Source organism: Sus scrofa, chromosome 1 (genome assembly GCF_000003025.6).
Source record: "Sus scrofa isolate TJ Tabasco breed Duroc chromosome 1, Sscrofa11.1, whole genome shotgun sequence".
Lineage (NCBI taxonomy): Eukaryota > Metazoa > Chordata > Mammalia > Artiodactyla > Suidae > Sus > Sus scrofa.
In genome coordinates this window covers 186,147,501-186,219,589 of record NC_010443.5, presented here as the reverse complement: position 1 = coordinate 186,219,589, position 72,089 = coordinate 186,147,501, and the positions used below count along the sequence as shown (strand labels likewise).

General features: G+C 39.1%; 1 long non-coding RNA gene across 1 annotated transcript; it reads right to left on the bottom strand.

The window, feature by feature from the left end:
- On the bottom strand, positions 15,332 to 51,796 carry LOC102161687. Its single transcript, XR_002347066.1, has 3 exons — positions 51,656 to 51,796; positions 29,850 to 29,949; positions 15,332 to 18,425 (listed from the first exon to the last, which is right to left on the bottom strand). It is a non-coding gene; the product is annotated as an uncharacterized LOC102161687 (long non-coding RNA).

The window sequence follows — 72,089 nt, the reverse complement described above, 5'->3', positions numbered from 1 at the left end:
AAATACCTCCCCTGACATTTTTGCTCATGTTTTCTAAATTCACTTTCAGATAAGGGCACTGAGTTTGCTAGAGTGGGAAGTGCTGACAGACAAAGTGTAGTCTACTACAAAATTCTTCCTGGTACTCTAATTATCCTTTCCTTCTCTACTTCAGTATCACATGTAGCCATGTGTAGAATCATAAAATAATTATGCAGTGTACAAGCTTTCTGGGAGCATGTACCACTGTTTTCCTAATTCTTTATCTCTCCCATTGATCGTGGCGTGTGTGCATTGATCCAAGTCGGCCATCTGGTTAGGCAAGATAAGCGTGCTAGTGTCTTTGCATTGCACTGTCACTAGGGGAGGGGGCACATTTTGGCTGTAGGGAATTACGGGGGCAGGATTAGCCCTCTTCCTATGAGGAAACTGAATTTTAAATGCAATGTTGCAGCTGCATGGACCATGTTGCTAACTTCTGTTTTTGCCATGAACTGGGTAGATTTTTCTTCTTGTTCATATTGTCTCCAAAGGTATAGCGATGCCTTGTATTAAATGGGGGCTGGGAGGGCAAGATCGGAGAGAAGGTTCGTTTTTAGCCCATGTTAGACTTGCAAGGGACTGATACATTACAGGATTTCTAAAATGGTAAAACTGCTTTCAAAAGACTACAAAAGGCTGCTGGATAAAAAAAGCATTTTAAACCAAGACTTGTTGGGTTCCCCTGGGCCAAACAAAAAATTATTTTAGGGAGGGAAGTAATATGTGCATGAGTCTTCGCAAAAGAAAAATACAAAGGAAACTGAAAAAAAATTATGCGTGTATCATAGCAGAAGGAATTGCTGCTCGAAGCTTTGGGATATCCTCTCGGTTTGTTTCCCTCTCTCTTTCACGTATTGAAATTAATGTTTGCCCCAAGTTTATGACCACTGGGACTGACCGAATGTGCTATTTCATTCAAAGGGACTTTTTTCCAGCCCCGTTGGCCACCGTTGTTTTTAAAAATTGATCGCCGCCATTGTTGTCTCATATTCTGCAAATGTGTGGAAGACTCAAAAGCTTTTCCCCTAAAATTGAACAATTCTGTCAAAAAAGATTAGTTCTATTTTGTCTGCTGGGTGCTGACTATTCATGAATGTAAAGAGAGAGGGCTTGGGTGTCATACTAAGTTGCTAAGGTGGCTGGATTTCGGCTATTGACTTAAGGCTACCAAACTGCAGCCTACAAAAGAGCAGCCGGAATGAGAGGGGAGAGCTGGCCTGCCATGTGTTTGAGCTATACCTTCTTTAGCTGCCCATTTATTTCTTTTGTTGCCAGAACTTTTATTGTCATACAGTTGAAAAAAATGTTAGACACAAGCTTCAGGCAGCACCAAGCAGAAAAAGGGATTAGCATATCACTAGGATCATCTTACACTGAACCAAATTCTTTTCAGGATGTATAATTAGCGAATACAGTCTTTTTTTTTTTTTTTTTTTTGGAGCCTATGGATGGAAAAAAATGAGCTCAGATCTTTGGCTAGAATATTAGAGGAAATAAAAGACAGTTGCCAATTTCAGAGAGATGTATCCATATTAACTGTTTCTTTGCAGAGTCTTTGCAATTCCCTCCAGAACTGTTCGATTGAATGGGAAAACATACTATGAATCCCCATCATTGTTTCAGGTTTCCTAAGAGGGAAATACTGTGTAGTTGAACACCCCTTCAAAATTTTAGACTGAGGAAAGCAGATTCGGGATGAAATGAATGTAGAACTTTTCCGAACAGGGGCCAATGTGCAGTTTTCACACGGTGACACTTTACTCTGCAGAAGGTACTTTGTAGTGGAAAATGTACCTGGGAAATTGCAGGCAGTACAATGTCCATTCTGGGTCTGTGAGTGAATAATTCTGTGAGACTTGCTTAAAACTGTCTAAAACTTCTCTTATAATTTGTGGGCGTTGAAGATGTTTATCTGAGAGTAAGAAAATGGAAGTCTGGGAGCGTTCCCTTTTCTCTTCTCTCTAGCACAGAGTTGTGTATTTAAGCAGTTTATACTCAGTACATGGGGAAAAGTAGATTTGTCTAATTAACTCTATTTCACTGGATAGATATTGATTTACATTTCCAAATATACAGGCTTTTAGAGAAGCACATATGGGGAGGAGGCGGGAAAGAACCTTTTTCCCAAAAGTATATTTTTAAGAATTCACAGAATATTCATTTAAAGTGAAAGTACCCACTGCATGTGTCTCCCTTTCAATTTCTTGAGGTAGCTGGTGGTTTTGTTTACCACATGAGGTGTTGCTATGTCGACTTGTGTTCTTCCAGATTCTTGGTTCTTGAACAGTGGATACTTCATATTTTTCACTCTTCTGTGGGTGGCATCACTCCATCCCACTGCCCTTCCCCAAAGAAAAACACCACAAAATACACCTCCCAGTCTTGATTCTGGTTCAACTTTATTCCATATTTTCTGAGGATACTCTTAGCTTATCTTTGTGGTAATAATTTCAAAAATTAGCTCCTTAAAAAAAAAAAAAAACTATTTAGAAAAGGCAGTGGGCACTTAGGTCCACAGAGAGCAGTTATTTCAGGTTCCACAACCCTTAAGATACTGCAGAAGGTGTCCTTTGAATTTCTCTTTGGAATTAGAGAACTGGATCTTTTCATATTTCTTCTGGCTTGGAATTTTGGGGCAAATGTCTCTCTCTTGGCTAGAAATAAACTGGGGACCAAGGTAGTACAGAGGACTCAATTGTGTTGTCATTTAAAGAAAATCACTTTAGTTTGCATGGGTTATGTCTCCATGGAGGACTATGGAATTAGCAACATGACAACAAGAAAGAAAAAAAATAAAATTGCTGTAAAAAAATGTGGATTGGAGATATCATCCTTCGTTGATTTTCTTCACTTATTATAATACTTTTTAAAAGCCATTCTTTGCTATCTCAGTATTTGTAATTTTTTAAAGTTGGTAATATTCATATTTTTCTCTGACTTGTGGTCAGAAATGTCAGTGCCTACAAGAAACTAGCTATATATACAGCCGCTCATGATTTAAGACAGTCTTAAGTCACTAACACATTCAGTAATTGTCTAAAGACATGGTTTAATCAAACTTATGATAGGTTGTCCCAAATCTAATTGGCTATTTAATTATTCACAAAAATTTTTCAGTCTTCCACTCGCTTAGGTCACATGACCTAGGATCATCTCGTGCACACGTACTTGCCCCATTCAGATAGGAGAATTGAGATGGACTTTCAGGGGACCAGCCCTCAGGAACACGGCTCTTGGTCATCCAGACATTAAGAGAATGATGTTTTGGAGTTCCCTGGTGGCTCAGTGGGTTAAGGATCTGGTGTTGTCACTGTAGCAGCTTGGGTCGCTACTGTGATGCAGGTTCAGTCTCTGGCCTGGGAATTTCTGCATGCTGCAGGAGTGGCCAAAAAAAGAAAGAAAGAAAGAAAGAAGAAAAAGAAAAAGAAAAAAAAAGAGGAAGAAAGAAGGAAAAATAAGAGAATGATGCTTAAATCTAAATTTCAAATTGTTAACTTCAGAGAAATGTAATGTCAAACACAGAATACCCACTGCTAGGTAACAGAAAATGAGCTCAAGAGCTTTTTTCTTAAGGACTGGAGAGCAAAGGCATTGAGGTGTGATGGGCTTTGTGTAAAGCAATGTTTGGGTTACTCTGGACCCTGGAGTGGCCTAGTGCCAGGAGTGGGCAGGGAAAGGAAGAGTGTGACCCACAGGTAAAACTCAGTACAGGACAGAGAATTCACAGAGGTAGTGAAGGAGAGGGAGAGGGGCGTGTGGACAGACATTCCATTTTAGGTTTTGTGAATACCAAAAACAGAGGAACGACCAGAATATCTTTCTTTAGAAACACCATGTTTGAGCTTTTTTTTTTTAAAAAAAAAAAGGGAATTTATGATCAATCAAAATGTATTGGTTGCTAATCTTAATAGGATATTTAATATTTTTAGCTCATCAATGTATTACAAGTAATGTGATATTTTTATACGGAATATTACATATATGTTTTACATTGTGTACAGAGTGTTAGCATGTTAACCTACTTGACTTTTCTATGATGTTTCAATAATGTCCCTTCTAAAGTTTAACCTCCTTCATGGCAGGAGCTGTCTAATATAACACGACATCAAGTCAGCACCACACACTCATTAAGTGCCATTAGCCAAATAATTGTGGATTACTATGATTAGGTAGGGTTTCAAAGACACAAATAAGATTCTCCAAATTATGGGTATGTTGAATATGACTCTAGCCTAACAAATCTTATGCCTCCTATTAAAGAAAATCAAAGAGTCTTAGCCTTTTATTTTTTTTTTATTTTTATTTTTTTTTGTCTTTTGTCTTTTTTGTTGTTGTTTTGTTGTTGTTGTTGTTGCTATTTCTTGGGCCGCTCCCGCGGCATATGGAGGTTCCCAGGCTAGGGGTTGAATCGGAGCTGTAGCCACCGGCCTACGCCAGAACTACAGCAACGCGGGATCCGAGCCGCGTCTGCAACCTACACCGCAGCTCTGAGCAAGGGCAGGGACCGAACCCGCAACCTCATGGTTCCTAGTCGGATTCGTTAACCACTGCGCCACGACGGGAACTCCGAGTCTTAGCCTTTTAAACTTACAATGCTATATACTTCCCATTTAAAAAATATTTGTTCATTTTAATATATGTATAAATAGGATATTCTAAACTGCTTTTGAAGACTTAAGATAAATTATTTTTTTATTTTTCTAAATCATTTACTCTACATGACTAAATCAACTGGCTTTTTTTAAACACCGTATTTGTTCACAGCTATTAAGAGGACACTTTCCACTCTTCCAAGTAGAAATTGTTATGATAAAGATAAGCATGTACAAATTTTATTTTAAGATTTGATAAAAGCATAATTCCCCATTAGGCATAGCTCTAAGACAGGTGTTTAAAAAAAAAAAAAAAAAAGGATAATATCACAAGCCATTTGTGTCCGACGTGTTGTAGTATGTTTACTGGCTGATCTAGAATCTGAAAACAAGAGGTTATTTTTCATTTTAATAGCTAGTATTTGCTGAGCCTTAACCAAAGGCTAGGCACTGTTCTGACCACCTCATCTAGTCCTTGTAACCCTATGAAATGCTATTACTTTTGCATAGATGAAGAAACTGAGATATAGTGAGGTCAAGTAACATGCTTAAGGTTATGCAGCTGGTAAGAGGTGCAGCTGGATTCAAAACCAGGTAATCTGACTCAACTTTCTCTTAACAGCACTACACCAGCCTTCTATGCATTCAGTAGAATTGAAAATATCAGGTTACATCAAGGCTTACAATGTTGTCCCAGTGGGAAGAAGCATCTGCCCAAGGAAGGAGAGGAAGATATAGAGTCAACAGGACCAGCAAGAGACAAAAATTATCATAAGACCCTAAACTCTGGGTTAGGAGTTTTATTTTTTATTTTTAGTTTTTGGCTGTGTGTGTGGCATGCGGAAGTTCCTGGGCCAGGGATCAAACCCACCCCACAGCAGTGGCAATGCTTGATCCTTAACTGCTTGGCCACCAGGGAACTCCCTGGGTTAGGAGTTTAATAGTTCACTAAATCTAACTGAGCCCAGACAGGGAAATGACTTACACTGTCAGAGACAGGAGCAAGAACTCCCAGTTCTCTCAAGTCCCAAACCAGGGCTCGGAACAGTATTCAGAGGCAATAAGATACTTCAGGATTCTTTGAGAAGGGACAAAACAGGCAGAAAGATAAGTATGAAGAGGATGTCTGCTCCTGCTGGTAAGCATAGGAACCACTGGAATGTCAAGTTGTGAAAGGAAGTGCCTATAGAATTGAACAGCTGACAGTTGAGAGGAACAATAGAGGAAACGAAAGACATTGAAGCCAATATTAAGGAAACTGGGAAGGGAGACAAGAACAGGAAGTTAATGTTCAATTCTTTCTGTTTTTTATTAAAGAAAGTAGAGTTGATTTACAATATTGTGCCAATTTCTGCTGTACAGCAAAGTGACTCAGCCATACACATATAATTTTGAAGTATTAACATACTTACTTTTAATTGGATCCCCAAGTGGAGATGCCCTATAGCCATTAGGAAGTTGGGAAATGGAAAGGGAGAAAAGATCTGGAAGATGCAGAGCTGAAAGTCCACAAGACACAAGAATTGTCATCAGGCGGTCCAGTTAATCTACACACACACACACACACACACACACATACACACACAGCACAGCACACCGATCTTCAACTTTTTGTAGGAAGACATCTTTTAAGGATGGGAAGATACCACCTTTGCTCTAAGTAAGGTTCCCACTCACACTCACAAAAGCAAATCTGGTCTGGAAAATTCTTCATAACCCTCCCACTAGAATAGCATGACAAAGTAGAAGGCAGAGCTTTGGAGACAAGTGGTGCGTTTTCTTTTTCCATTTTCAACATTCTCATCACCATTTTTCAAGGTCATCCTTTTGGGTTAATGAGTGTTGCAGATATTTATTTGAGCAATGTTCTGGACGGGCATTCACAGAACCTTTACCTCTAAATCTACTGCCACTAAATTAGATCTTGTTCAAATAAAGAAGGTTAATTGCAGTATACATTTGCTCCTCTGTTTTAATTACTACAAAGCTTGTGAAGACAAACAACTGTGTGTGGCATTTTTTGCAAAAGATATACCTGAATTATAAAAAGCTTAGATCAGGCCTGCATCCGTGTATACACGCCTTCCTCTCCCAACTATTCCCATGTTAGTTTGGTGACAAAAGTTGGCCTTTGCAGAAGAGGAAAGTGGATTGGTCACCAAAGAAGGAGTTCTGTTTTTACTATGGGGAGAATGTAGTCTTAATTAGGTAAACAAAGAGGTTTTTCATTACATTGTAAACACATTTCACAAAAAGACTCATTTAAGTTTCTTTTTAAAGAAACTGGAAAATATTAAGAAAGTTAATTGGAGGGCACTCAAATGACAATTAACGAGCAGGCACAATTAACTTCTGACTAGTATGTGGCTTAGGGAGGTTTTTATCTTTTATTTATGGCACTGTTTTTAAATATGGGCATGCCAACCCAAGTAGAGGCAGGCACCGTATTAAAAGACACATTTCTCTATTTATATTTAAATAACCATCTGCATGAAATTATGCACAAATCAGGGAATAATTCCTAGCAGAAATTACTGTTTAGAAAATAAAAAAAAAAAGTCTGAGACATGGTGTGCTTTTCATATTAAATTGCCCATTTCCAGAACATCACATACATTTGCACAATGTAAAGATGCCGCAGTGCAGGCCGATACAAATTGCTCACAATGTTAATGAAGATGGATGGGGCAGGCTGAAAACATTCATTTACGCGCATGGGAGGAGAAGAGAGCAGCAGTGTTCACAGTCTCTACCTTCATTTTTTTTGCCTCTATAATATCCAACTGTATGATAGTAACTTTAATAATAGAGCTCTTGGAAAGGTTTTGTGATAAATTTTCATTTTCAGTCCTGAATATGACCTATTTTTTCCCATTTGGGGTGAAAATTGTGTGTGTGAAGTTTGGAGGCTTACTGCTAAGCTAGGAAAAGGAAACTTACCCTTTGAAGAAGGGGGAACAAGGTAGGCTGACTACACAATTTAAATAACCTTTAAAATTGGGGAAAAAAAATGACTTTCTTTGCAACTGAAGAAGGATCAAGCCTGCCCACCTCCCAGCCCAGATAAACTATGGACTCTTCTCGAAGCTCTTTGGCCCAGGGGCACCTTGGTTTGGTCTATGAAGAGTAGGATGGGCCCTAAGGACAGGGAATCTATTCCAGGACTGCAGTGTCAGAACCTTCCTCGGCCCATCACAGCCCATCACCTTTGCCTAAACTGTAAGAGGTTGTGGAGTGGACTGCCTGGAGTATGGGCGGGGGGTGAGGTACCCTTTACCAGTCAATGAAGGACGGTGAGCTGGGGATGGTGTGCCTCTCAGCGTGGCTCCATCTCTACCATCCCCCACCCCCACCCCATATCTGGTGTCCTGCCTCAGTCACCCAGGACTCCTTGACATCTCTGGCCTGCTATTGGGCAATTCTTTGCTTTGAAGGTTGTATCTACATTTTGCAAAACACCTCAGGAGAGTGAAATAAAGGCAGAGGGCCACTTAAATATATTCAAAGGCTGCCATTGCTCAAGCTCCAGGACAATTCCTTCTCCTGGCATTCTCCTTATTCAAGAACCCATAGTTACTAATTTCTTTACTCATTTGCTCAATAAATAAAATCCATACTAAGTACTGTACTGGGAACACCACTGTGGACAAGAGAAGTACAACCTCTGCCATCCCAGAACTAACAGACCAATGAGCCACCCATGGCATTAAAGGTGAACCTGCAAGGGATTTGTAACCCAGACTAAGGAGGAGCCCCTGGCAGAACAAATATCTGAGCTGAGATGTGAATCGATTGAGCACCTGTTTTATGTAAAATCCTGTCCTACCCCTGAGGGGTGAAAACTCTATGAGTTCGTCTCAATAGCTGGTAGGAAATGTGTAGATAGTAACAAGCAGATACAATGAAGGCCACCAAGTAGGACAAAGAAGCTCTCAAGGAGAGTGACCAATTCCAATTTGGAGGAGAAAGAAAACTTTGTGAACAAAATGGCATATAAGCTAAAGTCCCAAAGAATGACTGGACGTGAATTCAGAAGTAGAGCCAAGAGCCAGGAAGTGCAGGCCAAAGGGTGGGAGCAAGGCTGCAGAGGTGAGAAATCCTGAGACACACCTGAGGAACAGAAGTGGTTGTGGAAGTTCCCATTGTGGCTCAGTGGTAACAAACCTGACTGGTATCTGTGAGGATGTGGGTTCCATCCCTGGCCTCACTCAGTGGATTAAGGATCCAGCGTTGCCATGAGCTGTGATGTAGCTTACAGATGTGGTTCAGATCCTGTGCTGCTGTGGCTGTGGCGTAGGCCGGCAGGTGTAGCTCCGATTCGACATGGGAACCTCCATGTGCCGCAGGTGCTGCCATAAAAAGACAAAAATGAAAAAGAAGAAGAAGAACAGGTTGTGTTGGGGGTGGGCTGTGGGAGAAGCAAGAGTGCACACGCTGAAGGACCCTGCAGAAAGGGACCATATCCCTTGGGGGACTGGCTGAGGGAGACAATGGCAGGCCCTGCCCTCGCCTGGAGCTCCACTGTCCTCTTGCCTGGTGTCCCTGGAAGGGAATGAGGTGGAGCACCTGGGAAACCTATGAGGCTCTGGCCCTACTATCCCTCCAACTGAGAGCAGCTGGGCTCTGGACCTGGGTCCTTCACAAGTCCTCTGCCCAGGAACCAAGCTTCCTCATAAAGCCCTGAGACACATGCTTAATAAGATCTCACTGTAGAAGAACTTGAACATGCATTGGGCACCTGCGTTGTTCCAGTGTCTGTACAGAGATGAAGAGACACACTACATGTCCAGCTATTGCAGAGCTAACGTTCAATGAGGGCAAAGCTGTGACCTGTAAGAAGTTATTGCTAACACAACATAGAAATTTCACAAAGGAGGTTCTTACAAGGTATAAAAGGAGCATGGAGGGTGGCATCTGTGAATAGAATCATGGGGATGGGGGTGGGGGTCAAGAACAGGGGTGACATAATGCCTGAGGCTTGAAGGCTGAAGAAAAGATTTTGTCTACTAGGGTATTCCTGAAAGAAGAAACCGCACGTCATGGTGGTATGCCAGAATATAGTATGTTCGCCCACTAAATATATATATGTATAAATATATATACAGGGCACTGTCTTCAGAATGGCTAGAGTGTGTGGAAAGCTGATATTGAAGAGCAGTTCAGGGGCCAACAGTAAAATTCCATATATATTAAAGCATTTAGAGTTGAGGCAACAAAAGCCATCGAAAATTCTCGAGCAGGCAGTAGAAGGGGGACAAGCCAGAGGCAGGGAGATCAGCAATCTTGGTAATCCACCACCTAGTCTAGTTCCTCAAGGGGCTGTGTTTTAACATGATAAACAGCATATAGTAGCCATTCCATAAACAGTTGAATAGGAGTTTCCTCACAGCTTAGCGGGTTAATGATCCAGCATTGTCACTGCTGTAACTGGGGTCACTGCTGTAACTGGGGTCACTGCTGTGGCTTGGGTTCAATCCCTGGCTCAGGAACTTCTGCATGCTGTGGGTGTGGCAAACAAACGAACAAAATAGTTGATGAATTGAATTGCTCTAGCGTAGCTGGTACATCAAGATGGAGAAGAGGAGAGAGGAAAAAGCTCTTCAGAGGTAGAATGGACAGGACTTGGGCTATAAATGTGAGCAGGAGAAGGGAAAACTGAAAGTCCAAGACTATTTCCAGGAGTCCAGCTTTGCTTGGAGGGTGGTGCCACCACAAGAGAGAGACTGGAAGAAGAGAAAGGAATTTGCAGGGGAAAGCATTCGATCATGAACACCTTGCCTTGGAGAGGGCAAAAGGAATCAGGAGTGGGAGTTCAAAGAAGATCGTATGGGGCATAGATTTGGAAGTCATTTGTTGGTTGAAGCCATGGAAGGGGTTAAAATTGCCCAGGGATTGTGGGTAAGGTTCAGACCCTGTAGAGACAGAACACAGATGACACCAATGTTTAATGAGTGGCTTCTCAGAAGGAGAAGCCTAGTCTTAGAACTGAAGTCTGAAGAGACTGAGGACAACTATGACTATGAAAATAACTTCTGGTTCCAGCCATGAGACTCATGTCATAAAACATCCAGAGACTCACCCCAACAGTGTTATCTAGATAAGACTGCAGACCTTAGAATGTTAAATATTTTCCCCAAAATGAAAAATATGAAATATGGAAATGTCATAGGCACAGTTCATAGATTTATAGGCTCCTTTCAGTTGAAAGTTGAGGCTGTGCTTACCCTTGGCTCCCCTAATCTCTAGACCCACTAAGGTGCTTATAGTTTGTAAATGCTGCACTGAATCTCTGGGCTTTTGCATGTGTTATTTTTGTTGTTGTTGTTATCCTGGGATGTTTCTCTCCTCATCACACCTTGTATCCCTGAAGCCCTCATGTGCTTAGGGTTGCCATTTGCCCTTCAATGCCCATCAAAACCACCCTCTTTGAGGAACCCTGATGGCTAATCCCCAGCCTGCCCTCTCCCGGGTGATTTAGGTGCCTCTCCTCTGGGTTCCCCCTCTGGCCCAAAGAACCTCCACACTTTAGGTAGAAATGATTGATATTTCTGGCCTGCTTTCCCTCCGAGACTTTGGAGAGGTAATTGCATCTTGCCATACCCATCTCCCCAGCACCTACGACCTGCAACACACAGTGTCTCACATAGAATTGGCATTTGCTCAATATTGTTGAAAGGTTAAAGAAATATAGCACTCCCTCACCTTCTTTGCTCTCTTTCTGCCTCTTAATTTGTATACTTTTTAATTCGACAGAGATTGAGAAAGGAGTTTCAAAATTCCCTACCGGCTACATCAACCTCTCCGTTTACAGTCTTTCTGCTTCCTCCCCCGGTTTACAAGCCCACCTTCAGTCTGCCAGAGCACCACACTCCAGATGCAAGTTCATCGACCCAGCAATCCTGGGTGCATGCATGAGAGAGTCTGAATATTGTGTGTGATATTTCAGGGGGAAGCAGTAAGTTTAGGGCAAGAAGTAGTGTTTGTTGTTTGCCACGTAGGAGATCTGAGCTCACATTTAAAAGATCACTAGGTGGAAAAACCCCCAAAGTGGAGCCTGGATCCCTTGGGGAATCTCTTTAATCCTGGAATCATAAGAAGATCCTGAGGCAAAGAATCCTCTCCTTTGTTATTGTTTGTAAGTCGTGGGTGGGCAATGCGGGTGGTGGAGAGAGAGCACAACCAAGGGTAGGAAGCAGCAAGTGGTTGGTTAAGTGACAAATAGAGAAATACTAGCTGCGGAGATGATAGGAGGGGATGTATTGACTGATTAAAATACCCAAGAAAGACTTCAAAGTCAAATTAGATATATAAACACATTTTTTTTTTTTTTTTAAGGGCTGCAACCTTGGTATATGGAAGTTCCCAGGCTAGGGGTTGAATCGGAGCTGTAGTCACTGGCCTACACCACAGCTTATGGCAACGCTAGATCCTTAACCCACCAAGGGAGGCCAGGGATCAAACCTGCATCCTCATGGATACTGGTTGGTTTCGTTAACTGCTGAGCTATGAAGGGAACTCCCAAATTAAATATTTAAAGTGAAGAATTAACCTCTTCTGCTGAACGTGTTTTGATGATCCTTGTGGACTCATTTCTGCTGGTAAGGAGGTCCATTCACGCACATTTTCTTGTGTTCTCTGCTCTTCAGTCACAACAGTCAGTCCTAGAGCTCAGGAAATCCCTGCTCTTACTCAGAGGACAGGTCCCACAGGAGACTGAATGGGGTCCTCCAGAGAGAAATCCAATGTGGACAAACACCATTTTCCAGTTTTTACCAAAGCTTGTTCTAAAAAATAATCTTGTATGGCTTATCTTCACCATCACATGGGTCCTCAGTGGCCAATGAGAGGAGAGTGAAGTTAGCAAGACAAATCTAATCAGTGCGTCACAGGCCAGTGGGAGGGAGATGTATTTTGAGTAGAAATGGGGCTGACAAAAGGAGGCAGCTTGGGCCTGGACCAGTCTCACAGCATCTGAAGACAAAATGGTTTGAGGTTTAGTCATTGTTTAAAAGCCATTCCTCAAATTCCTTGTTTACTGTCAGCACAGTGAGCTGTGGACTCTGTGACTTTAGCTGTTAATGGGACTAAACACTTACGCCAACAGATTAAGCCTTGCTGAAACATTAAGAAAATTGGCCCAAACAGAGTTTGGAGGGATTGTTGTTTAGTGGCTGTTTCTTTCTTTCTATCTTTTTTTTCTTTTTCTTTTTTTCCAGAGGCAGGGTGAGTGACTGTCCCAAGACAATGGCTTTTGAATACCAGTGAAATAGTGGCAACTGGTGAGAGCCACTGGGTATATTTTCTGCTAAGAGCAAGAGATTGTTTAAAAAAAAAAAAAGAAAAAGCAAACATTTAATTTCAAGTGTATAGACTGACTACACAGAACATAAATGAGATTTTCTAAAACTAAAACTGACAAATACTTTGAGGCCTACCAAAGTCATAGAAAGTTTTTTTTTTTTTTTTTTAAGTTATAATCAATTTCTAGGAGAAATGAAAAAAAAAAATCACTATTGCTTTCATTGCAAAAGGATCCTCCAGGCAGCTGGATGATATTGAAGGTGGGAAAAATGTTCTTTGTTACACTTGAACCTTTTAAGATTTGTCAAACCTATTTCTTGTCGTGGAGGAGAGAAGCAGTGCTCGCACAGTAAATGTATTAAACTTCAAAAATAGTTTTTCAAGTCTTTCAGACACCATAACCCACTTCATGTAAATTCATATTTTTACTTGACACATCTTCTTAAGCAAGGATTTTTTTTTTAAAAGGTGACTTTTATAAATCTTCTTCCAAGAAAGATGTGAGAACAATTAAATGTTCCATTTTGGTTCCAGGTCTTACACTTACAGTTTGGAAAAGAATTTCCATTCAGAAGTAGAACATTGTTCCCTTCTTGCTGTCATCAGAAAAAATATACATTAAAATCTTTCAGATTAAGACTTCAAGGGTCCACATTGAATGGAACGTTGATTTCAAGTTTGGAAATTAAAAGTCCACACTCTGTAACAGTTACTCTGTGTATATATGTCATGAAAGATAACCTATTTACATTTGCTTTCTAAGAAGAAGTAGATGGAGTGATGACTCTTGTATCATTCAGCTCTCTAACCTAACCTGTCCTTACATTTTCTTCCATGGCTAAGTGGTTTATTCCGTCTTTATTATCAAGAGTCACAAATTTCCTTTTGCTATTAACTTTTTCAATAGTCCTTCAAAGAGAGAAAATAAGGATGGAAGGGAGGGAGAGAAGGAAGGAGAGGAAAGAAAAAGAAGAGAGAAGAAGGAAAAAGAATCTTCAGTGCTTTTTGTAAATGCCTATACTCAGAGAGGTGTGGAGATTTCCGTCTCTGGAAACTTCAAACTTGACTTTGATTAACCGTGCTAATAACCAGGGTGCTTCTTTTTAGTTTTACTCCTAATGTCACTTACCAGAGCTGTAAAGACATGCTCATAATATTTGCTTTTCATCTGAATCAAGAAGGCAACGCTAAGCAAAAAAAGTATTTAGCAGTGCACATAGGATTGAAGCGATGATAATCAGGGACCCTGGTAATTGAAGCTTTTGGGGAGGGGAAGAGAACCTTTCTTCTGGATCCTTCAGTCTGTTTAATAGGATAAAATTAGCTTGAGTGGTTTGGTGTTTGAAGAGGATATGATGTAATTGGAAGTGCCTCCTGGGTTTGCTGCTGGACAAAGCAATCAGGTGGAGACACGGGAGGGCACGGGGAGCTCTGAAGTACGAATCTCGGCTTCCGCCATCCTAATTAGCCTAAATTAGCTATGCCCGTTTTCTGCTTGCTTTTGAATTTCCCTGCTAATACTTCTTTCAGGGCTGAAAGAAAAGAAATATGAAATGCTCACCAAGTTCCCCTCTCCCAGACGAATGACTGGGTCAAAAACTGGAGGGTCAGGTTTTATTGTTAAGGCCTTAAAAAGTGAGCCACTCAGAGGGGCACAAATGGGCGTTGGGCACAGACTGTAGGGGCTGGTAGACACTGCAGCTTGCTTCATGTAATGAGGACATTTACAGACCATCTGTAAGAAATTGATTATTTTGAGAATTTTCCACACATCACTTAGAGGCCTCACCTGAAAGCCCTTGGATTGACTGTTTAACTTGAAGTGAACTATAGGCCTTCTCGCAGCAGACTCATTTCTTCTCAGATTGAATTTCAGAATCCAGACACCAGGAGCGCGCGCGCGCGCGCGCGCGCGCGCGTGGTGTGTGTGTGTGTGCGCGCGCGTGTGCGCGCGCGCGCATGCGCTATTGCCATTTAAAATTTTTCACTTCTGACTCCACTTAGTCAACTTTGTGCAATGAGCTTTGCAACACATTCAAAGTAGTTTGTGCAAATCTATTTTAATTGAAGCGGTATTTGAGTAGAAATATATAATAGCTCACTCTAAAAGTCACAGATTTTCAGTTTGCTAATGAATAAAACAAAATATAAAGGTATGTATGCTAAATAACAAGAACAGATAGGAAATTATTTTATTAGCCCTTGCCCAGAGTCTTCCAACAAAAGCTCAGGGCTCTCCCTCAGTCCCTTTTCATTGGTCCTCATAGATAAACGTTCATTTACTCCCACACAGGTCTTTGGAGTAAAACTGATGTTTTCATTTTTTGGTAAACCTTGAACATCTAAAGCCAAACATTCAAGATGAGTATCAGACACACACACACACCACACACACACGAGCCATATGCTTTGTTTTTACTTATTTAATGTTTTATATCAAATGAACACTGAGCCCAGCAATGTGGAGGGCTCTGTGCTAGGCCCCATAAAGGTGCCCCCCAAAATCGCTGTATCTGCCAGTGTTTTTCTATATGAAATGGTTAATAAAAGAATTTTCCATAATTTCAGAGAAAGGCTAGAGAAAGCAGAGGCTGCGTGGATTCAAGTTTTGGAGGGCTGAAGCACATACATTTGGGAGCCTCTTTAGGAAAAAACAACAGGCACTTTCAAAAAATAGCTCCTCCCTCTCTTGCCCGTGGAAGGCCCCGTGCAGGCTGGGTGTTCTAAAGCGGTTACAACATGTGCAGCCCCATTAGCTTCAGGTAAATCTATTCTGGCTGGGAGAGCTGCCTTCAAGTGTGTCTCCTATCTTCTTTGATGGTCAGGAGCCCATCAATTCCTTCCTCTACTTCCTTTACGGGCGTTACTCTGACCATTTATTAAAATGCTCTATGAGCCCTTCCGAGGTACAAGTTTGTGATTTCAAAATATAAACATTATGCAATTTGGCTTAGTAACCCAGAGAGTGACCAGGAACAACTGTGGACTACACAATATACACGATTTTGTTTGTGTTTGCAACATGAGCAAACAGATCGTGCAAAGTTGGGTGGTGCCCAGGTGGGCGGCTGTGATAGACGCGGCACTGTGCTTTGCAATTCTTCACGGTGCAGCGCTGCCCACACTTCCTGTTTGCTTGGAGTTCCTCAGGCATTTCCAGGACCCCTCCATCCAGGGAGTCTCTCAGCATAGCAAATGGAATCCCCGAAAGCTTTCAGTTGTGAAATTGTGTGTTTATAAAACGCACAGAAGCCATGTGTTAAGATCACACATTGTTCTGAATGAGTCAGTAATGTTCAGGTTTCAGTTTAAGAGATGAAATTTTTTTCTTCCTATGGTTATAAACGGAAAGTTGTACAGCACCTGTGGCTTTCTTATCAACCAGCTTGACTCAGTAGTTAGCAATTTCTGACTTGGGTTTCTGTGCCGTAGCTCCTCCCACTGCCATATTTTCACTCCATTTCTACTTGAAACAAAGCAACCTAAGTGTTGGACAGCTTGAAAAAGGGGCAGTGTGCAGTTTTCCATGCAGGCTTTGTGAAATTTTTTAATTGATTCACTTTGAATTCCAATTCTAATTACTGAGGTTGATGTACGTCTTTTATGACATATCTTTTTATTTAAATTGTGTTTGGTCTTCACTTTTAGAAGTCCTAAGATAGTGGTGTCCTCGTTTCAAGGCTCCCAGAAAGATTTTTCTGATGCCTGATACAAATAACTGTGGAGTTGTTATCTAGTTCATGTGCTGTTGTTTAAGCATTGATCTTAGGACAAGCAAATTACCAGGGATAATCATAGAGTGCTTCCAGGACACCATCCGTGCATTTACTTTTTCAACAGAATGTCTGCATGTGACAGGAATGGTTTTGGATGCTGAAAATATAGAATTGAACATACAGAAGTGGTCCTGCCTTCGCGGATTTCCAGACTAGCAAACCACACGAAGAAAAAAATAACAAGACAACATATAATGTTAAAGGCTAGGAAAAAAATCAGGTAAAATCATAATGAGCTACCACATCACATCTATTAGGATGGCTATAATTTTAAAAAGACTGAAAAAAAGTGTTGGTGAGGACGTGGAGAAATTAAAACTTTCATGGATTGCTGGTGAGACTATAAAATGATGCAGCTGCTATAGAGAACATTTTGGTGGTTTCCCAAAGAGTTAAACATAGAAGTAGCATATGATACAGCGATTCCACACCTAGGTTTATACCCAAAAAAATTAAAAGCAGGGGAGTTCCCACTGCAACTCAGCAATAACAAACCAACTGATATCCATGAGGACATGGGTTCTATCCCTGGCCTTGCTCAGTGGGTTAAGGATCCATCATTGCTGTGGCTGTGGTGTAGGCTGGCAGCTGCAGCTCCAATTCAACCCCTAGCCTGGGAACTTCAATGCCATGGGTGGGGCCCTAAAAAAACAAACAAAATAAGCAAATGAAAAAGAATTGAAAGCAGGGACTTGAATGTACAATAGTACATCAATGTTAACTGTGAACATTGCTCACAATATCCAAAACATGGAAACAACTCAAGTCAGATGAATTGATAAACAAAATATGGTATATTCATACAATGGAATATTATTTGGCCAAGAAAAATAATGACATTTTGATATACTACAACATGAATGGACCTAGAAAACATTATGCTTAGTGAAATAAGCCACAGAGAGAGGGGAAAATAGTATGTACTCCACTTATATGAGGTACCTAGATTTGGCTGATTCTTAGAGACAGGAGGTATAATAGAGTTTACTAGGGACTTGGAGGAGAAAGGGGCAGAGAGGGTTACTGTTTAATGGGTATAGAGTTTATGTTGGAGGTGAAAATAAGTTTTGGCTTTATAGCAATGATGCTACATAACATTATGAATGTATTTACTGCCAACAAACCGTACACTTATGAATGGTTAAATGTCAATATTAATAATGTATAGTTTATTATAATTTAAAAAACCATCAGAGACCTGTGATAGAGAAGGACAGAGGTGGGCATTCGAAGAGCACCTGCTGAGGTGCTAAGTAGGAGCAAGTTTTGAGGAAGAGAGAAAGGGGTATGCCTGGAGCGGAGTGCAGGAGGGGCACTCTGGAGTGGATTGGATTGAACGAGGAGCCAGTAAAGTGTACATTTCAGTGCTCCTCACTGGTACAGGCCCCTTCAAGGATGCAGTACCTAAGTTCATATTTGCGATCTTTAATTCTTCTTAAAGAAGGGACTTTTGAATTGTATTAACTTTGAGCTCTGCAAAACCTGGATCTGCTCTTGGGAATAAATGATATAAAAATGATACAAAAATAAGGCCTGATCATTGACATCCGAAGACACTGGTGATGTCATTTACATATTGCTGCTTGAGAAATTAAATCGATGTGTTTATTCATACTGTCTTTATATTATTCATTCACTTACGTAAGAAACATTTAAGAGGTTCCTAACAGGCCTACCTGGTGCCAAGCTGCAGGGAAGATACAAAGAATATGTCCACAGCCCTCAGGTTCAAGATCTAGTGAAGAAAAAACACACCACAGCAATTACAATTTAAGGTGTAAAGCATTTCTAAATAGTGAGTCTGTCTCATCACCCCACTGGATTGTAAGTTCTTGGAAGGCAGGACATTGTATTTATCGCTAAAGGGACATAAGAGGTCATTAAGTCCAACCTATCAATTTACTTCCAATAAGCTCAGGCAACAGGGAAACCAGTTGACTAAGGCCAAGGAAATAATGTGTAAGACCCAGACAAGAAGGCAGATGTGCCTAACCACCAGAGCCGGTCTTGAGCCACCATTCCACACTGCCACCTGTCCTTGAGTTCCTGACATGTCTCCTTCATCCCTTTCATCAAGGAAGTGTCTGGATCCAGTGTTCCAAACATTAGGGGCATTTGATAAGTGGGAATTAGACAGTAACAGTCTTGTGTACACAAAATGACAGCTCTAGACTGTCTACCCGGACAGCTTTCAGGGCCGCAATCTGCATTTACTTAGCAACCACACTGCCCTGACTTGGATAAATGTTTATTTTGAGTAGCTTGGAGGAAGCATTTAAGTTAAAGACTCCCAAGGCCTCTTGATCTTGTTGCCAGCATTGGACATATAAGGGAGTTGCTGGCTGGTGTTCGAGCTGACTGCTGTGCTTCTCAAACCCTTGGCTTTCTCAGTACTAATGTGGAGGTTGCCATGAGAATTTCGTGAGATAATACAGGGTAAGCTCTCAACACAGTGATAGGCATGTAGTAAGTGCACAATTGATGTTAGGTTTTGTTACTAGTGTCATTATCATTGATACTAACAAATCCTTATGAGTTATTTTCTTTTTTACTTGTTTGTTTGCTTTTTAAGGCTGCACCTGAGACATACTGAAGTCCCAGGCTAGGGTTTGAATCAGAGTTGCAGCTGCCAGCCTACACCACAGCCCCCATTGATGCTGACAAATTCTTATGAGTTGTTTTCTGTTTGTTTCTTTGAGTCGTTCAGTTGGGGTTTTTTTGTTGTTTTGTTTTGTCTTTGTTTCTTTGCTATTGAGCTGTATGAGCTATTTGTATATTTCAGAAATTAAGCTCTTGTCAGTCATGTCATTTGCAAATTTTTCTCCCATTTTGCAGATTCTTTTCATTTTGTTTATGGTTTCATTTGCTGTACAAAAGTTTGTAAGTTAGGTCCTGACTGTTAATTATGTATGTTCAGTGGTAAATGATGCCACAAAACATGACAATATTCACATTTAAGGACAATAGTTCTTAAGGTATGGGAACAACCTAAGAGCCCATCAACATGAATGCATACAAAGGAGGTGAGTGTGTATATATATATATATATGTGTGTGTGTGTATTTATTTATTTATACTATTCAGCCATAAAAAAAGAATGGAATTTACCATTGGCAGCAACATGGATGGACTTGGAAGGTTTATGCTAAGTGAAATAATTCAGAGAAAGACAAATGCTGTATGACATCACTGATATGTGGAATCCAAATATACAATAAATAGTGAATATAACAAAAAAGAAGTAGACTCACAGATATAGAGAACAAACTAGCAGTTACCTACCAGTGGGGAGAGGAAAGGGGAGAGAGATAAGGGGGGGAGGATTATTATGGGATTATATGAAATCATGTATGTGAAACTTTTGAAAATTGCAAAGCGTAGTGGAATTTAAAGTCTTTCATTCAATATTTTTTTTCTTTAAAAAGAAGTCAATATGAAAAAATAAAAATAGATGAGATATTTAAAAAGGCAGTAGCTCTTCGAGGAAAATAACAAGTAAGGGCAGTTGAGATTGTCCTTATAACCACAGTCCTCATGGTCTAAGGAAGCATCACATTCCTAGAGGCTGGATATAGAAAGGAACAGAGAAAGGACAAAGGATATTTGTCAACCGTCTCTACAGTTTTCTAAAAGTTACTACACAATACATAACTCTGAAATCCAAAAAGATCTGAAAAATAAAACTTTTTTATACACTTTCAACAAAAATTCATTTGAAGGTAGAACTGTCTGAGTTGACATGAGGCCACCATCTTCATCAATCTCTCTAAGAGTAAGTAGCTAAGGTTGATGGCGAAATGCTGCTCCCTATCCCAAAGGATGTTCCATAATAAGCAGTACATGCATTGTATCACCTTCAAAACCTGGACAAGTCTGAATTCTAAAGCATACCTGGCCTCAGGAATTTAGGATAAGGGATTTTGGGTCTCTACTATGCTTATATTCCATTGGCCAGAAGTTAATGATGGGTCTGCTATTAGCCACAAGGGCACCTGGGAAATGCAGCTCTTATTCTGGGCAGCCATGTGTCTGACAAAAATTCCATTACTATGGAATATGGAAGATTAGACATCAGCACCCAGACAGTGTCCTCTGACACAATCTCATTTTTTCCCCCTAAAGCCCTCCCTACTCCCACCCTACACCCAGATCCTCTTGAATAGGCTCTGAAAAAAATAGGAATTGTCCCTTTGGTCTCCGTAAGCAGTCTGGACTGACTTCAGATGACCCCGTAATGATTTCAAAAATTCCAGTCATGGCTGGCTACCCTTTTTCCTATGGAATGCTACATTGACTTAGACAAATTGATAGTTCATAATTCTTCCTCTTGTAGAACTACCTCAATCACACAGATATTTCCCAGTCTTCTGGGAAATTCAGGACTTGACCACTGGTTGCAGCTGGCCACTACCTCTACAAATTGGAAGCCTCATCTGGACTAATTGCCAGTATCTCTCCAGACTTTCCTGGCAGAAGAGATGGGACATCTCTATAAGATTGTTCAAAAAACAACTTTCAAAAATGAATATTCAGATTAAACATTATCTATTTGAATTCATCAAGCTCCATCAAATGCAAACTCTACATCTCAAAAAAATTATTCAAATTCAACAAATTCAGCTCTAGCATAGAGAGAGCATTGTGTTCTAGGAACCATGGAGAATAAAAGATGAGTATTTTTCTCTACTTATTGCAGTTGCATAAAAAAGGAGGAATTTTGAATGAGTGTTGAAAGAAGAAAAACAATTTAAAATTAGATTTTTTTTCAACTCAGAGGCTAAAAAACATATTTTAACAAAATGGATGTGGATACTGTTTAGTAATAACCCAAACCTAGTCATTGGCAAAATATAATTTTTCCTCTAGTATAAATGAAATGCAAGATGAGCAAGAAGGAAATAGTCACAAACAATAACAAAACAAGATTCAGCCTCTGGCTTGCATGCAGTAAACTGTAAATAGATCAATGTTTTATGGTTGTATGAGAGGCCTCTGGAAGCCTACTTTATTTTATGCATTCCTTGCTGATTCTTCTAAGAATGTGCTTTTGAATGTCCAATAGCTAAATCGTCAAATGGAGATGCCAAACTTTAAGCATTCCATGGGTTTTTTTTTAACTTTTTAAATGGCAGTTTGTACAACTGTTCCCAGTAAGTTTAAATAGATAACTGTTCTGGGGAGTGTCAGAATTATTCAGCCTAAAAGCTAAGTGTAACATAAATGGAAAAATAGGCTGTACTTTGTGCATTTCATACATTTTAATAGCCAGGTACTATTGATTGCTGTGATTTTTTTTGGCAAGTAAGGGAAAATTCACACATTGCATTGTGTATTTCCTTGCAGAGGAAAGTTATTTTGATCACACCTTACAAATGATCCATACTGATATTAAGTTTACAGTCTTGGGAGGAGGAGGAAAGAGTGAATTTAATTTGAATTTAGAAAGTCTCTAAATGATAATTGAATCACAAGTCTGGATTATAATTCTAGGAGCAACACTTGACTTGGTCAAAATCACTGTTATGAAGAGATGCAATTTTTACACAGTACTTCACATTGATTAAGTAATGTGTGAAAATGGGAAAAAAGTATTTGAATCTTAATCACAGTCATTTGCATGAAATAAAAGTCTGTGTCAAGGGAATGCACATTATAATAACTCCTGGGTGTTTTGGTTGCATCAGTGAGCAAAGAAGTTGTATGCATTTTTTTCATGCTGATATACAAGAATTCCTTTTATATTTATTGTATCTTTGATTGTACAAAAATTCAGCAATATAGGATTTTGGCTGGTGAGAGACGGCAACTGATTAACTACCTTAACAATGGCTGTAATTAAAACAGATGTTTGATAATGCAAGCGCCCGAATTAAACTGGGAACATTCAAAGGGAGAAAAGAGAAATAGGAATTTGATATGAACCTCATTCTCAGTCAGGCTCTCCATTAGATGGAAAGGTAGTAAATGGGAAATGAACTTCAGAAAAATGCTTGCAGTCTCTCCTCTAAATATTTCCTCCCCTGCTGCTCTAAGCTTGGGGAACTCGAAATGCAGAAAAGCGAGGCTCTGGCTTGTATGTTTTCTATCACCCTAATCATTCCTGGGGCTGGGCTGCAAATCTAAAGATTCTACTTTTCTGCCCTGGAGCATATTAGTTCTTCCAAATTCACCACCATGATGAGAGTCTTCTGTGTCCAAAGTGCTCCAAATCTGGAGCCAGGCTCTCTCCTGCCTTCTTCAGACCCTGAGTAATTGACGTCATCCTTGAAGAACCTGAAATCTCCTGCTTGGGCTATTATGCATTTCCTACAATGTTGATTTTTTTTTTTTCTTTCTTGTTTTGATTGTCTACCCTCAGCTAGAGGGCAACTTGACTTGGGAATAGAGATTCCAGCTTCTGGAGTTTTCCATCTTCCCTGTTTTGTGGAGGAGAACACTAAATAAAACAAGAGTTTTGATTCTTGAAGATGTTGAAATTTCCAAAAGACAATGACAGTTGCTTGCTAAATGCATAATTCTAATTGTTTGACCCAAATCAGAAGAAGAAAGTTGCTAGAAAAATCTCTGCCAGAGATGGATAGTGTTAAGGGATCAATGTGGAGTAGAGCCAGGAAAGTAATGGCTGTAGCAATGTCTTGAATTAGAATTGAATAATAAAGATAATAACATTAGGAGATACCTTCATGGCTCAGTGGTTAACGAACCTGACTAGGAACCCTGAGGACACTGGTTTGATCCCTGGCCTCGCTCAGTGGGTTAAGGATCCAACCATGAGCTGTGGTGTAGGTTGCGGATGTGGCTCGGATCCTGCGTTGCTGTGGCTGTGGTATAGGCCGGCAGCTATAGCTCCGATTAGATCCCTAGCCTGGGAACCTCCATATGCCACGGGTGCAGCCCTAAAAAGCAAAAAAAAAAAAAATATATATATATATATATGTAGAATAACAACATTAATAATGATAAATACATGTATTTATTTCACTAATAAAACTGAGTAAAATATACAAAAATAGTAAAAAAAAAAGGGGGGGGTGGATGGGATATCACTTCCGTGATAACAAGAAAACAATTGTGAACTCAATCTCAACTTTCAGGGAGAAGCAAACACTCTGCTTGGATTATGGCATCCATAAAATTTCAGAATAAATGTGCTGAGACAAGGGCACTGAAGTTATGACACATTCAACAATTAACAACACACCTAAGTGCAAGCTTTCCTCCTTCACCATGGTAGTCTTTCAACCTCCATGTCTAGGAGTTCGAGCTGATGCTTTCCTCTTTATCTTTTGGTAGGTGGCACTCCACAATATCTATGGAAAGAAACAACCCCTCTTTCCCATTTCACAAAACCCACTCCTTCCTTTAAAAATACCATTTTATAAAAAGCACACCATCCTTCTTATACCCTCTGCCATTCAGCCTGGTCAGGCTCTTGTACTTGCAAAGATCATTTCCCTCCCCGTCTTCACCTCAAGAATCCATCCACTTTCCAGAGCTCATTCAGATTCCATCTACTGCAAGCCTTTGCTGACCACTCCAGGCCACAGGGATTTCTTCTTCCTCTGCGCTCCTGGGGTGTCCAGGACAATGCTCCCTAGTTCCACACGTACTTGTTCTTTTATTAGTTTGTAGTGTTTCTCTGCCCCCAGTTGTAAACTCCTTCAACACGGGAAAAGCACCTTATCTTCTCTTCCTTCTTCCCACCTTCTTTCTTTCTTTTCTTTAACAAATATGTATTTAGAACCTACTCTCTGCCAAGCAGAGCACTTCCTGGGTTTTTCCCACTGCATTTGGCAGCATTTACCAAGTAGTAAAGTAGGCATGAATTATATACACATGTTGTTTGAAGACATCTATTCAGTAGCTCTCTATCACGCTGGAAGATTGAATTCATCTGTCCTTTCCTTCCAGTATGTATTTAACCCATTCTTTTGGATAAAAGAAAAAGGTTCAGTACCACCACGTAGGCTCCTTGGTACTTTCTGACAGAGGGAAGCAGAGAGGTTTATGCCCCAGCAGCAAAAGCCTGTTTGTTAAACCTGTTTCTGTGCCCAGTTCCACCCAACTTCATGTGTACTATTGCTCAAATTCCTTGACTTCCTTATGCCGTCCTGTCCCTTCTAGAAGAGAAAGATAATAACACATTCTGTGCCACCCCCAACACTCCCCAGGGTGAGGGTTAATAGGATAATGGCTGTAAAACACTTTAAGCTCTTCCAAAGAAAGGTGCCACACTGTATAAAAATGTAAAGAGTTATTATGCAACTAATCAGATTCAAAGTACAGGTTGCAGAAGGACCTGTGGAGTTGAAATGAAGCCTCAACGAAGGATGCTAATGCTTAACTTGCCCCGCAGGCCCCAGCAGTGTTTCCGGAATTTTCTCCTCTATAAATTAAATTCAGAAAAAACCTTTCCCATCACATTTTTAAAGGGAGGGGGGTTTATGCCTGTAGAACACAGATGAACTTGTGTAGCCAGAATTCACATCCCTGACACTTGCTCCCATTTGAGGAGGTGCTATCTTTCATTTTACACACAAACCATAAAAATGTAAATTCTCTGTAGGGACTGCAGGACAAAGAGCAAGTCCATCCTCTAGCCTTGAAGCTCCGTGAGGGCAGGAACTGACTCCTTTCCCACGATTCTATGGCCAGCATTCAAATAATCTGGGACAAGTAGAGTAGAGTTTAATAAGTAGAGTATGTTCTCTTTATTGCTTGAAAGAGTTTGGCTTGCTTGTCCCTAAAAGGAGAGAGGGAGCTAAAATAACTGGGGACCACCAGGTCCAACACTCTTTAATCTGAAGAGAGTGCTAAGAAAGTATGTCACCCATTAGGCTGATTATGTAACAGCCACATTACGCGGGCCTTGCCACTGGCTGCTGTGAGCCCACAGGGCTAGGTGGGTGCAGGAGCAAAGACCATTTTAATCCCACATTTTGCTGGAATGTGGAATTTGGGCAAGCCAGGTGTGAATAGGAAACACAATAATCTCATCTGTGACTAAAATCCAAAATACCAAATAAAATATTAGTGTATTTTACTATACAAGTAGTAGAATAAAGTATGAACATATAACCAATTAAGGTAATTCCAGACTTCTGATCTTCTAATCTAATAAAATCATTATTATAATATGAGACCTTATCATATAAATAGATCAGAGAATTAAAACTACATAATTAAACAAGGTCCTACTTATAGCACAGAGAGCTATCTATATTCAATACCTTGTAGTGACCTATAATGGAAAAGAATCTGAAAAAGAATAGACATGCAAATGTATAGGTATAACTCAATCACTTTGTTGTATACCTGAAACATTGTAAATCAACTATACTTCAATAAAAAATTTTTAATTAAAAAGACCCCCCATATTATTAAAAATTTGCCCTCTCCCCCCATCATGGCTTTTTAAAAGATCCTAACATAGTGATAATAGAACAAAACTTTTTAAGCCATGTATTTAAAAATATATCTCATATGTATCCTGTTGTCACAAAATAACAGCCAGTGTAACACTTGTGAAAACCCAGAAGTAGTCTCTTTAAAGCCAGAAACAGGACAAGGGTACTTGTTATCACAATTATTTAATGATTGTTCTTGAAGTGCTCACCAATGTAATTAGATGAGAGAATGAGATGATAAGCATAAATATTGGGTAGGAAGAGGCAGAAGTATCATTATTTGCAGATTATAAAGATTATAGTCTTGAAAAACCCAAGTGAATCATCTGAAAAACTGTTAGAAACATGAGAGAATTCAGTAGACTATCTGGTCTAAAATACAAATATATAATGTAATAACTTTCTTACTTGCCTGCAATAACTTGTTAGAGAGTAAACAAATAAAGTAATTTCCCATTCACAAAAGAAAAATAACAAAAAATGACATCTCGTATTAAGGAAATTATAAACTTTACAGAAGGACATTGTAAACATGGAAAGCAAAAGAATATTTTTAAATGTTATTATAGATTAAACTAAGCTATAAATACAAAAACAATCAAATTCATAGAAGGTTTTTTGTTTATAGCTCCACCTGCAGCATATGCAAATTCTCAGACTAGAGGTCTAATCAGAGTTGCACCTGCCGGCCGGCCTACACCACAGTCACAGAAACACTGGATCTGAGCTGCATCTGTGACCCATGTTGCATCGTGCCGCCATGCCAGATCCTTAAACCAGAGAGTGAGGCCAGGGAATGAACCTGCATCCTCATGGACACTATGTCGGGCTATTAACCACTGAATCACATCAGGAACTCTTTTTTTTTTTTTTTTTTTTTTTTTTTTTGCTAGCAGGTGATTTTTTGTGAAACTTAGTAAAAGCGATTCCAAAATTTATTTTTAGAATTAACATGTGACAATAACCAAAACAGAGCTGAACACTGTAAATCAGCTATAATGGAAAAAATAAAAATCATTATTAAAAAAAAGACAGAGCTGAAAATAAGAATGATTAGAAAATTAATTTTATTGTATATTGGTAATTTCATTTATAAGATATAAATTGCTAATACATTAATAATTTTGATTTTAAATTAGGAATTAAGAGAAACCCAGAAATAAATCAAAATTTCGAAGAAAATGTAAAGCATGAAAAAGATAATTTTCTCCTAATAGGCAAAAAGATGAATTACTTAATAAATTATATTGAGAAATCTGGCTTAGGCTAAATAACTTGGTGTCATTCTGGTTGTTCTCTTTCCCAGCATACCATCCCTCCATCCATTGTGAGGTCTACTGATTCTACCTTCAAAACACACCTGAATCTGGTCACTGCTCACTACCGCCACAGCCACCAGCACCTTCATCTCTTATCTGGATTTCTATAGCTTGCTTGCTTTTCGTCTTCTTAGGGCCACACTTGTAGCTAATGGAAGTTCCTAGGCTAGGGGTTGAATTGGAGCTGCAGCTGCCGGCCTATGCCACAGCTCCAGCAACACGGGATCCAAGCTGCATCTGCGATCTACACCACAGCTCATGGCAATGCTGGATCCTTAACCTACTGAGTGAGGCCAGGGATGGAACCTGCATCCTTGTGGCTACTATTGGGTTCATTACCGCTAAGCCCAGTGGGAACTCCTCTATAGCTTTCTAATTAATCTTCTGGTTTCTCTCTTGCCTTCCAACAATCTTCTCCACACTATGGTCACGGTGGTCTTTCAAAAATGTCAATCAAGTGATGTCACTCACTTACTTAAGATCTTGAATAGTTTCCCATCATAATTAAGAAAACTCTCAACTCTTTCCAGGTGGTAGGCAGCCCCTGCATGTCTGGCCCCTGCCTGCTCCTCCAACCTCATCACTCTTCTCTCACTGACTCCACTCCAGACACACTAGACTTCTAGAACTTACCTGCCTCAGCTCTTGGCATTTTCTTTTCTCTCTGCCAAAGAAGCTCTTTCCCTAGATCTTCATACGGCTCACCCATCACATCCTTCAAGTTTTCCTAAACCAATGTCTACTCCACAAACAGGCCATGCCTTACCACTCTACCTAACATACTCCCTTCCCTAGCCCCGTGCTTTATCTTCATTGCGTTTATCAGTCTCCAAAATTGTTACATAAAATAGCCTTATTTATCATCTGTCTCCTGCTCCATAATAGGCTCCATGAGGGTGGAGACTGCTTTGCTCATCACTGTAATCCCAGTGCAAAGCACAGGGCCTGGAGCATAGTAGCTGCTTAATAACTATTTGTTCATTCAATGAATTGCAGAAGGACTAGAGAAAAGGGGTTGAAACCAGGTTGTTTAACAGGTAGAATTCATTAGGCCTTGAGATATTCAATGGAGGAAGCCTGAGGGACTTAGGATGCTTCTAAGTTTCTCCACCAAGGAATTGAAGAGATATTGCACAATTTGTATGTTAAAAATTTGAGGATGAGAAAATTCCCAGGGAATATTTGAGTTCAGTTTAGGGTCTGAGATGTCTATGAGATATTCATATAGGTTCTCCAGAGGTCGACTGGTAATACTGGTTCACAGTTCAGGAAATTAGAAATAGTTTAGGATTCATCATTTTTTTTTTAGGGCCACACCTGAGGCATATGGAGGTTCCCAGACTAGGGGTCAACTCCAAGCTGCAGCTGCCAGCCTGCACCACAGCTCACAGCAATGCCAGATCCTTAACCCACTGAGTGAGGCCAGGAATAGGATCCAAGTCATGGATACTAGTCGGGTTCATTACCACTGAGCCACAATGGGAACTCCCATTATTTTTAAATGTATTGAGCTTTTTAAGAGAGGAAGAGAGGAGAAAGGAAAGACTTGCAAATACACACACACAACTGGGTAAGGATATCACCAAAAGCGTAATTGTCAAGTTACTTTCACTGTTTTGACACAGTAGCAAATTTTCTTCTGCCTTGAATAACTGAAATGACCCACCAACTGTAAAGTAAGATTAATTCTCTTTAACTACGAATAGACCAATGAAACGTATCTCAGTAAGACATGAGTTTATGCCAAATGTTAGAACACTAAATTTAATGGTAAAGGATATAGTTCAGTAGAGTGATCAAAGAGCATCTGTTGAATAGTTAATTAATGCTGTTCTTTTCTCTTTCATTGGTAAGTGCAAGGCATCCACTGAAGCTGATCACCTCTGTAAGGGCCTCTGGTAGATGCAAACTAGCAAATGTGAACCCCATTTTTCATGATGCTGACAGTCCAGTGGGGGAGATGCGTTAAGATGTTGTTTTAACCATTTTGCCTGTGTCTTTATTAGAGGTATTTTAAATGCCTAATTCTTTATTTTATTTTATTTATTTATTTATTTATTTATTTTTGTCTTTTTTTTGCTATTTCCTGGGCCGCGCCCCTGGCATATGGAGGTTCCCAGGCTAGGGGTCAAATCGGAGCTGTGGCCGCTGGCGTAGCGGCCACAGCAACGCGGGATCTGAGCCACGTCTGCGACCTACACCACAGCTCGTGGCAATGCCGGATCGTTAACCCACTGAGCAAGGGCAGGGACCGAACCCGCAACCTCATGGTTCCTAGTCGGATTCATTAACCCCTGTGCCATGATGGGAACTCCTAAATGCCTAATTCTTTACCCATTTGATGATGCACATGGTGCATGAAGCATAGTTTTGGTAAAAGACCCTAACTGCTCTTTGTAAAGGAGAATTATCTCAGATGAGCTATGTACTCACCTCTAGGTTTGACAGAGCAGCTGCTTCTTCAGTCCTATATCAGCCTCTAAGTGGGAGCCCAGGTAGTCTGTGCCTCAGCTGCTCACCAGATTATCTGTTTCTGCAATATTATGTGGGAAAAAAAATTAAATACAAATATTTTTAAATTTATCTGAACACATTCAGAGATTATCATTAACATTTTAGCAAATACCCTTCCAGACAATTATATCCGCACATATAATACATATGTTCATAGCATGACTGAAATTTGTTTTGCTTTTTAGGGCTGCACCAGTGGAATATGGAAGTTCCTAGGCTAGGGGTTGAATCGGAGCTACAGCTGCAAGCCTACACCACAGCCACAGCAATGCCAGATCCAAGCTGTGTCTGTGACCTACGCCACGGCTCACAGCAATGCCAGATCCTTAAACTCACTGAGCGAAGCCAGGGATCGAACTCACATCCTCATGGCTACTAGTCAGTTTGTTGCTGGGCCACAATGGGAACTCCATGATTGAAATTTACATATTGTTTTATTCCTTAACAATACAGCAAAAGTATCTCTCTATGTCAATAAACATACTTGTAAATGTCTTCAATGGCTATAGCATCCAGTTGATAGATGTCTCCAAATTGATTGAGCTAATCATCTATTATTGGATATTTAAATACTTAGGTTTAGGTTGCAGACTTGGCTTGGATCCCAAGTTGCTGTGGCTGTGGTATAGGGCGGCTATAGCTCCCATTAGACCCCTAGCCTGGGAACCTCCATATGCCGTGGGTAGGGCCCTAGAAAACACACACACACTCACACACAAAAGAAGATACTCATTCTAAGGCTTTTGCTCTGTTTTACCACAGTACCATTGAACTGGGCTCTTGGCTACTCTTCCTGACCTTGTTTTCATCAGGCACATCTCTGGGCTTCATTCACCCTAGTTTTTCTGCCAATGGTACACTTCACCTAAAGACAATAGATATGTATGTATTTTAGGACAACCAATGAATGCCTGGAAGTTAATCAGCAAAGGTTCTCTTTTTAAAGATCTTTTAGGAAATGGAAAGATAACGTTGGTATCAACCTTCCAAGTCGTTCATGATTTTTTTTCCTCCTTGAGACCTAGAAATTTCTCTTCTCACTTCTCCAATGTCCCATCTCCTACTTGAAGAACTAAACATTGTTTAACCAGAGTATTGTATTTCTCCATCTAACTCTAAATTCCAGCGCTCTGCTATTTTCCATATCACACCATCATTGCCACCCCCACTGCTAGTCCAATGAACTCTTATCTGCTTAGCACGGGCTCCAAAAATCACTTGCCGGTGATTCTACCCCAAGAAAATTCATCCCCCAAAGCAAAATATTCACATCAGAGTAAAAAACCCCAGCAAGTCTCCAAAAATCTCTGAAGGTGGAGGGATCTCAAAGGGTGAAGCTATAAGTCAGCTTGTAAGATATAAATCCTAGAACACATCTTTCCTGTCCCTTGTAGTTTAAAAAATATGCTACATCTCAAGTGCCCATGTCATTCATTATGACGGTTCTATCAATAATGATAATAACTAATATGTAATGAGTATGACTTTGAGCTAGGCATTATTAGAAACATTTTAATGTAATGACTTTTTCTCTTCACTTAAAAAAGCAAACAAACAAAAAACCTCTTACTATTGTTGTTCCCAGGTAGGAAACAAATCATAGACAGTTTAAGTAATCTCCCCAAGAACCCACAGCTAGTAAGTAACAGAGCTAGACTGAAAATGAAGGTCTCAACATGACCCTTGCAGCCACTTGCCAAAAAAAAAAAAAAAAAAAAAAAAAAATCACATTTACAGAGGTTGAGTAAGTATTTAGAAAAGAGGCAAGATCAATATTTTATCTATTTGTGGTTTTTTTTTCCCTCTTCCATTTCCTATGCTATTTTTCTTTCTTTCTTGCTTTCTTTTTTTTTTTTGTGGTTGCCTTCTCATTTATTTATTTATTTGCAGTATTTAAATAAGTATTTTTTCATTTATTCAAAAGCATTTGAGAACCACATATTAAGTTGGAACTATCATGCCTGATATTGTAAGAAATGCAAAAGGGAACTCATTTAATTCACTTAACAGGTATCTGTGGAGCAATTTCTATCTTCCCTGCACTCTGCTGGGCTCAGGGGATACATCTCTGATCTCCTTCCTTGAGGAGTTTACAGAGATGTCCAAGGACAAGCAAACAGTGCAGGGTGTGTGGTGCTCCCACAAGGGGACAGTTTACAATTCTGCATGAAGAAATGGGATCATTGAGTGGATTATCATAACTATCAGAAGGGGGGAAATGAGTGTTTTTATTCAAAGAAGGTTGAAATGACTTGCGTGACGTCAGTGTAAATAGTTCATACCAGGTCAGGTTTGGGGCTCTAAATTGGAGCTACTGATGAATATTCCGTTTCTTCAGGGGACAATCACATTTTAGGAGCTGATGTAGCCCATGAGAATGATCTGGGATCTGAAAAGGCACATATTAAATGAGCTTAGGAGAGCTAGTCTTGTGGAAGGGAGGGACAGAGGTTGAGGGGGCCTAGGGTGACAAGCCAGACATGAGCCCGAGGTAGGGAAGTGGCAGCAGGGATGAAAGGGAAGGGGAGATGCAAAGAACACGGGAGAAAGAAGACACAAACCCTTCCCGGAGAAATGCAGTGGGCAAGCAGAGGGGTTGGAATCAGCAAGAATCAGATGTGCCCCTTACTAGCTATGTGACCTTGGTGAGTCCTCCTACTCTTTGTCTATAAGATGGATGTGACAATATGAAAGTCACAGCTACTACCTCCATAAGAATTCAATGAGGCCACAGTAGTTATACTATTGGTGACCCTCCTCAGACCTCTCTGTCATCCTCTAACTCCTTACTCCATCTCCTATTGTCAAAGTTCAAGGCATCCTTGGGGAAAAAGCCATAAATAAGGAAATTTGTAAATGGATAAAGGTGGTCTCTGGTTTCCCATGAATTGGGTTTGGTGAGCACCCAGAAAATATCACTTTCCTTTTCCTCATTCATTCTGAACCAACTAGAAACAGATAAAATAGTAAAGCAGACATAGACCAAAATGTCACCTTTACCACTTGCAAAGCTGATATTAGGGAACGTGGCTTTTACCTGCGCCATCCCTTCCTAATATAGAACACAGAGATAATCAGACCTCTACCTACCCCCAGCCACAGGCACAGGCTTTGCTGGATGGCCAGACGCCCTCACATGTTACACGTACTACAGAGAGAAGGACGGGAAATTTCTGTACCCAGTGACTCACTCTGAAGAGGAGAGGAGAGAAGCAGGCTGGGTTTCACTGATTCACTAATCAATGGTCATTCTGCTTCCATGAGTTAGGACACGGGAGACCCAAAGGGTTTACACTGGTGTGGTCCCCTCCATGTGGAAGGCAGGAGCCAGCTTAGTTTAGGGAAGAGCGACTCCTACTTAGCATCCAGCCCCATCCTGCGCTCTCTCTCTCATCCTCTTTTCCTTGAGTCCCAATTTTTCACCTTCTCACCTTCTCACTTGGCTCTTGGTGCCTTATTCACAGTTAAAGCAGAACTGCTTTCCTTCCCAGAGGGTTGGATCCTCAACAGGAATTCAAATCCCTTAAATGAGAGGAATGGAGGTCCTGAGGGGAGTTTGGATGGTGATTTGTGCAGTCGATAGATCCTTTGCAGGGCTCCTGAAAGCAATACTCCCTCAGGTAATAATAAGCTGTCAGTGCTCCAAAGATATTTCACTTTGTCAACCTGGGGCCCAGGGCATAGAGTACTTGTCTTTCCTGAAGCAACTTTTCTCACTTTTAGGGAGCTATATGACTCCGCTGGGGTTGACTCTTCTAGAAGCATCCATTTTGCACAATGAAAATACAACTAGACAACTTCAGAAGGAAAATGAAACATGTGGGTTGACTCACCAAGTGCCTCAGTTTACACTATTATCTGCCACTCACCCGGGTTTTTTCCTAATCCTCCTCAACCGTTATAGAGGAGGAAAGTCCTAGCCTTTGACCAGAAGGTCTGGCTCTATTTCTTTCTAGCTTCAGAAACTTAGACACACAATAACTTTTCTGAGTGTCTATTTCCACAATTAAAAAAGGCTTTACCATATGTCAGTCAGTGGGTGAATGGCTAAACAAATTGTTGTACACCCATACAATGGAATTTTGTTTTTGTCGTTTGTCTTTTTAGGGCTGCACCTGCGGTGTATGAAGGTTCCCAGGCTAGGGGTTGCATCGGAGCTACAGCTGCCGGCCTATGCCACAGCTCATGGCAATGCCGCCAGATCCTTAACCCACTGAGCAAGGCCAGGGATCGAACCCGCAAACTCATGTTCTAGTCAGATTTGTTTCCACTGTGCCATGACAGGAACTCCCCCATACAATGGAATATTATACTGTAAAAAATTAATGAGCTATCAATCTATATGAGATGCACATTGCTAAATGAAAAAAGCCAGAAGTCAGCCTGAAAAAGGTGTGATTCCAACTACATGGCATTCTGGAAAAGGCAAAACTATAGATATAGTAAAAAAAAAAAAAAAATCAGTTGACAGAGGGAAGAAAGAGAGAGAGGGGGTGAATGGGTAGAGCACGGGGATTTCTGAGGACAGTAAATTATTCTCCGAGATACTGTATTAGTAGATACATGGCACTATATGTTTGTCAAGACTTGCAGAACCGGGTAACACAAGAGTGGGCCCTAATGTAAATGGTGGGCTTTAGTTACTAACGAAGTATCATACCAGCTCATCAATTGTAACAAAGGCACCAAGCTCAGGCAAGATGCTAACAATAAGGTAAACTGAGGGGAGGGGTGTATATGGGAACTATGGAAATTCTATACTATATGCACAGTTTTTTCTGTACACCTCAAGCTTCTCTAATAAACAAAATCTATTACATTTTTTTTAAATGGGGCTTTAATATCTACTTCTTTCTGTTGTCAAGAGGTCTAAAAACAATGCTCCTAAGCACGCCTGGCACCTAGCAACTACTCAGCTTGTCAAATGCCCAAGACTCCAGCTGTCTCCCCTTCTCCTTCCTAAGTGCTTAAGGGTGGTTACTTTCCCGGTAATGATCATATCTAGACCTCTTCTGTCAGTGTTTGTCTAGACATCATGGTGAGTATCCCATAAATCTAGCTAATTTCCAAAAACCCAGGTCCTGGTTGTTGGTTTTTCCCATTGTACCAATCTTGTCTTGTCTTTTTTTAACCAGCAGCTCTTCCGACCTTAGGAGTCTTCCTGGCAGCTGCAGTGTAGTTGTGAAGAGCATGGGGACCAGAGCCAGACTGGCTGCACTTACATCCCAGCTCCACTATCTACCAAGGGACCAGGTGACCTTCTACAAGTTGTCTGCCTCTGCTTCCTCATCTGTTAGTGTGATAAAACTAATACCTCCTGCACATTTTTTGAGATGACTAAATGAGATGACCCATGAAAAGCAATTAATAAAAAATTAATGTTATTTTCTTAAATGAGAAATTACATGTAAAAGTTTTTTTTCTTTTCTTTTATTCATTTCCTTCCTTCCCTCCCTCTTTCTTTCTTTCTTTCTTTCTTGCTTGCTTGCTTGCTTGCCTCACCTGTGGCATGAGGAAGTTCTGGTGCCAGGGATCAAGCCTGCGCCACAGCAGTGACCCGAGCCACAGCAATAACAATACTGGATCCTTAATCCCCTGAGCCACCGAGCAACTCCAAAGATTTTTTTCTTTATGGCCATTGGTTCTCTCCATATGGCTTTGCCCACAGTCACACATGTACCATTGGGAAAGAGAAGATGTGTTCCTCCATCCATTTCCCTGGTAAATCTTGGAGTTTTGTCAAGCAGACGGTGAAAGAGTCTGTATACGAGTTTTCAGATTGATGTTAGACTGACCCGACAGCCAGATCCACTGTTAACATAAGATCTTGATGAGGAAAACACAAGAATAACTTGGAGCTCCAGAACTCTTGGTTTAACTTATAAATGATTATCTATCTTTGCTATAATAAAGCATGTGGATAGCTGGTTGCTAATTATATGTTGAGTGCATATATAGGGGACAGCCATCCCTAATCAGTTCTGCATTTTCTGCCTCTTATTTGATAATACAACAGCCTTCTGCATTTTGAAAGTGGGCTATTTTCCCTCTTTCAAGTAGGAAACAAAGATCTTCCAGATGGACGATGGGATCACTTCTCCCTGGCCCGCTTCCCTCTCCACACCTTGTCCGCCACCCCCGAGCTCTCCTGAATCGAACAGAACTGCCATCCTCAAGAAGCGAGCTAAGCGAGAAAATTCAAGCTCATTATATTTACTTTCAGCACATTTAGATCAGCAGCTTCATCTGGGACTTAGACCCACAATGTTGGTGATGCAGAGAGCCAGATATTTAGTCACATCAAAGCAATTTGCTAATTGCAGATGCTTCCTTTCTGTTTAATGTTTCATGTGCAAGATTAGGTGGTTGATTTAACTGGTTCATAGTGCTTGTTTTATCTCATTAGCTATCTTTAAAGGAAATCAAATCATGTCACATATAGACAGAGGACGTTCATTATCTGGAAAACATAATAGAACAACCTGTATATGAGTGTGAGTATGAGAGAGATGATTTAAGTCACTGCTAATTTTCTAGCATTTTAAGTATATGAGAACTTAGATACAGAGAAAGATATTAACCTGAAAGATTGTCTCATATATGAATTACGTATCTATGCATGTCAATTATAACCTGTGCACTGAACATAACCATCAATTAAACATACACATCCTTTATTTTAGCATAAATAGCTACTCATTTATAAGTTAAACTAGGAGTTCTAGAGCTGCAGGTTATTCTCATGTTTTCCTCATTTCATTTCTCTTTAGTACATTTTCAAATGTAATTCTAGCAAAACGTGCAGTTAGCTTTAACGTTGTTCCACCTATCTTTTGCTCTGTGTTCCTGCTCTAAGCTTTATTTTTGTAGACCCAAGCTAACCTTTAATTTACTAAGTGCTCAATTGAAACATTTCAACCTGAGACAAAGCAGAGTTGTCATATTTGAAAGAAAAAAAGTCAGAAAATTTCCAGAGGAAAAAGAACCTGCAAAATTTGTGCTTTAAACATTGCTCTGGTAGAAGGTGTTGATGGTGGCAGAGGCTGTGTAAATATAGAGAAGGGAGTGTATGAGAACTCTTTGTACATTCTGTTAGGTTTTGCTGTGAACCTAAAACTGTTCTAAAAAATAATTCACTTAAAAGAAAAAAATTCTCTGTGATATTAACATCAGAAAACAAATGTGTTCAGGGCCATAAACCAGGGCCTTGTATAGGTTTAGCCTGTAATAAGGACTAATGCTTGTACTATTTATACTGCCATGCCGCCAGCATATAGATATCACGATAGCCAATAACAACTCCTTAGGGGATGTTTATCATGTCACTGAGCTTTGAATTCACAGAGCTTTACCAAGCACATCAGCCACCGAGGATTATCAAGGAGGGGATCCTTCATAAAGATCACTACTTTACATGATCGAATACAACAGTCTTTATATCATAGTGATGTTTTGTTAGTCTCTGAAAATAAATATAGACAAGTGCAGTCAAGGGCACCCTGAGACTCTGCTCTCCCTCTCTGTCTCCCACTCCTACTGCCAAGGAGTGACTTATCTCTACACACTCTCCAGACCCAGTGTTCTCATCCCAGAGTTTGTATGTGGATCTGAGGGGGCCGCTCAGGTTTCCCAGTCTTTCCCCGATGGACTCAGGACTACATGGGCATTAGTGATGCTCTGGTCCAACTGGGTCAACCTTATCTACTTGGATTCATGTTCTTGCCATAAGGATGAAGGCATATTGCACTGATATTGATATTTTAAATCAGTTCCTTAATAAGTGAGAGAAATGAGCATAATATTTTAAATGTTTACAATTTTACAATAAAGTTTTTTATTCAACTACAGATAGTTCCTTTTCAGAGATCATTGTACTCTTGGAAGCCACTCTTGGATAAGACCAAGATGCTGATCCTTACTCTAAAGCAGTAGAAAGTAAGGGATCTCCAAACCATTTATTTGTAGAACAGATTGAAGTAAAAACATAATAACTAGTAACATTTTTTTCATCAGAAAAAAATCTATTTCCCAGAGTACAAAAATAATGGCCACATTATAAAGTTGTCTTTCTAACAGAATTTTACTTTCCACTCAAGGAACCCTGCATTAGTTTCTATGAACATCCTGCAAGCAGTCACAATGTTGTTAACCACCTTTTGCTCAGGCCCCATATAATGTAGCTATTCCCATTGCACTGGACTTGGCAGAGCAGATTTTGAAGACCCCAACCTCTTTTAAGAGGAAAATAATTTCTTAAAGGCACTGCATCTACATAACTCTCCCAGCCATTTTCTGCACCACAATTTTTCTCATTTTGCTTCCTTTGTGTTCCATTCAAGGTTTTCCTGCACTGAGACAATCTTTTACATTTTTTTTCTTCTTCTGCCTGCATCAAAGTTAGCACTTTGTTAGGGATGCTTTGCTATCGGCATCTGTTACCTCTTTTTCTTAGGGGCTAAGGAGGAGGCTGCTGTGTGGCTGAAAAAGACTCTCATTCAGTTTGGAATTGCCTCCCTTTGCTTTCCTGTCACACTGTCAAGCTCAATCAGAACGCAATGAAAGTGATACAGAGGCGAGGCTTTGCTGGCGAGACTTAGAACAAAGACAGCTCCATAGCCTAGTACAGATTTCACATCCAATTTAACTCTTTGGAAAAGGATTTCAGGAAATACATAGTCAAGAGTTGAAAAAATGGAGTTGGGTCTACTATAAAGGCTAAAAGTATTATCCTGGCTTAGATAAGCTACAAAGATAGGTTGATACTATTTTCTAGCATAAACCACATTAGCCGGCATTACACATTGAGCTTTCTTTACTCGTTAAGTTGCAAGGAGATTTGAGAGGAATTTAGCAGCTACATAAAATGACTCTTTCATGATTCTAGCTTTAGCAGTCATTTTAGTTGTACAAGGTGCATGAATAGCAAGGACCTAAATCATGTTGTTTAACAAATCTGGTATTAGAGGGTTAGTCTCAGTTTACTTATTAAGAATTTAGTTGAGTAAAGGATTTTAGGACTCAGTTCTTTGTGTAGATGACAATGAACAGGCCAATACTTGTATTTTTGGGGGGAAACATACATCAGCTACACATGTTTTGAACTGTGCTGTTGGGCCCATAACTAATGTTTTGCATTCAATATATTTTTCCACGGGGAGCTAACTGTAAAGAAGAAAATTCATTGAGAAGGACATAGGTCAATGGTGACCTCAATGGCCTTTACTATGACGTCCTTTCTGAAGCCTGGTTTCCCCTTGTTCTTTACCTTAAAAAAGAGACTTGGCTTAATTCTCTGAATTTTTCCAATGTAGGTCATGGCAGGAAATAAGTGTTGTTAGATTAGCGATTTGATTTTAAAGAATGATGGCCCTCATTTTTTCTTGATGGACTTGAAGCATGCTGAAAACATGCTTCAAGATATCACACACCAGTGGTGAATCTTAAACATTCTATACAGCAGCAATAACACTAATGCAATAGTGAGGGGTACCTCCTAGAGTTTAAATGAACGTTCTTTAAAATTGTTATGGTCATAGATGTCACTGTCAAAACACCAATGTTTGTGATTTAGGCAATGATAGGTTTACTTTGCATGTTTATGTAGTTTTATCTTATTGAAAATATAAGTTTTTAGATAACTTTACTTGTACTTACATATACATTTATATACACTTGCAGTGAGAGATTGAAATTATTGTACAGACACAATTGCATTTAAGGAGAGAACAGTTCAAATAACCAGTACTCCATCATCATATTAAAGAAGATATCTCTTTGGAAAATTTTTCATGAACAAGAGATGATTAGAAGCAAGCATATGATAGACACCAACATTTCATCTCTGCATGCAATTATGATACAAATTAGAAATGCTATTATGTTGGTGCTCCATAATTAAGCAAGCAATTAAAAACAAAACTAGTTCATTAATAAATTGTCATAGCTAGGCCGACAAGTGCCCAATGAGGTCACGGTCACGGCAATTGCACAAGATGATGACTAAATCTTCCGGAGAGCAAAAATCCCAACCAACAGCAATGCCTCCATTTCTAAGTCATGTGTTATGTAAGTATCAATTTGTGGTGGGAAAACTGAAATAATTATTGTAGGCAAGTGTGGGGAAGAGGAGAGCTCTTTGTGATGAGTTACTTGTGCCATTTGTAAAAGTGTGGTTGGATGCTAAAATGAAGAGTTAGGTTTACTCAAAATTGAAAATAAAATCTCTTTTGATATTTTATATAGCTATGCTTATTTTCTCATATGTCTCTAGCCAGTTGGCTCATTCAGTTTCTGCTTTTTGGGAATCTTTGCTCCTATCTTAATGAAGATGGTGACTAGAAATTAGCTGTTGCTGGCAGGAGCTGTGAGATCCAGATATTTATATGGATTTTTAAGTGGCCATCAGTTCCCAAGTATTTTCATTTAAAAAAAAAAAAAGGCTTCCCATTATTTCCGGTGAAACCAGATAGTGTCACAGGAAAAAATTATATCAACGATGAACACATTTAATAAATAAGAATGGAAAAAAAAGTAAAATGGCTAATCCCTGTACTAATTATTTGTCCCATTTTTGTTAATACAAATTAAATGTTTCACTTGGTTAATGACAAGTTTGATCAAACAGTTCATAAACTGATGGATTGACTTTGAAATGAATTCAGGGAAAAAAAATGACATGATGTGGAGCTGGCAAAGGGCCGCCTCTAGTGGGAACAGATGCCCAACAAATTTGGCGAGTAGTTTTGTTCTCTTCTATCTGTTGCAGTTCACAATCCTAATGAATGTTATGTTTAAATAACATGAATAAAGATAAAGTGAAAATGAATTCAACTCCAGTTTGAGCAGCAGAATAAAAATGAGCAAACTGTATTATCTTCTGCCACCTAATCTGGGTTGAATTTCCTCTGTATCTTTTTTGTTTGTTGAAGAATCCTTTTCTTGAGTCTCCTTGGCCATTGACAAGGTCTTTTGAGATGAATATGAAAAGATAGATTTAAAGGTTAAGGCCAGGGTCAGATGGTTGCAGATGTTTTGTGAGAGATTGTTCGGTTTAGTTTGTGGTACTTCTCCTGACTAAGGTATTTCAAACAGGCAGACTCATGGCCAGCAACTGTCAATGAATGTTGTTTGTCTCACAATTGATCCATGCAAACACAAACACACAGTAGAAGGAGTGTTTGTTTTTTCTTAGGAGGATAATTTTCCCCCAGTCAGAGGACTTCATCGACAACCAGAGAAGATGCAGTTTTTATTTCTGGAAAGTAGGATATTTGAGGTTTGGCTCCTCAGATGATCATCTGAGACCTATTTTCAGAGGACAAATAACATCATCATGTGACAGAAATGGATTAAACTGTAAAAGATTGCAAAATTTTTGAAGAGGAAGGGAAAGGAAGTAGAACTTGGACATAAAAAATAAATAAATGATAAATGAACTAGTCTCTTATCCCTTGACTTCAAATTCTAATTAATAGCATGAAAATAATGGAATAGGAATTCATGGAGGCCATACTGATCACTGTTGGGATATTTCATTATTTGATTGATTTAGATCAAATTCTGTCCCCTTATAAGGAAGGTTAGAATAAATAGGTGTGTGTGTGTGTATAATGTGTGTGTATATATAATGTGTATATATATAAAGTGTGTGTGCTAGAATTTTTATTTACAATTTATTCAAGTTTATAAAAAAGATTAAAACATCTCCATGGGCCATTTCCCATCCCTCCCTTGAGTGTTTTTAACATCAGGTATGAGCATTGAGCTCCTATAGCTAATTGACTAAGGCCAATGGGATGGTTCCTTTCTACAATATTCAATTCAGTACCGACAAGACTGGGATAGTTTCAGTTTTGATCTCGTGAGGAAGGCTTTTAATTAAAGTATATTTTAGAAAATTCCAGGTAAAAATATCTAGGATCTTGAAAGGCACCAAAAACTATGAATTTTTTGGTCAACATACTAATAGGAAGCTTTTATAGCTCTTACTTTCCTATCATCTCTTCAACATCAGTCACTCTTTACATTTACATTCTTCTGAATTTTTCCCTGCCTAATGCTACTGGGGAGAACCGTGTTTATTATTCTGACTTGATTCTTTGTGAAATAGGTGCTTGATAAGGATTATTTTAAAACACCAAAAGCTCCTCAAGTGCTTACCCTCTCAAAGTTCCTGTAAAGGAGGACAGATAATGACTGTCATCACCGAAGGCAGATCTGGAACTTTCCAATGTTTTAAATACTTGCATACCACACAATATAATCAAAGGGTTTTTGTTTTGTTTTGTTTGCTAGGATGAAAAATCAGATTTTTTTTTGAGGCCTATTGCCTCTGTTGAACATTTAATCACATTTTTAAAAACACAGTGAATTTCCTGATCATTCCTATATGTCTGAATTACTTGAGAATGCTATAGGTTTGCAAAAATTATGAACAAAATAATTATTATGCTTCTTCCTATAATAATGAAGGTATTTGGAAATACAAATGGAAATTTAATTTTCAAATCTACTTCATGCTATCAACACATGCATAAAAGGTAGGAAACATTCTCTTTATAAGGATTCATCTTTGTGAGTTTCAGTCCTTCAGATTGTAAAGGGAAATGTTTTCTTTTTACACAATGTACCTCATCTTACTAAACCATTTAACTACAGAACTCGAGGTTTTTAAGGTTGTGATTTTGGTAGAAAGAGTGTTATCTGTACAACTTTCCTAAATAAGTGGCATGCTATATTTCATTTTTTGTTCTTTGGCTTTTCTGAAGGGAAAAGAAAAAACATTTAAGGAGCCAAAAGGAAAAATCCCACAATAAAAACAACAAAACCTATGTAACAGTTATGGTTTTTGCAAGTGTTGGTTTTAAAAGCTTTGTGATAAAGAGCAATCAGTATAATTTATGCATATGACAATTTTCTAATACATGTTTACAAGTTTTTTTCCTAGTGCACAGTCTGCCATCATTCTGTTTTCATATATGTTCATTTAAAAAGATTTGCCGAACATAAATAAGAACAATTACAGAATTACAGAGTAGGATTACTTCTGAAAAAAAAAATTATCGTCAGTTGTATTCTCATCAGCTATCCTATTTGACTTCATCATTAAGAAAAGTATTCAGGATGTCTAGTGGGTGAAGAGAGCAGAAGTGTGTTTTCATTTTGATATGATAGCTGCATTCAAGTTATTCTCCTCTTTACAATAGATTTTACCTAGCTTTATCTTCATAGGAAGCTGCTTTCGGTTGAAAAGCAGAAGTGAATAGAAGTGTCATGACATGGGATTAACAGTACAACTGGTTAGTAAATCAGATGTTTGAGGTGAAGAAAGTAGAATGTGACATGCGTCAGCAGGATGGACTGGCAAGACTAGAGACAAGGGAAAAGAAAAATTTGAATCATTGGTCGATGCTCCTGATATCTGTGCTATTTTGAAAGCACGTGGTCCATGTAACCAGTCAGTCACTGTAATGAACTCGAGTGCAGATATATGTTCCCAGCAATGTTAGTTCATGTTGAAGGGATCACCATCGAAGACACTAGCCCAAGTTCTGATTCCAACTAATAAATAAAAAGAAAAAAAAAAAGAAAGAAAGAAAGAAAGAAAAGAAAGGGAAAGGAAAGGAAAAATGTTGCTGAGGCTGAAAAACTGGCCAGTAGGGTTCACTTCTAAGATGCCAGACCCCACTGTGGGCTCACGTCCACATTATTCACTAAAGAATTAACTTATTCAAAAAAACTTTCATACTGCCATTTACATAGATTTTATAAAGTACACAAAGTTAAGATTTAAATATTTTGAGTGTTCACCTCAAGTTTTTAACAGATAGAAGCAATCTATTGGGAGCAATTAAAAATGAGTGTTTAGGCACATCCATGGATTTCTTTCCTCCTTCGGGGAGGTAGGTAGGTATCCACACAAACATGTAAAAACTTAAATTTGGTGACGCTTAAAGATTTATCTGAGTAGCTTGGGAGATGATCTAAAAAGTTAAATTTAAAGGCTTAATAAGAGATACTTGATGTCATCATCAGTGTCTTCATGTGGAAGATATAAAAAATTCCACCTAAGTTTGACATTTGCTCCATAACTCCATATTTTTCTGTCTCCATTTTTCTCACAGCAAGTTTCCCTAAGAATAGGGTTAAAACTGTTATGTGCCTAATTTTTACTTAAAACTGTGGCTTTTTTTTTAGAAAAGCAGAATTCACATACTTTAAAAAGCCCATTAAATACTCACACTTTAATATATGTTCCTCAGAAACAAATGTACAGTTAGATAACACGTAAAGAATTATGAATGACTAATTATATTTTGCATATTTACAGCAAAGACAATTAACAAATAGCTTTTATATGCAAAATAAATGAAAAAGTAATTAAGATGCACTAACCAGAGCAGCAATATCAAGTCTGTTGTCTTGTGATTCATTCCTAACAAACATAATAATTATGCATTCATTGTCATATAATTAAAACAGCTCTGTCCTTTAGAAAAATGGTTATTTACTGTATAATAACATGAAGAGTGGCAGAAGTTCTTCATAATGGTGAGCGGGATAATTAAATATTTCTTCTTAGGAAATGCTCACCCCGTTTAGTTTATTATCATAAACTTCTACCAGCAAGCAGCTGAGCCTCAGGAATGCCAAGGCTTCTGTCTGCGGTCTGGGAAATTTGTTTTCCGTTTTGTTCATAAGTGCTCGTCTTTGCCTTGCTGTTGAATTGAGCAGGAATGCCCCTGAGCCTCTGTTCACCTTTCTAAGGCTGGTCCCCCTGGAAGCCACCCCGAGCTGCAGAGGGCTCCAGGAAACAACTCCCAGGGCTGTCTCTCTCTGAGATTTGGTCTGCGTAAGGTGATACTAATGGGTTACGACTGCTTCTCTGCCAGAATATATTCTCTTCTTGAAGATATTCCAGGACATTTACCTCCGAATCACTAAGATAGACCTAGATGTTAACCTGAGACTTCAGATTTGTACTAATTAATTATTAACATCTGGTATCTATCATGTCAGAGAAACCAGCTGCTTTTGAGAAGTACAGCAACAGATTGCAAAGTGGTTACAGTATTTGGTATTTGGTCTACTTACTGTGACAGACGCTACCTTCTCACAGACCAACTGTGGGAGCCATTTTGTTTCCCCAAAACTGAGAACATTTTTCTGTTTATTCCCACCAGTTACATTACACAGAAGCACGGTACCTACGCAACACAATCAGAAATCATTCAAGCAGGAGCTAGAAATTATTTTGTTGACTATTTGGTATATTATTTTTATATATTGATGCTATGGCATTGTCATGAATATACAATCAACAAAATTAACTTATTTTATATAATAAAATCATGTGTCCAGTGGGAGTGGAGAGTGCAGGGGTATTTGGGGAGAGCAGTATCTGTTTATTATCAGTCTGATTTTTAGAAAATATAATAGCCACTTTAAAAATGATTGCTTATAATATCTTCAATATGAGAGAAAGGTAAATCTTAAGTAGGAAAATGTATTGAATTACTAATTAAATTTTTATTATTTAAAATGTCCATCTTTTTAATATACTTGTTTATTTATATATTTAATAATATTAAATATAAACATCAACCTCAGAAAGTAAGAAAATAAGTGGTTTTGGTTAGGTTTTGTGAGTTGACTTTATTAAATACTTGAAACTAGTTATTTCCACAATTATTGAGCTATCATTCATTAATTTATTGAGTTCAAGAAACAGACTGCAAACAGTAAGCATATCATTTTAAGAGCCTTGACCTTATTTGAATGCTTTGTTCCAAACTATTTAGATATTTTCTAAATATTCTATACTATAAGCTCATTTGGCTTGTGACAGAATGGCTATGGACCAAGTAGAGTCTAGAGAATATATGTTCCTTATTTCTGTGTTACATTTAGGAAAGCTTAATCATAGCTTAGAATGCTAAAGAGAAATAACTGCCCAGAAGTGTAACTGGTTAAGTATGTTATTAAAGCTCCTATATGTTACCAACAGAATTTAGGAACAGAAAGGAAATAGAACATGAAATCATAGCAGGGCATTTTGATAGCTACTTTATGAGTAAAAGGTAGAAAAGAAACACAATGCAGTCACATCTTAAATTTTAATGCAAAACAGTGCAGGATTACACTTTGCTGGTATACCAGAAGCACCAGGAAAAATAAAAAAATATATATTTTAGATTTTATAGTTGACTTTTTTTTTAAGGAATCCTAGTACTTCCAAAATAATTTCAAGTAGTCATCATGGAGAAAAAAATCATATGTTTATTCTTTCTAACATTTGTTTTTGACTTATTATCAGTTTTAAAGTTTAGCTAGTTGGGCTGCAAAAAAGGCAAGGAACACCATAATATTTTTTTTTCAATTCTTAATGTTTTATTAAAGGTGTTTGTGTAACTACATATGCATATGTATTTCATCTCATTTAAATTCATATTTCAATATGTCAGTAAACTATCTTGAAGGTTTAAAGAAAAGTGGGTTATTCATCCTTATAATAGGACTATCAGTTTTTGTATCTGCTATGACAGATAGTAAAAATGATCAAACATTATGTACATTCATAGTAATGAGCTTGTTTCTCTTTTCAAGGAACAAAGCTCATGGGGTGCAAGATGAGAGGGTGAAAAGGTGGATGGATGCACCTGTTCATGCTCCTCTGGTTATCTCCTTTCCCAGACTACATATTTCTCAGCAAAATGGGGGAAGTCCAAGCCCTAACTTTCAGACCACATCACGAACATTGTAATTATCCAAAATTTATAATTCACCTTGAAGTTGTTATCTACACCTTTCAATATGGAGCCTCATTATCCACCATGAGCTTACTGTTTTATGTGTACATATCATGGGCCTGCAGTCAGACTACAGAATGGAAAATCCTGGGAGACAAGGACAATGTCTTTTCTTGTATAAGTACTTGAGATGGTGCGTGAGGTGTGGCATTTGCTTGAGAGACACCATTGAATGAATACTTCCATCGTATATCCAACAGACACACACCAAAGGTCTTCACCCCTTTTTAAAATAATGTTGAAGGAGAACCCTGTTTCTGTCTCCATGTTATTCATCCCCAACCCACTCCTTGCTTTCCTCTGCTACATATAGGTTAGGTTCCCACAGAGCTTACAAAAATACAAGCCCGGCTGTGTCTGTAGTTATGTATATGATATAGATGCAATAGAACCTCGATCAATAGTCATTAAATGAGCAATTGACATGGTTAATAAATGAAAGATCAAAATGAAGGAATACATAATGTAAATATGAATTGAATGTGCTCATGGAGATGTGGAAGCGTATCTTTTCAGCAAATGTGAGTATCTTTGCTCAATCTCATCTTTGGCCTGTGTGAAATATGTGATGTAACTATCTACATCAGGGCAGCTTGAACACTCATGCATTAAGCCCATGAAGACTTTCCAGGTATGTGTTTTGGAAATAAATACTCTGGATTTATGAATAGAAGATAATCAAAGGGGGAGATTAGAAAAATAATTGTTTCTGCTGCAGATATAGACCCTCCATTTGAAACTCCCTTTTGGCTCTAGGACCAGACCCTGCTATGATTGTTGACTTAGAGGGTTTCATGTTCTCCCAGGGGGCTCACGTGGAGTCACCATCACTCCCCTGCATAATTGCAGCCCAAACAATTATACTGCAGAAATTTTGGCTGAGAAGAGCCCAAACTAAATGGAACTTTTTTGAATTGATGGCCTTATTATAAAAATTTCTTTAAAAATAATTTCCTAGGCACTTTGTTAAAACTTGATATAAAACACTTACAAGTCTAATATTTACTTATAAGTCTAAACAACCTAGAGCAAAAAGAAAGACTTTTGTAAGGCTGGTATTCAAAAGCAAGACAGAAAGAAAGATCTTAGGTAGAGATAATGAAAATCATCTCAAAATACACTCTCCATCTCACATAAGACTTAATAAAATGGATGATACTCAAGAACGTAAAAAACATGACTGTTTTTATTGCTTGCAACCTTCATTTCTGACTACTGGTTTTCATTGGCTTAATGGATCTCCTAAGGAATAAATATGAGCAGGTGCAAGGTAAAAGGAAGTCTATTTATAGACTCCAAATGATGCCATGTGATTGAAAATTGGGCCTAGAATCAAAATGGCCTAGAATGTTTGAATGTAAGACAGGTGAGTCCAAGAGATTACATATAAAGTTTTCATGGCCCTCTTTGCCCAATAAATCAGCAAGGATTTTCTGAACTCCCCACTTTTGTGCCTTAAGACTCTATTGAAACTTTGGTTTAATTTGAAAAACAGCACTCAAGTAAACCCTATAAAAACTATTGTATAAATATAAACAAACAAAAAATCAAGCTAAAATGCTGTGGTGAAATCCAGGGTTAATATGTAGAAATTAAATACAGACCTTTTCATATATTTTTTTTAATTTTCTATGTATTTTGTTAGTTTTAGCAAGACAGAATCATGATAATTACTCTCAAACAACTGGTGAACAGCCCACAGGGAGGGCAGGTGAGTTTGCCTTGTCCACTGCACATGGTATGGGCCAGTCTTTGGAGACTTAATACTAGCTCCACACTGAGTACTCCCAAACCCCTTAAAGTCCAGGGTTTAGGGACTGGCACCCTCTGTTCCTCATTTATGTCCCAGATGCAGGGGGTAGGCCAAAAAGAACCCAGTCTTACCCAATCACCCACAAGTGAGGCCAGTTATTTCAGCATGAGGAAATAACCCATCAGGGCTATTTCAGGGAAGGGAAAGGGCAGTGATAGGACAAGAGGCAAGTGAGTACAACAAGAAACCCTTTTGCTGCCCGCCAAAGCCCCCCCACCCCAGTGTGGGAAGAATCAAATTCCACCAGCTTCAACCCAGCTATATTCTATTTGGATAGTAATCCTGAAATGCACATTGATGCTGAAGAAGTCGCTTCTTCAAAACTTTAAGGCAACAATTAAGTATTCCATTGTCATGGCTCAATTAAATGGTTTGGCCTGAGAAAATTGGGGATTGTAAAGTGAGGATGGAATGTGCTTTGATCCTCTTTCCAGGGTTATTGTTTCATTAATAAATGAACATGTCATTTGTCTCACCAGAGGGAGCTCATGCCCTCCAGGCTTTTTTCCCTTTTTTGTTCAGGTTTTATAAAGATGAATTTCCAGTGCTCTGAAATACCATGGATTAGTAGTTAAGCCTGACAGCACTTCGGGGAGTAGCGAGCTTAAAGTGCCTCACACAGGTCTCCAAAGCACTTGTTTACTAATAGAGGAAATCAGCGACCGTCTGCAGCTGCTGATATCGCATTACCATTTGGAAAGACAGTAGCTGAGATAACAAATCACACAGTTTTAATAATTACTCCTGCATTCCCGTTTTTTGTTTCCTGCATAACTGTAAAGGCTGGATTTCTTCCAAATAAACAGATAAAAACAGTATGGAACTTTTATCTTTTAATGATAATGACAACACATCATGTTTCACTAAAAGTTTCCTGCTGAATTTTTTCTGATTTCTAGAGTTTCAATAAAATGTAATTATACTTTATAATTCCACTCGTTTAATCTTCACTTCAAAAACTATTCACAGTGAGCAAGTTTGCCAGGCACCCAGAGTAGGGCACAATCCGCCCAGACTCACCCTTGTGGACCAGCTCCTGCATTCTGTCTTGGGGTAAACCTGTCATTGAGACCGCATCCTGTACATTGAGCTGCTTTGCATTCAAATTAATAGCTAGTTTAATTTGAATGTAAAACAGCTCCATTTTTGCCATCATTAAAAAAAAAAGAAGTAAGGCATTTGGCAATGAATGGATGTTTAAGATATGATACATTTGCAACATATTTTTAATCCTAAATTGAACCTATATTAGGATGGGGACATTTTAATATCAATAGATAAGTCATAAAAGGAGCCCTTTTAAAAATCTGCATAGTAAATATGTGCTTTAGGGGTCAAAACTACTCCATTGTACAGATACAGTACAGGGTTTAGTTCATATGGTTGGCGCTAGGCATTTTCCGGCAAATCTGTGTATTGTTACATTTCTATAGTCCAAGAATGGCAATTGATTTTTAAAACACATGCTGCAACTTTATTTGCTCAGTAATTACATGGACTTTATTTGGAGGTCAGTGAAAGAACAACTAAATAGGAAAATGAAGTCTTCCTTCCTCGTGCAATGAAACCATAAAAGTTGGCAGACAGAAAGGAATGCTAAACTTTTTCCCAGAGCTTTGAGTTTGGTTTCCACTGGTCCATGTTCCATTGGGTGATTAGAGAAAGCTTTTTTAAAGCCTTACTTCAGAATGATCTTAATTGGTGCAAGGTTGAGCCCTTTCTAGGAGGGGAGGGAAAAGGTTGAATAGCCTTTTCAAGTCACATGAAAGTTTCTAGGATGAATGTACGATAATTAGATTAATAAGTAGCTTAATTTATCACAGCTGAGGATTTCAACAGCCACACATTAGAGCAAGAAAAAAAGATTAGTGTGATTCTAGTTTGTAAAAAAAAAAAAAAAAAAAATTGTACTGAAACTTGATTAACCTTAAACACAAAGTGCCTTTCTTCCTCAGTCTAAATGTCTGAAGCAGGGAGGGTGTGTGGAGTGGGGAAGTGGGAGAGAGAACCTGAAATAATCAGAAAAGTCCTAATTTATTCCTTTCTGTCCCCCAGTTAATGAGCAGTATCAGGATTGCTGGAACCAACTTTTCCCTTTACTGTTTCTTATCCTTAAAATAATGGGTTGAGCATAAGCCTGTAAAATCTTAAATTATCTTGCCCACCCACATCATAGAGATAGGTCTTTTCTGGTGTGTAACTTGTCATAAGCAGATTCTCCTGTCTGTGTTGAAAAAAGGAAAGAAGTAACATGGTTGGGGAAGGAATGGGATTTGGAGGAGATCATAATTCCGGTTAGTATGTGGTGGGAATATCAGACTTAGATTGTCAGATATTTCCAAGAGTCATCTCTGGGCTTTAAAGCCTGAATTTAGTTGCACGACTTCAAAAATCATAGGTTACCCAAACGAAAGGCAGCAGTAATTTAAGATAAGCAGTAGCCATTGCTAAAACATGTTAAATCAAGACAGTTATTACGAAAGCAAGAATAATTAACTCGGTTAAAAAATCAGATAGGAACCCACACACAAAAAATACGCTTCAAATCAAATTATCGTCCATTGGGAAGGAGTCTTTTCCTCCATCTCCTCCACATGTGCGCAACAAAATATTTTGACAAAAAGTGGAATCTGCTGGGCTCTCTGATGGTCATACCCAACGGGTGGGCTAACATCAGATTTGATTAACCTTCAACTTTCTGACTCCTGGCTAGCTACAAACGAAACTTCGGTGCTGTGTGGAACAAAGCCGCTGGCATCGGCGTTGGATTCGCAGTGGAAGACCCCGGAGTGTGAATCTATGGTACCTGTCAACACTCAACAGTCATCATGATGGGAAGGCAGCTAATGCGAGCCCAGCGGTGGACTGGTGCATGGGGCACTGCCCCTGCAGCTGCGTGGGAGGGTGTGTGGCTGGATGTGGGCAGGCAGTGGTGACACCTTCCACCTGGAAGGGAAGAACATAAAGCTAAAAGCTAAAATACCAGATACCCTGGGTGACTGCCTACCTCTAACACAAGAAAAATCGCCTTGCCTCTGAAGCTTACACAGAAGAGTTCTGGAAAAGGTGTGGGTGTGGTCCCAGCTGAAACGTTGGAAAGTTACCTGGTGTCCAGCCGGATCAATGAGGGCAACGCCAAGGGCACTCACCCACCCGCCTGTGTGGGAAGTTCTGTACTGGACCCGAGGGAAGTCCATTTCCACTGCAGGAGAGGGGGGGCGGCTCTGAACCCCAAGTCTTCTCTTCTGCAGGGATGAGAGAGAAGTTTTAGTTAAAAAAAAAAAAGTCATATAATGAAAAACTTTTTTTTTTTTTCTGCTTTTTAGGGCCTCACCCTCGGCATATGGAGGTTCCCAGGCTAGGAGTCAAATTGGAGCTACAGCCGCTGGCCTACACCATCGCCACAGCAACTCAGGATCCCTGACCTACTGAGGAAGGCCAAGGGATCCAACCCGCATCCTCATGGATAAGAGTCAGATTAATTTCCACTGCACCACAATGGGAACTCCCCACATTATTTTAAAATATTGACATTTGGAGTTCACGTCATGGCGTAGCATAAACGAATCCGACTAGGAATCATGAGGTTGAGGGTTTGATCCCTGGCCTCGTTCAGTGGGTTAAGGATCCGGCGCCGTGACCCATGGTGTAGGTCGCAGACGCGGCGCTGCTGTGGCTCTGGTGTAGCTCCGATTAGACGCCTAGCCTGGGAAATTCCATATGCCGTGGGTGCGGCCCTGAAAAGACTAAAGAAAAAAAAATAAAAAATAAAAAATAAAATGTTGACATTTAAACATTAATATAATTATGGACTCTGAATAAAGTTGGAAAACTAAGGCACAGTTAAGCCAGCCGCCAGAACCTGAAAGTGTCCTTTTATCTAAAATGGATATCTCATTACTGGTTAACATTATTTAGTTAGGAGGAGATATGACCTCTAATTTGCCTTTAAATGATTAATTTGGTGTTTAAATAAGTGTCTTTTATTTAATAATGTTTTCTTCAACCAATTCACTTATGTCAATAAACTCTTTGTTTAACCTTCTTAAAGGAAACATTTTCTCTGCTCAGAGGCAATTAATGAGCTATCAAATAAATAGTTACAGGAAAATGAAGTAAAATTAAGGGCTGCCCAGGACAGCAAATGTGCTTCAATCTATGGAGTGGGGACTGTATGTTATTGCCCTCTATGCTGCAGGAAGTGTGTCTGCCATCATCCTCCCATCCAGCTCCTTTCTGTCAGAGTTTATGGCAGAAACAACTCACATGATAGAACCTGTCAACGCAGGAACACCCGGTACACACTAAGAGGCATTTTGTCTTGATTGCTGTTTCTTTAAGTTTGATAAAAACAATTATAAATCTTCAATGTGGGAATGAATCATCATTTTTTAATGAGAAATTAAGGGGAAAATTAAAACATATGCTGTATTAGTATAAAATACTAATATATTGATATACTTCAAGTATAGTTGTTTACAATGTTGTGTTAGTTTCACTTCATGTACAGCAAAGTTATTGAGTTATATGTGTTCTTTTTCATATTCTTTTCGATTATGGTTTATTACAGGATAGTGAATATAGTTCCCTATGCTATATAGTAGGACATTGTTGTTTATCTATTTTATATATAGTAGTTTGTATTTGCTAATCCCAAACTCCTAATTATCCCCTCACCCCCTTTCCCTTTTGGAAACCATAAGTCTGTCCTCTACGTCTATGAGTTTGTTCCTATTTCATAAATAAGTTCATTTGTGGCATATTTTAGATTCCACATATGAGTGATATCATATGGTATTTGTCTTTGACTTAGTATGATAATCTTTACATCCATCCACGTTGCTGCAAATAGCATTATTTCATTATTATTTATGGCTGAATAGTATTTTATATATTATATTTATACACACACACACACACACACAAACATACATTCACATTTTCTTTATCCAGTCCTCTGTTGATAGACAGGTTGCTTCCTTGTCTTGACTATTGTAAATAGTGCTATGAACATTGAGGTGCATGTATCTTTCTGAACTAGTTTTCTCTGGATATATGCTCAGGAGTGGGATTGCTAGATCATATAGCAACTTTATTCTGAGTTTTTTAAAGAACCTTCATACTGTTTTCCATAGTGGCAATATTAATCTCAGGATGTCAAATACTATCTTTTGCAATCTTGGGAACTTAAAAGTGTATCATGGATAACATAGTTTATCATTTTTCAGGTAACTAATTTTAAAATACAGTCTTTCTAGATAGTTATTTATGGCATTAGATTGCACTTTGTTTCTTGGTTATTAATAGAGTAAAAAGCTGTCATTCTGCTTAGCTTTCTATAGTACATGATAAGCAATGTTTTTTAAAAACTTAACCAATAATTACAATCATCAACATTATTTTTAAATTCAGAGTTTTTTCTAATAGGAGTAAATGAGTCACAAAAATCTCTCATTCTCAGAAGCACGCTGAGTGTGGCAGATACTGTACGCCATCCCCTAATAATTATGCCCCCCTTTTCTATGGTTATAGATTTTTGCCCTAAGGCACACGGCCAACAAAAATATAGATGTTTACAATTCTCCTTATAGCTGCTGACTGCAGGCGTAAGACTCAGTTCTGGTCAAGCTGAGGCAAGTGGAAGTGATGTGGGTAACATACATCCTGGTTATGTCCTTAAAGGGCATATCTTCCTTTCCTCTTCCCCTCTTCAAAGAGAAATAAAAAGAGCCTTTAACGACATCCTGGAATAGAGCTGCCCTCCCAGCTCAGCTTCTATGTGGGAGAGAAATAAGCTTCCATCTTGTTTAAAGCCTGTGTTTTCAGCTAAACCTATATCCTAACATATAATAGACATAAATAAATTCAAACTTATGTACTACTTGTGCCACATTAAACTAGCCAATAATTCTCTTCCTCTCTCTCTCTGTTTCTGCTTTTTAAATTACTCTTCCCTAAAATACACTCTTTTTTTTTAAGAATCTTTTTTTTTTTTTGGTCTTTTTAGGGCTACACCCGTGGCATATGGAGGTTCCCAGGCTAGGGGTCTAATCAGAGCTGTAGCTTCCAGCCTACACCACAGCCACAGCAACGCTAGATCCAAGCCTCGTCTGCGACCTACACCACAGCTCACAGCAACGCCAGATCCTTAACCTACTGAGCGAGGCCAGGAATCGAACCTGGAACCTCATGGTTCCTAGTTGGATTCGTTAACCACTGAGCCATGACAGGAACTCCATAAAATACTCTTGATTGAGAAGCCTTCAATACCTTTTGGATGGCTCCCCATTGCCTTCTGAATTAAAGACAACCCATCACTTGACATTCAACAGCACACCTTTTCCAGCCTCTGCTGCTCACGTACTTTCTATGCACATCTCCCTACCTTCTCCCGTCATACTAGAGAGTTACACTTTGGAGGTCCTCCCTGTCCTTCCTCTTCTACAGTGCAAGTCTTATCCACCATGTTATTAAGATTTAAAAAAAGAGCTATATAAAAAATGAGGTCTTGGGAGTTCTTCTCGAGGCTCAGCAGGTTGAGAACCCAAAGTATCCATGAGGATGTGGGGTCAATCCCTGGCCTTGCTCAGTGGATTAAGGATCCAGGGTTGCCATGAGCTACAGTGTAGGTCGCAGATGTAGCTTGGATCCCGAGTTGCTGTGGCTGTGGTGTTGGCTGGTAGCTGCAGTTCTGATTCTTCCCCTAGACTGGGAACTTCTATATGCTACAGGTATGGCCCTAAAAAATAAAAAAAGGACCAAAAAAAAAAATTGAGGCCTTGACATGACACCCTGACTTTCCTTCATAGCACTTCTTGCAGCTTGTCATTGCACATTCGATCATGCTCTGCCTCCTCTACTGAATTGTAGGCTCCACATGGGCAGGATGATGTCTACCTGTCTCACCAAGTTATCTTCAGGAGTAGCAGAGTTCCTGCCAACTGATAGATAATAGATATTTGTTGAATGACTGGATAAACATCTCTGAGTTTGTTTTCTCACCTATTAAATGAGGCTAATAATATCTGAAACTCACAGAGTTGTTGCTAGAAATAAATGAGATAATATGGAGTTCCCATAGTGGCTCAGTGGTTAACGAACCCCACTAGTATCCATGAGGACACAGATTTGATCCCTGGCCTAACTCAGTGGGTTAAGGATCCAGCATTGCCACGAGCTGTGGTGTAGGTTGCAGACGTGGTTTGGATCTAGCATTGCTTTGGTCATGGTGTAGGCTGGCAACTGCAGCTCTGATTCTACCCCTAGTCTGGGAACTTCCATATGCCATGGGTACAGTCCTAAAAAAACAAACAAACAAACAAACAAATCAAAAAAAAAAAAAAAAAGAAAAGAAAGAAAAGAAAAGAAAATGTAATGTGTGTCAAATGACTGGCCCTTAATACATACTCAATGAATAAGAAGCAATATTGTGCAGTGATTCATAGAATGAACTCTGGAGTTAGACCTACCTGGGTATGGTTTTAGCCAGGTATTTGTTATACAACATTTGATGAGTTATTTATATTTCCTAGTCTTCCATTTCTTCATCTATAAAGCTGATATGAAATGTACCTGGTACTATTGCTGAATGTATTACATTTGACTACCTATGTACCTAGTAGGCATTCATGAATGGTAACTATTGCTCACCATCAATCATCTAACCTTTCATTTATTTGTTCAACAGATTTTTTTTTGTACTTGCCTGTGACATGTGGAAGTTCCCTGGCCAGGGATCAAACTCATGCCACAGCTACAACCAGAGCCACAGCAGGGACAAGGCTGGATCCTTAAACTACTGAGTCACCAGGGAATTCCTTTTTTTTTTTTTTAACAGATTTTTTTTATTGATTTATACTATTCACCAGGCACTGGGCTTTGTGCTAGGAATACACAGGAGAACGAATTGAGTGAATCATGGGGCCCACTTCATGAAATCTACAGCTTGGTGAGGTAGACCATTAAAAAAATAAACATGCCAATAAGTATTGGTTGTGCATAACTGCTAAGAAACAAAAGGACAGGGTGCTCTGAGAAAGCCCAGGATTCACAGAAGTAACCACTCTTCATAAGCCAGCTCAAATGGCAGCAGCTCCATGAAACCTGTCCTTATCCCTCCCATTTGCTCCCAGTTATATGGTCTTTCTCCTTCATTCTAACTATATATCACAAATTTACTTTTATTATGGCATTTGTTTTACTCATGTTTATTTTTACTCATAAGGATAGCTAATGATGACAGCTATTATCAGGGATTCTTACGGGTTTAACTTAAGCCTTTGTCTAATTCTTGCCATCTGGACCAAGAACTTCTGAAGGTAGGCTCTATGTCTTACCCACCTCTGTTGTACCTGTAGATCTAGCAGAATTCCTGGCACAAATTAAGGGCTCCAGGAATATTTGTAGAATAGAAAGAAATTGCACTATCTTTTTTGACTCCTGCATATGAAAATTTTACCCTAATTCAAATGACTCTCTCTAATCTTTACACATTAGGCTATTTCTTTAGTTAGTGAATTGTCATACATCAACTCCTTTAACATATTATGGATGATGAATAATTCAAAGCATGTTATAAGAGTCAGGGTTTTAATCATTAAAAAGCTTTAACATTCTATGGCAAGAGGGATATTCTTGGAAGAATCCCAGACTAAAATCCCTTAACCAACATCTAAAGACATTCTGTTTTGTGCAATATTTGGAAGTGCCTTCCCAATGCAAAATTCTGCTCTTGCTTTTCCCATGATCTTGTCAAAAAGAATAGTCATCAGTTCTTATAACAGAAAGCATCCTGATGCCTCTTTCTGGCAGTCTAATCCCTTTACGGAAAGGAAAACATTTATGTTTTTACCCAGGTTGAAAGGAAATAATACAGTAAAGAATATGTATCAGCTCACATACCTAAAAAACCCAGAGATAGGGATGTTTTAGTTGAGGTTTGATCCAATGCCTCAAGGATATCGAAAAGACCTGGGTTCTTTCCATCTCTGTGTCAGCTTCATCCTAAGGCTGGCTCTGTTCCTAGTTCCAAGATGGCTGCTCACAGCTCCCGGGCCATATGCTTTCCTTTTGTGTCAAAGAGAGCAACTTTGTTCCAGCATTCCCAGAAAACCCCATATAATGACTGTGTGGTCTGCTGAGTTCACACATCGACACTTGGGTTCAATTACTGCAGTCAAAAGGATGGGATGTGATGTTTGGTTTGGTCCATTCTACCCCTCAATGGAAGGCAGTGAAGTAAGCTTCCTTCAAAATCACATGGATCCCCAAAGGAAACTGATGACTGTTGGGAAGGGGGAAGGGTGACATGGATGCTGGCAAAGCATCTAACACATGTTGACTAAATAAGGTCCCAGCCTTGGTCTATGAAGCCAGCCTATTCAGGAGGATAGGACTATTCATTCACATCAGAAAGAAAAAAAGGAAAGGCATGAACTGCTTCTCTCTCTCCTGAAAATGGCATCATACTCTGGGGGGAAAAAAGACCTTTGCTTTTGTATTGGCTTTGTTTAGGGATGGTGTTATGGTCTAATATAATCAGTACTTTTGAATAAAATTATTCCTGTTCTAAATTGTTAAAGTCATTATGGACAAGTGAGAGCCAAGTAACAATATGTACCCCATCACCACCCACATACACTTTTTCTTCTTTCTTCCCTGTCCTTTCTCTCCATTTCCTCTCCCTCTATCCCCTTTCATTTTTCCTTCCCTCCCTGGAATTCTCCTTACCCTCTGTCTTTGATCTCTTTCCTCTCATGTTTTTCTCTCATCCTCTCTCTCTAAGTGGGTCCCAATAGGTGGATTAACTTAGCAGGAGAAACCCAGTTCTGGTTTTCTTTACAGTATCATGGAACAAAGTGTGAAAGCGGTACCAATGGTTTAGGGCTGTCTTGGGGAGAGCTACCCCAACTTCTCTGTGGCCTGCAAACTTTGTCAGAGGATAAAGTCTCAGCCATCTGGTAAGAAATACACTGATATCACCAAAAGGTCCTGCATTAGCTATTAAGGGAGAGAAATTGCAACTCGTTTAATAGTGGAATCTATGATCTGACTCTTTTCTCCCCAATTCTCACATCACCCTTGAGTGCTAAGAAGCAGATTAGTTTTTTCAGTACCATTTCAGAGTCTTGAAGGACCAGTAAGCACAGGCATGAACAGTGTGACAGAATGACCAGATTTTTAGGCTTAGTGTATAACAGTCTTTACTTCTGGCTGATTTTTCCTACTCAGATATAATTCAGAGTAGCATGAAATCTCTTTTCCAAATAACTTCATTCATCAACCATTAGCATTATCAAGAACAACGACTCACAAGCAAGAGACAATAACATTAACATAAAATATAGGAACCTTCATTTTTTCTTTTTTGGCTGCATCTGGTGCATATGGAAGTTTCCAGGGTAGGGGTCAAATAAGAGCTGCGGCTGCTGCCTACACCACAGCCACGGTAGCACATGATTCGAGCTGCATCTACAACCTGCACTGAAGCTTGTGGCAACACCAGATCTTTAACCCACTGAGGCCAGGGATTGAACCTGCATGCTCACAGAGAGTATATCGGTTCCTTATCCCATTGAGCCACAACAGGAACTCCAAATGAAGGAACTTTTGCTTATAAAATAAAAGCACCATGCTTTGAGATCAGTCTAAGCCAAATATTGTCCTCAAATACATAAGTTCACTGCATGTATTTTTAGGGAAGCTTATACCACAAAAAAAAAGTTTTATTTACAATTTTAAAATAGCTATTTGTATTTATCAAAATACTCTTTTTTGGGAGATAACAGATGGTTAAAATGGAAGTTCTTGTAAGATATATAGCATGAAAGTTTTGACCAACATTTTCTAATTAGAGCACAATTACTAACAGTAAAAGAAGAAAATCCTGTCTCTAGAGAGGTAATTTAATACCTAGAGCTTGCTTACAAAAGATGGAAGACTAATAAAGCTTTATGTTGCATCTATATCTAATTTTAATAGTTGTTCTCATGATGACAGACAACTGTACTATTTTCTGGTGGTGAAAGATTTGCACATAACCATCATTTAATTTTGTTCAAAGTCCTTTGTTATTCTGGACAGCCAGTGAGGTACGTGGACATTTGTCCTAATGCAAGGATCAATACTGGAGTTCAGTCAACATCCAACAAACATGCATTGAGTGCCTGCTCACTTGACAACATATTCTACAGATGGTACTGAGCCTAGTTTCCTTCCTTTGGGATCTCACAGTCTCATGAAGACACAGACATTTATTTAAATAATTAAACTACATATTGTAGGTATGTGCAGTGCACAGTGGGAATAGAAAAAGGGAATTAAGGTTCTGTGATGGAATCTGGAAAATGTCATTGAGGAGGTAGCTTTTAAGATGGAACTTGAAGAATAAGTAAGAAGAAAGATAAGTAAAGAAGGCAGTTACTCCAGTCTCAATAATATCACATGCTAAGATAAGGTACAGTTTGGCCTACTTAAGAAATACAGTTATTGTTGCTGGAACATAAAATAGGAGAGCAGCATAGAAGAGGAGGCATGATTGGAATTCTGTAGACCAATCACAAAGTTCATTTATGCCATGCTAAAAACATGTCTTAAGAATGTAGTTTTTATTCCACAGATCATATAAGTCAATTGAAGGATTTCAAATAACATGATCAGCTTTTTATTTAGAAAATGTTTAGTTTAAATTGGGAGAGGACACACTTAGAAGCAGAAAAATACAATCATTGAGTACTGCAAAGAGCTAGGCAATGGCTACTGAAGAGCTGAACCATAACAGAGGTACTGAAGCTGGAAAAGAGAAGAAAAAGAAAAGATACATTTAGAAAATAGAATCACCCATAACTACTGATAGATTAGATGTGAGCACAAGGGAAAGAAAAAAATCCTTAAATAACAATTTTAAAATAACTCTTAGGATTTTTGCTTGAGCAATGGGGTCAATAGATATTGATGCCACTCATTATAACAAGGAAAATGGGAGAAGCAGCAAGTTTTGGGAGGTAGTTAGTAATTTGGGGACATTTTCAGCTTGAGATCCTTTGGAGATATTCAAGCGGTGGTATCTGGTTGGCTAGACTGTTCTTTCTAGACTCTAAAATAAGTCAGAGCTAAAGATATCAATGAGGCTATGAATGTGATGACAGAAGAAGAGTAGGAGACACCAATGGAGTGCTCCACCTATTAAAGGTCAGGAAGAGGGACAAGGACATACAAAGAAACCAGAAGAAACTTGCTCAGATAACTAGGAAGAAAGCCAGTGAAGAGTGCAATCATGGAAAACCAGGGAAGAGAAATATTTTATTTATATCCTTGTATTGTTTCACATTTTTAGCAAGCATGTCCCATATTTCTTTTGTCATATGATAATATTAAATAAAAACACTGAGTTAAAAAAGTGAAAAACTCAATAAAAAGATAACACAATTAAAAAATAGGCAAATAACTTGACTATATATTTCCCCCAAAAGATATATGAGTGGCCAATAAGCACACGAAAAGATGCTTGATAGCATTGTTAATTAGGGAAACACAGATCAAACCTGCAATAAGCACTACTTTACTCTTACTTGAATGGCCATAAAAAAAAAAAAAACATAAAAACATAAAACAGAATATAGCAAATGTTGACAAGAATATGGAGAAACTGGAGCCCTCATACATGGCTAGTGGGAATATAAAACGGTACACTTACTGTGGAAAACAGTTTGGCAGTCCTTCCATAAATTAAACATAGAAGTACCACTGACTCAGCTGTTTCACTCCCAGGAATATACTCCAGAGAACTGAAATCAAGTGCTCAAACAAAAACTTACACATGATTATTCATAGATGCTCTATTTAACAATAGCCAAAGGTGGAAGCAACCCAAAAGCCCACCAACAGATGAATGGATAAACAAAATGTGGTATATCCATACAAAGGAGTATTACTCAGCTATCAAAAGGATACATGCTGCAACAAAATGAACCTTGAAAACATGATGCTCTGTGAAAGAAGCTTATCACAAAAGGTCATGTATTACAGACAATAGGTGGATTAGGAAAACACCTAGAGATTAGTGGTTGCCAGGGGCTGTTTAAGAGTGATGAGTAACTGCTTGATGGGTATAGCATTTCCATCTATGATGATGAAAAAGGACTGGAACTAGATAATGGTGATGTTTTAACAACATCATGAATGTATTTCATGCCACTGACATTCACTCTTTAAAATGGCTTATGGAGTTCCCTGGTGGCTCATCAGGTTAAGGGTCTGGTGGTGTCATGGTTGTGGCTCAGGTTGCAAATGTGGCACAGGTTCAATTCCTGGCCCAGGAACTTCTGCATGCTGCAGGTATGAAAAAAAAAAAAAAAAAAAAAAGCTGAACTACAAATTTTATATTATGAATATTTTACACTTACCCTTACAAAAAAAAAAAAAAAAAAAGAAGAAGAGTATGAAGGCAGCTTTGTCTTGTTCTGTGAGAACTGTAAAGCAGTAGCTCCTGATGACCTTGCTGAGAACAGTTTCAGGGAGAAGGAGCAGTGCCAGACTGCAGTGGGTTGAGGTAAAATAAAAAGTGCGGTGTGAGGACCGTGGGCAGAGACAAGGTTTTCTTGAAGCTGGACTATGAACCAAAGGACTGTGAACAGTAGTGCATGTCAGGGCTTCACAGATGGGGAGATGCAAAAGCAGGAAAGGGTCTTTCAATTTTGGTTAAATTTGATGTTCATGTCTGTGTGTATGTTAAGAGGAAAAGAGCTTGAATATATATATTCGTGGAGAGAAGGAAGCCTTAGAAAAGAGAGAAGATGAAGATATAGCAAGAGAGGTAACTGACAGAACTTGATCCTGGAGGAGGCAGGACACAAGTGTGAGTGGGAGCCTTCAGCTTTGTAAGGAAAAGGACGCCTCAGCTTCAGGAAAGGGAGATGGTTGATCCCTGGGGAAACATTTGTGATTTGGAGACCAGAGGTTGAAGGAGTTCATTCCTAAGGGCTCCCATCAGAGACTCCAAGAATTGGAAGAGACCTTACACACTATCCAGTAAAGTCTCTCTCAACCTTAACTGCACACTAAAATCATTTTGGGGATCTCTTTTTAAAAATTTGGATGCTGGCCCCTCTACCAAGAGATTCTGATTTAATTGGCTTGGAGATTATTTTTCAAAAGCTCTTCGGATGATTCCAATGTGCATCTATGACTAAAGATCTGTATCTAGTCTCTAGCTCAGTGTGTGTAAAACCCCTGCCTTTTAGTCATCCTTCTTTGGGATAGATTAGAAGTGACAAGGTGCCTTTTTTAAACATTGAAGGGGACCTGCAGAGGACAACAAAAGTCCTAGATGTGAGCCATCAATAACATTAGGCCAGTGAACTCCCCTTTGGCTGGGGACTCCTCCTGCCTGCCCAGCCATTTGAAATCTCATCCCAACTGCCGAGAAGCAACATGTTAATTAATAGTAATAACAGTAGTAGTAGAAGTAATAATGTATGAGTTACAAACATTTACTTTAAGCCATGTATGACGCTAAGCATTTTGTTTGCATCATCTCATTTTAATCCCATAACTTCCCATACTTCCCAATGTGGTAAATATCACTTTTATTCCCACTTTTCAGCTAATGTGCTACACAGATGAAGAATCTGCTCCGGGGAGTTCCCATTGTGGCACAGTGGAAATGAATCCAACTAGGAACCACGAGGTTGTGTGTTCGATCCCTGGCCTCGCTCAGTGGGTTAAGGATTCGGCATCGCCATGAGCTATGGTGTATGTCACAGACACGGCTGGGATCCCATATTGCTGTGGCTGTGGTTGTGGCCGGCAGCTGTAGCTCCAATTAGACCCCTAGCCTGGGAACCTCCATATGCTGTGGGTTCAGCCCTAAAAAGCAAAAAAAAAAAAAGAAAAGAAAAGAAAAAGAATTTGCTCCAGATCAGAAAGACAGAGGTTGGCAAAGGGAGTTCTGCCTGACATGAGGACATGTCATTAATCACTGTATTAAATAGTTTAACATTAACTTTGCAAATGAGGTGTGGCCTGAGCCAGTTCCATTTTCAACACCGGTTTAGACCTTTTAAAATATGAAATCACATCCTTCTTTTATATGAGTATGGCTTTTAAGATATTCCCTTACATTCAAAAATCAAAGTTTGAGTTACTTTATCTTGGGCTGTTTTAGTTGAAAACAGTTACAGGCTGGAGAGGTTTTATGTTATGCATCTACAACTTCATCTTCCATAATTTATATCATCTCATGTCTAATAAGAGAGGGTGCATGTTAGAGTGATTGAAAACATGAGTTTGGGGTCACATAGACTTGCTTTGAACGCAAGTTTCAGTCCAGTGTATGCTAATTATGTGACCTCAGACACCCATAAATCCTTAATTTTCTCAATTGTAAGGTGATAATAATACCTATGGCAGTGTTGCTAAAAGGAGAAAATGAGCTGTCTATGAAAGGAGATTAGTACAGTGCCTACTGTAGTAGAAAAAACAAATAGATGATAATAGTTTTATTATCATCATAGCTAGCAGCAGCAGCAGCAGCAGCAGCAGCACTACATCATCAAAGTTCATCAGGAGCACCATGAAAGTCAAGGACTTTGTTGCCTCTTTCACAGATACTATGGTTTACTAGACCAGTGCTGTCCATTAGCACTTTCTGTAGTGATGAAAATGTTCTATAAATTGTGTTCTTCATATATAGTAACTGCTGGTCACAGGTGACTATTTAGTACCTTAAATTTGGTTAGCATGACTGAGGAACTAAATACTTTATTTGATTTTGTTAAAAGTTAAATTTAAATAGCCACAGATAGCTAAAACTACCTTACTAGACAAGGCTATTCTAGACTCAAGCCCTTGGACTATACCTGAGCCAAAGTTGCTACATTAAAGTTCAAAAGAATGGACTCATGAGGTTTTTCTGTAACTCTTTAAGAGATGTGGCTAATATCCTCCTATTGGCATCACATATCTTGACAAGGCTTCACTTCCCAGAGACTGTGAGTATCATGCATAGTTGATGAATAACATACATTTGTGGAGTTCCCATCATGGCTCAGTGGTTAAGGAACCCAACTAAGATCCATGAGGATGTGGGTTTGATCCCTGGCCTCGTTCAGTGGGTTAAGGATCCGGCGTTGCTGTGACCTGTGGTGTAGGCTGCATACATAGCTCGGATCCCGCGTTGCTGTGGCTGTGGTGTAGGCCGGCAGCTGTTGCTCAGATACAACCCCTAGCCTGGGAAGCTCCAAGTGCCACAGGTGCAGCCCTAAAAAGACAAAAAGACAAAACAACAGCAACATACATTTGTCCTTGTAAAGAGTATTGGAGTCAATCTAAGGACTCAGGGATGCATTGAAATATTTTTAAAAATCTTTGAATTTATGACTAGATACATTTTTAGAAGGTTAAGGACCGCTATCTAGTGAAATACAGAGAAACAAACTTGGGTTATTCTTTATTAGGTTCTTCCTAATGGAGAAAAGAAAAAGCCACCCATGACAATATTCTGAAATCTGATTTTTTTTCAATTTTAAAGACTTTTAAAGTAAACTTCCAAAAATAGCTCTTGATATATAGAAAAGTCATGAGAAAAAGGCTAAAAAAGACAGAGGACATGGCAACTCCATTAGCTACATAGTTTTGTAGGCAGAGGCATGTACAGGACACATGCTTAACAATGAGGGTCTTAGGATATATACAAAATCAAAAATTTAAGGCAATCCTAAAAAATAAAAGGTAAAAAAATAAATTAATTTAAATGTATATCCAGTATTTAATAGGTCAACAAAGAAGACTAGCAAAAAAGAATTAAAACTCTCTATAATAATCATGTTATGAGTAATAACTTCAGAGCTTATTATGCAGTGTAATGTAGAATGAAGAAAATGAGAAAAAAATTGACAATCTAATCTAACAGCAGTGGTGTCCTTGAGAATCAGAATTCTTAGTGAAAAAAGGAGATATAGATGTAAAATAGAAGAGTTTGAATAAAAAAAATTTACAGTCCTAAATTTGAATTAGAAATATCCAGTCGTATATTTTACCTTTAAAGAATTTTCCTAATTCTATCCAGTGAAAACAGTTACGCTTATGATAATAATAATATCCTTAGTATTTAGACAGTGGACTTGAAAATCCATTTCTCTTTACAGGAAAGAACTTCAAAGAAAAAACAGTGGAAAATGTACAAAATTGGCTTTATCTTATTTATCTTTTTTTTTTTTTTTTAGGCCACACCACGGCATATGGTTGTTGACATCTAGGGGTTGAATCAAAACTGTAGCCGTTGGCCTACACCACAGCCACAGCAACACCAGATCCGAGCCGCATCTGTGACCTACAACACAGCTCATGGCAACACCGGCTCCTTAACCCACTGACCAAGGCCAGGGATCTAACCTGCCTCCTCACATATACGAGTCAGATTCATTTCCGCTGAGCCACCAGGGGAACTCCACAATCTTATTTATCTTTAAAAGGGGGGATCTAATTGGCCAATACAACACAAAAATCAAAGGTTAGCTCCCTCAAGTAATAGGCATGGATGGATCTAGAACCACAGATTGTCATTTTGAAAAGGAAGATGCTGAAAGAAACAATAAGAAAAAACTATTGCTTCAGGGTGTAGAAGACTCAGGGAGAAAAAAAATGTGAAGAGAAATTCTTGAACATGTTTTAAAACCAGGGAATTCTAAAGAGCAATTTGTCTGTATCTAAATAGATAAAGTTTAAAGTCTATTTTCTCCAACTCAGTAATTCCAACTCTAGGTAAGCACTCTCGATAAAATCTGACACAGGCACAAGGAGACTTCTACAGATATACATACCTCACTTTATAGCATTTGTTTTATTGCGCTTTGAAGATGCAGCAAAGAAATTAAAGGTTTGTAGCAACTGGCATCAAGCAAGCCTATTGATGCCATTTTTTCCCCCACACCATTTCTTCATGTCTCTGTATCACACTTTGGCAATTCTGGCACTATTTCAAACCTTTTCATTATGATTGTATTTGTTATGGTGATCTGTGATCAATGATTTTTGATGTTACTATTGTAATTATTTGGGGGTGCCATAAACTGCACCCATATAAGACAGTGAACTTAGTAAAAACTGTGTATGTTCTGACAGCTCTACCCACCAGCATTCCCCTGCCCCATCTCCACAAGCCTCCCTATTCGCTGAGACACAACAATATTGATATTAGGCCAACTAATAGCCCATAATGGCCCTAAGTGTTCAAGTTAAAGTCAGACAACTCTCACTTTAAATCAAAAGCTAAAAATGATTAAGCTTAGTGAGAGAGGCATGTCAAAAGCCAAGACAGGCCAAAAGCTAGGCCTCTTGCACCAAACATCCAAGTTGTGAATGCAAAGAAAAAATTCTTGGAGAAATTAAAAGTGCTACTCCAGTGAACACAAGAATGATAAGAAAGTAAAACAGCCTTACTGCTGATTTGGAGAGAGTTTGAGTGGTCTGGATAGGTCAAACTAGCCACAACATTCCCTTAAACCAAAGCCGAATCCAGAGCAAGCCCCTGACACTCTTTCATTCTCTGAAGGCTGAGAGAGGGAACATGCTACAAAAGAAAAGTGTGAAGGTAGCAGAGGTTAGTTCATGAAGGTTAAGGAAAGAAGTCCTCTCTATAACTTAGAAGTGCAAGGTGAAGCAGCAAGTGCTGATGTAGACACTGCAGCAAAGTATCCAGAAGATCTACACTATCATTAGTGAAGATGACTACACTAAACAATAGATTTTTAGTGTAGGCAAAGCAGACATATATATATATATATGACATATACATTTTTTTTTGGCTGTGCCGGCAGCATGTGGAGGTCCCTTGGCCAGGGATTGAAACTGCACCATTGGAGCAACCCGAACCACAGCAGTAACAATACCAGATCCTTGACCCACTGAGCCACTAGAGAATTCTAAAACAGACTTCTATTGAAAAAAGATGCTACCTGGAGTTTCTGTTGTGGCTCAGTGTCAACAAATCTGACTAGTATCTGTGATGACACAAGTTTGATCTCTGGCCTCACTCAGTGGATTAAGGATCTGGCGTTGCCATGAGCTGTGGTTTAGGATGTGGCTCGGATTCCGTGTTGCTGTGGCTGTGGTGTAGGCCAGTGGCTACAGCTCTGATTCAACCCCTAGCCTGGAAACTTCCATATGCTGCAGTTACAGCCCTAAAAAGAAAAAAAAATTATTGCTATTAACAAAGAACTTGATCACCCAAAAGGTCTGATGGAGATGGATGGTGAGATTAATGTTTCCATTCCTGTTAACACAACATCCATTCTGTCCCTCATGAATCAAGGAGTAATATTGACTTTCAAGTCTTGTTATTTAAGAAATACATTTTGTACTTTGTCGTACACCTATGTTGCTAGCACACATTGTAAATCACCTATACTTCAATTTAAAAAAAGAAGGAAATACATTTTGTAAGCTGCTTTATGACTACTCTTAATATTTTTTCTTAACGATTTGGGCAAAGTAAATGAAAAACTTCCGGAAAGGATTCACCATTCTAGATGCCATTAAGAACATTTGCAATTCATGGGGAAAAGTTAAAATATCAACATAATCAGAAGTTTGGAAGAAATTGATTCCAACACTTATAGATGACTTTGAGGGACTCAAGACTTCAGTGGAGGAAGTAACTGCAGGTGTGGTGGGAAGAGCAAGAGAACTAGAATTAGAAGTGGAGCCTGAAGATGTCACTGAATTGCTGCAATCTCATGACAAAACTTGAACAATAAGGCATTGTTTCTTATGGATGAACAAATAAAGTAGTTTCTCATAGATCCTAGTTGGGTTCATTAACTACTGAGCCACGAAGGGAACTCCAGAAAGTAGTTTCTTGAGATGGAATCTACTCCTGGTGCAGACGCTGTAAAGATTGTTGAAATGACAATAAAGAATTTAGAAAATTACATAGACTTGATCAATAAAGCAGTGGCAGGCTTTGATCTCTTTTTTTTTTTTTTTTGCTTTTTAGGGCCACACCCGCGGCATATGGAAGTTCCCAGGCTAGGGCTACAGCTGCCAGCCTACACCACAGCCACAGCAACACGGGATCCAAGCTGCATCTGTGATCTACACTATAGCTCACGGCAACCCTGGATCCTTAGCCCACTGAGTGAGGCCAGGGATTGAACCCACATCCTCATAGATTGTCGGGTTTATAAATCACTGAACCACAACGGGAGCTCCCATGACTCCAATTTTGAAAAATATTCTACTGTGAGTAAAATGCTATCAAAGAGCATTGCATGTTACAGAGAAATTGTGAAAGGAGGAGTCAGTCGATGTGGCAAATTCATTTTTTTTATTTTAAGAAATTGCCACTGCCCCTCAACCTCCAGCAACCACCTCCTGATCAGTCAGGAGCCATCAACATCCAGGCAAAACCCTCCACCAGCAAAAAGATTATGACTCACTGAAGGCTCAGATGATGATGAGCATTTTTTAACAGTAAAGTATTTTCAAATTAAGGTACGAACATTGTTTTTTTAGACATAATGCTATTGCACACTTACTAGACTGCAGTACAGTATAAACATAACTTTTATATTTACCTGGAAACCAAAAAATTTCTGACTCGCTTTATTTTACTCTTTGCTAGATTACAGTGATCTGGAAACAAACCCAAACTATCCCTGAGGTATACCTGTAGAAGGATATCCCAAAACAATGTCTGTATTAAGAAGCATGAAAATTAGAAACAAGTAGAAGAGTGAATAAATAAAATATGTGTGAGATGTTCGTACAGTTGATCACTACATACCACTTTAAAATGAACTATATTAATTCATTTAAGAAATAGCTATTGAGTGCCTACTCTTTGTCAAATACTGTTCTAGGTTCTGGGGATTCAGAGTTGAACAAGCCCAACACCCTGCCACCGGGGAGTTCACAATGACTTCTGCATACACAGCACAGGTGGAGAGTGGAAACATCCTATGGAGGGAAAAACATGGACTGTGAAATGTGAAATATGTAAATTCTTCAATTATCCACTAAACAATCCTACATATTATTTATGTATACACATATGAAAATGCATACTTGGAGTTTCCAACATGGCTCAGCAGTAAGGAAAAACCCAACTGATATATATGAGGATGTGGGTTCTATTCTTGGCCTCTCTCAGTGGGTTAAGCATCTGGCTTTGCAGTGAGCTGTGGTGTAGTTCAAAGACAAGACTTGTATCTGGAGTTGCCGTGGCTGTGGTGTAGGCCAGCAACTGTAGCTCTGATTCAACCCCTAGCATGGAAACTTCCATATGCTGTGGGTGTGGGCCAAAAAGAACAAGAAAAAAAAAAAAAAAAAGCCTACTTTAATGCCCTTAAAGACCACAGGCAAAAATCTTAATACGGTTGCTTCTGGGAAGGGAAAGAAGCCAATCAGATTGAGGTTGTGGATCAAGGGAACTTCATGTGTAACTTTTCTTTTCATTAGAATATCAGAGTTCCCGTCATGGCTCCATAGATAACGAATCCGACTAGTATCCATGAGGACGTGGGTTTGATCCCTGGCCTCACTTAGTGGGTTAAAGATCCGGTGTTGCTGTGAGCTGTGGTAGAGGTCACAGACGTGGCTTGGATTCTGCATTGCTGTGGCTGTGGCATAGGCTGGCAGCTGTAGCTCTGATTTGACCACTAGCCTGGGAACCTCCATATGCTGCAGATATGGCCCTAAAAACACAAAAGACAAAACAACAACAATAAAAGAATATCATAACGTTAACAATAATGATTCCTGGGTATTGGAAAAACTCATATTTGTTATATTTTATTTTTGTACTTTACTTTTCAAAACTGTGACAAAGGAATTTAGGGTTTCTAGGAATAGAAGGTAAATTCATAGAGAAAAGACATTAGAGGAGTTAGGTTTAATCCAAAAATAAGAGGAATGCCTCTTTCTCTGAGACAAAAGAGCAGAAGCAGGAAGGATGAAGAAAAGAACAGAAAAAAAAAAAAACTGAGGAAAGAAATAGTAGGTTGAAGAAGATTTACAGATGGTCTTGAACTTTTCAGTAAAGCAGGAGGCAAGAGCATCTTATGAAGCCAAGGCGAAGGGAAGATCAAGCAATGAGTTCCAAAACTATGAAAAAGTTTTTAAACAACTAATGTAGGAAATTAGCTGTTTAAATGAACACTAGTGAATCTCCAAGAGCTTTATAAAAGGAGTACAGAGCAGCAACAGAAACAGGTGAGGCTTAGATAGCACAAATTTTCAGTTAACTGAATCAAAATGGCTTTATGTCTTTTTCTAGAAAAAAACAGCAGCCTAGGAAAAAGATAGAAATCATTCAATTTAGGGAAGATTTTTTTGGGATTTTTGGTGGAAATATAAGGAGGGGATGAAGCATACTAGAATGATAATTAAAGCACCATTTAGAGCTTTCAACTTGGGGGTCAGACTGGCCAGAGAAAAGTTGGAGATGGGAAAACTTTGGCTTTCTTGGATTTGGGTTTGGCAAGAGCAGGGCATACATGCCAACTATTCTGTCCTTGAGCCATTGGCAGCTTCCTAATTGATCCTGACATCCTTTCTTACCAAACCAAGGCATGAGCCCGGAGGCCTCAATTCAGTATTCCAGGGATCCATCCCAATTGCTTAGATGGACACACAGTGTGAAACCTCTTGGATGTGCCTGGACCTGACAGCAAGCTTCCTCAAGGCAGTAAGCATGTCGTCTTTGAAAATCCAAAGGCTGGTGTTCCCGTGTGGCGCAGCAGAAACAAATCTGACTAGCATCCACGAGGACTCAGGTTCAATCCCTGGCCTTGCTCAGTGGGTTAAGGACCCGGCATTGCCATGAGCTGTGGTGTAGGTCTCAGACGTGGCTCAGATCTAGCATTGCTGTGGCTGTGGTGTAGGCCAGTGGCTACAGCTCCAATTCAACCCCTAGCCTGGGAACCTCAATATGCCACAAGTGCAAAAAAGACCAAAAAAAAAAAAAAAAATTAAAAAGCTGTACCAGGCACATAATAAGCTTGTACTCAATAAGTAACTGTGGAAAGAAGGGAGGGAGGGAGAAAAGGAGGGAAAGAGGAGTCCCTGATGGAAAACAAAGAACAGGCTCAGGAGAGATGAAAAAAAGGAGAAAGAAAAGAATGTCACATTGGAGTCAAAATACGGAACTCAAAACTCCTGACCTTTAAGGTGGAACTGTTTCAAGTGGTTTAAGAAAAAGTTAAAAGTCTGCCTCTTATAATGAGTGGAAAAACAAAACCAAAACAAGACAGTTAGTGATTCCTACACTAAATTTTCTTCTGTGAATTCTTATTCTCTCCTGAAAAGAGTTTCCCTTATAAGGTAGCTTATGAAGGGTGATATCCAATAGCTGAAAGTTAACTTTAGGCAGAGCAGTCTTAAATAAGTTTTGCCATCTAAACCATTTTTTTGGGCCACACCTGTGGATGTGGAAGTTTCCAGGCTAGGGATCGAACCTGTGCCACAGCAGTGACAATGCCAGATCCTTCACCCCCTGAGCCACCAGGGAACTCTGCCATCTTTAGAAATCAAGAGTTCAGT